Source organism: Oncorhynchus mykiss, chromosome 11, assembly GCF_057628025.1.
Source record: "Oncorhynchus mykiss isolate SJ-2025 chromosome 11, ASM5762802v1, whole genome shotgun sequence".
Lineage (NCBI taxonomy): Eukaryota > Metazoa > Chordata > Actinopteri > Salmoniformes > Salmonidae > Oncorhynchus > Oncorhynchus mykiss.
The window spans coordinates 44,905,587-44,977,675 of NC_143032.1; the positions used below are offsets into that span (position 1 = coordinate 44,905,587).

Below are 72,089 nucleotides of genomic sequence, written 5' to 3' on the forward strand. Positions count from 1 at the left end.
ACAATAATAAAGCAGGCTCCCAGCCATTGTTTTAGTAAAAACGTTGGATAAATTACATTGGAGTAAAACATGCTTATATTATGGTTTCTGATGGGGTATGACAGTTGAACTAAGCTCACGAGGTGTTTCTAATTTATATTCTTTAAGAATCAATGGGTACATATTATTAATGTTTTAATTTAAGATATAGATGTAGAAACTGCAGATCGCCCCTTTAAGCATAGACAGGAGTTTTGAGCACAGAACAAATAATGGGTTGCACCTCCTCCATCACTTGGTCACATCACGGCACAGTTTTGAACTTTCTCAAGACACTCCGTCATTTTGAAAAATGATTTATATATACACTAGATGGCTGACTGTTTTGAAGCCAACGTGCCTCCATTTTGGTACTCCTCCACCGTTGTATTTTTTTGGGGGGGAAGCTATATACAGTGGGGCAAAAAAGTATTTAGTCAGCCACCAATTGTGCCAGTTCTCCCACTTAAAAAGATGAGAGAGGCCTGTAATTTTCAATATAAGTACACTTCAACTATGACAGACAAAATTAGAAGAAAAAAAATCCAGAAAATCACATTGTAGGATTTTTAATGATTTTATTTGCAAATTATGGTGGAAAATAAGTATTTGGTCACCTACAAACAAGCAATATTTCTGGCTCTCACAGACCTGTAACTTCTTCTTTAAGAGGCTCCTCTGTCCTCCACTCATTACCTGTATTAATGGCACCTGTTTGAACTTGTTATCAGTATAAAATACATCTGTCCACAACCTCAAACAGTCACACTCCAAACTCCACTATGGCCAAGACCAAAGAGCTGTCAAAGGACACCAGAAACAAAATTGTAGACCTGCACCAGGCTGGGAAGACTGAATCTGCAATAGGTAAAAAGCTTGGTTTGAAGAAATCAACTGTGGGATCAATGATTAGGAAATGGAAGACATACAAGACCACTGATAATCTCCCTCGATCTGGGGCTCCACGCAAGATCTCACCCAGTGGGGTCAAAATGATCACATGAACGGTGAGCAAAAATCCCAGAACCAAACGGGGGGACCTAGTGAATGATCTGCAGAGAGCTGGGACCAAAGTAACAAAGCCTACCATCAGTAATACACTACGCCGCCAGGGACTCAAATCCTGCAGTGCAAGACGTGTCCCCCTGCTTAAGCCAGTACATGTCCAGGCCTGAAGTTTGCTAGAGAGCATTTGGATGATCCAGAAGAAGATTGGGAGAATGTCATATGATCAGATGAAACCAAAATATAACTTTTTGGTAAAAACTCAACTCGTCGTGTTTGGAGGACAAAGAATGCTGAGTTGCATCCAAAGAACACCATACCTACCGTGAAGCATGGGGGTGGAAACATCATGCTCTGGGAGGCTGTTTTTCTGCAAAGGGACCAGGATGACTGATCCGTTCAAAGGAAAGAATGAATGGGGCCATGTATGTATTGAGTGAAAACCTCCTTCCATCAGCAAGGGCATTGAAAATTAAACGTGGTTGGGTCTTTCAGCATGACAATGATCCCAAACACACCGCCCGGGTAACGAAGGAGTGGCTTCGTAAGAAGCATTTCAAGGTCCTGGAGTGGCCTAGCCAGTCTCCAGATCTCAACCCCATTGAAAATCTTTGGAGGGAGTTGAAAGTCTGTGTTGCCCAGCAACAGCCCCAAAAATCACTGCTCTAGAAGAGATCTGTATGGAGGAGTGGGTCAAAATACCAGCAACAGTGTGTGAAAACCTTGTGAAGTCTTACAGAAAACGGTTGACCTCTGTCATTGCCAACAAAGGGTATATAACAAAGAATTGAGATAAACTTTTGTTATTGACCAAATACTTATTTTCCACCATAATTTGCAAATATATTCATTAAAAATCCTACAATGTAATTTTCAGGATTTTTTCTCTCATTTTGTCTGTCATAGTTGAAGTGTACCTATGATGGAAATTACAGGCCTCTCATCTTTTTAAGTGGGAGAACTTGCACAATTGGTGGCTGACTAAATACTTTTTTGCCCCACTGTATGTGCATTTACTAATGTCTAAATTTGTTTTTGCGACCTGTATTATATTACAGACACCTTAAAGCATACTTTAAATAATATTATATGAGCTAAACATTTAAAAAAATATACACATAAAAACATTTTCCTGAAAGTAAAACGTTTCGCCTCTCATTGGCCAATACGTAGCATCAGCAATTCAGGGTTTATATACATGATCGTTCAATAGTTTGGGGTCACTTAGAAATGTCCTTGTTTTTTGAAAGAAAAGCAAAAATTTTTGTCCATTAAAATAACATCAAATGTATCAGAAATACAGTGCAGACATTGTTAATGTTGTAAGTGACTATTGTAGCTGGAAACAGATTTGTTGTTGAATATCTACATAGGCATACATAGGCCCATTATCAGCAACCATCACTCCTGTGTTCCAATGGCATGTTGTGTTAGCGAATCCGAGTTTATCATTTTAAAAGGCTAATTGACCATTAGAAAACCCTTTTGCAATTATTTTAGCACGGCTGCAAACTGCTGTACTGATTAAAGAAGCAATAAAATGGGCCTTCTTTAGACTAGTTGAGTTTCTGGAGCATCACAAGTCCTCAACTGGCAGCTTCAATAAATAGCACCTGCAAAACACCAGTCTCAACGTCAACAGTGAAGAGGCGACTCCAGAATGCTGGCCTTCTAGGCAGAGTTCCTCCGTCCAGAGTCTGTTCTTTTGCCCATCTTAATAATATTTTGTTATGGCCAGTCTGAGATATGGCTTTTTCTTTGCTACTCTGCCTAGAAGGCCAACATCCTGGAGTCGCCTCTTCACTGTTGACATAGAGACTGGTGTTTTGCGTAATCGAACACACAAATGCTGATGCTCCAGATACTCAACTAGTTTCAGAAGAAAGTTATTTGTTTCTGGCTATTTTGAGTAATCGAACACATAAATGCTGATGCTCCAGATACTCAACTAGTCTAAAGAAGGCCAGCTTTATTGCTTCCTTAACCAGTACAACAGTTTTCAGCTGTGCTAACATAATTGCAAAAGGGTTTTCTAATGATCAAGTAGCCTTTTAAAATTATAAACTCGTGTTAGCTAACACAACGTGCCATTGGAACACAGGAGTGATGGTTGCTGATAATGGGCCTCTGTAGATATTCCATAAAAAAAATTCCAGCTACAATAGTCATTTACAACATTAACAATGTCTACACTGTATTTCCGATCAACGTGATGTTATTTTAATGGACAAAAAAAAAAGCTTTTCTTTCAAAAACAAGGATATTTCTAAGTGACCCCAAACTTTTCAATGGTGGTGTATATCATTGATATTGATGCCAACAACTCTAGCGGTGCCCAGTCATTCTTAGCATCCATGTTTGGTCTAAATTAAACTGTAGAGTCTCGGAAATACGATGATATTGCCATACAGGGAAAATATTAAGTAGGAAACAATTTTGTCAGCATTATTATGTCTTCACATTTACTTCAGACAGATGGCAATGTCATTAGCTAGTAAAGTTTGTAAAAAAAAATCTAGCAATACTAATGTTAGCTAGGTAACAGTCGGTGCTCTCCCCTCACGTTCAGATAGCTAGTTAACGTTATACTACAGCTAAAGGGAATCTGGCGACATCACAATGATGACAAAAGGTTTTCCTACTAATTATTTGTCTACTTGAGAAATATCAGTTTCCCAGTCATTATAATGCACTTTAGACTAAATATTAATCAGCGCCAATTGAGAATGCATTGAGTAGAACTTTTAGTCGACCACCAGTCCTCAAGAGAAAGCTCTAAAAAATATTGTGACGAAACAAGCAACCCATTACTATTTTTTTACCTTTAAAATAACAGTAACTTTTACAGATGTTTTCAAACGAGTTTGAAAACGTCTCATAGATATCAGTAATAGTACTTTTTTCTCACTGTGAGTAATTGGAAGACGTAAATGGGAACCGAAATTTCCTCCTTATTTCCCAGAGCTCTTTCAGAAATCTTCATAATGAAGAGATGAGCTTTTCTTCAGGTAGGGGGGCTATTTCCCATGTTCCTGTGGTGCAGCAGGAGAGGGAGCCCAGAGCAGTACACCATGCTCTTCAATATCATCACTGTGTAAACCAGAGAGGCCAGACGCAGACTGCACATGGACTGGAAGGTTGCTGAGGAAGAGGGAGAAGACTGATGGGTTAATTTCAATCTCGTGCCTTCAGATTGTATTGATACCCCTTGACTTATTCCAAATGTTGTTGTATTAAAGCCTGAATTCAAAGAAAATATTTGTTTTCTCACCCATCTACACACAAAACCAAATAATTAAAAAGTGAAAGCGTGATTTTAGAAAATGTAGCTAATATAAATTAGAAAATTAAATACACGAATATCTCAAATACATAAATACAATTTTATTTGTCACAAGCTTCATAAAAAAGAAAGTGTAGACTAACAGTGAAATGCTTACTTACGGGCCCTTCCCAACAATGCAGAGAGAAAAAAATGTGAAATTATAGAAACATTAAAACACAAGGAATAAATACACAAGTAAAAGATAACTTGGCTATTTACACAGGGGACCAGTACTGAGTCGATGTGCAGGGGTACGAGGTAATAGAGGTAGATATGTTCGGTGCATTCAGAAAGTATTCAGAACCCTTTACTTTTTTACACATTTTGTTACATTACAGCCTTATTCAAAAACATTTATTTTTATTTTTTAATCTCATCAATCTACATACAATTCTCCATAATGACAAAGCAAAAACTGGTTTCTATACATTCTTGCAAATGTATTAAACATTTAATTTGAAATATCACATTTACATAAGTATTCAGACCCTTTACTCAGTACTTTGTTGAAGCACCTTTGGCAGTGATTACAGCCTCAAGTCGTCTTGGGTATGACACTACAAGCTTGACACACCTGTATTTGCGGAGTTTCTCCCATTTTTCTCTGCAGATCCTCTCAAGCTCTGTCAGGTTGGATGGGGAGCATCGCTGCACAGCTATTATCAGGTCTCTCCAGAGATGTTCGATCGGGTTGAAGTCCGAGCTCTGGTTGGGCCACTCAAGGACATTCCTGTGTTGTCTTGGCTGTGTGCTTAGGGTCGTTGTCCTGTTGGATGGTGAACCTTTGACCCAGTCTGAGGTCTTGAGCAGGTTTTCATCAAGGATCTCTCTGTACTTTGCTCCATTCATCTTTCCCTCAATCCTGACAAGTCTCCCAGTCCCTGCCGCTGAAAACCATCCCCACAGCATGATGCTGCCACCACCATGCTTCACCGTAGAGATGGTGCCAGGTTTCCTCCAGATTTGACACTTGGCATTCAGGCCAAAGATTTCAATATATTTTTTATCAGACCATAGAATCTTGTTTCTCATGGTCAAAGTCCTTTAGCTATTACCAGCCTTTCAAAGCATTTCATGGCTACAGATGTGAGTGCTACGAGGCGATAGTCCTTCAAACAGGTTATCTTGGCATTCTTGGGAGCAGGGTCTGCTTGAAACATGTAGGTATTACAGACTGTGTCAGGGAGAGATTAAAAATGTCAGTGAAGACATTTGCCAGCTGGTCAGCGCATGCTCTGAGCTCTGGTCCAATTCACACACTTATCAAGAGAACATCCCTGCTCATCCCTACTTCCTCTGATCTGGTGGACTCACTAAACACAAATGCTTTGTTTGTAAATTTTGTCTGAGTGTGCCCCTGGCTATCCGTCAATAAAAAAAACAAGAAAAATGTGCCGTCTGGTTTGCTTAATAAAAGGAATTTAAAATTATGAATACTTATGCTATTACTTTCAAAACTTAAGTACATTTTAGCAATTCCATTTACTTCTGATACTTAAGTATATTTAAAACCAAATACTTTTATACTTTTACTCAAGTAGTATTTTACTGGGTGACTTTCACTTTAACTTGAGTCATTTTCTATTTTTCCACAATAATTCACTGTTGCCTCCTTTTTCAGGTATCATGGCTCGAGATTTCTTTGAGGAAGAAATCATCAAGAGATATGCTGGACCCTATGTAGGAGAGGTGTTTCTGGGTACACATAGTTTCTTTCAAGGTAGGATTATAGCAATATTGTGTTACGTTTAGGCCTATGTACATTTCTATTATTGTACCTAATTTTGGCTGTTAGGCGAAATATTATTTTTTCCAAATGCAGAAAATTACTCAAAACACACTGCCGCCCGGGTTTGCAATGCAAATGAGGGCATAAACTGGGTCAAGACGCCAGCAGAGTAACTAGACCTTTATGTAGTAAAATAAAGGTTAAATAAAAATATATAAATAAAAAGACATACAACATCTTCGGTTTTGGCGAGAGAAATTGACGGTACAACAATGCAACAAATACATTGATCATCTCAGCAAGGTTTTATCTGTGGTCGTGGAGCTGGGTGGAAGTGAGACTAAAATGTAGTTAATATAAACATCCGCATTTGAATGTCTTTTTTCTCGTTATTTTATTTGATTAACAAAAGCATAAAGATGTTGATGAAGAAATACTGTACTGCTGTTTTGAATTAGAAATATAACACTTTAGAGTACTTAAGCATCGAATACATTGCAAGTTGAGGGATTTTCACAACAGTAGCCGGGTTATAAAAAGTCCATTTGCATGATGTGCTACACCTGCTACAGTTGTGATGGCTTCACTATTATTCTACATTGTAGAAAATAGTAAAAATATAGAAAAATCCTGTAATGAATAGGTGTCCAAACTTTTGACTGGTACTTGATTAATTTAAGTTTCTATTCCATGAAAAATGAAAAACCCTCTGGGTTTCTGTTAGGATGGAATGGATAATATGGCGCTGTATAACTTGACGGTCGGCTGTACAGTACTGGGCTATTTAGCTAAAGAATCTCTGTGTCGTGCGGACGGGAGACCCGGGTTCAAATCTCTGATGGAGATTTTTAAAGATACATGGAAAATCGATAGTCAAAACATTTAAGGAAGTTTGTTTTGAAGTGTATGTCCTAAATCTGAGAGATATACGAAAGGTCAGGAAAATGTATAGATTTTTTTTTTTTAGACATATAAAAAAATAAATGTTGGTCACTAAACCACTTCCATATATACTTCCATATTTTTTTTTTAACTAGTACCCAGCTACCTAAAGACAAGTCTTGTGAGGTTTGTGAACGTCCTGGAGCAAAACTTGTTTGTGAGAAACTCACCTGTCCATAGAGGGGTCATATTAGTGTGTAGCCCAAACTGTTCGGACGCTACAGACGTTTTCGTGAGAAGACTGATTTTCAGGATGTCTCATGGTCTGACAAACACAGCTGTAGCTCGTCCATTGGCAGATGTGGCAGATTGAGATGCAGCCCATGCCAGAAAAATTAATATCTTTAGTTTAAACAGATATATTTTGATGGGGATTTCTCACGGGGAGCGGACATTGACTCTAGGGGGTTGCTATTTTGGCACATTTTGATCTTGCCTTGAGTAGCGCAATTGCTGTGACCAGGACTGTCAAGTGAGCTGCATCACATACGCCTAAAACAACATTTCAGGACTGTGGTCGGATGCAGGACAAGTTATTGTGGGAACGGGTGGGAGTCAGACAAGAAGTCAGAGGGAGCAATATGAAAAGCATCAGGAGCATGATAAAGAAATTAGTCGCCCGCAGACCAGAAGTTCAAAGTTCATAAAATGATCAAATGAATCTCACCATTGGGTATGTAGGGTGGTGCCATCGCATTGGTAGATGGAGAGCAAACATTTTGCTCTGATGAAAAACCTACAAGTAACAAAGAACATGTATTTGTGAGAAATAAGTCATTGATTGACAATATGAGGGTTAGGGTTGGGGTCAATTTGAATACAATTCAGGATGTAAACTGAATGTTTTTCTAGATTTGATTCAAAGCACCCAACCCTGGTTAGATGGTGTAATTCAACCAAATATTATTGTATATCCAATCACAACATCGTTAATTATTTCTGGAGGATAATTTCATTATCACAGGTAGTTCACTAATGTCTCAACTCAATGTTTCAATTACACCGTTTTTAAATCATCTGGAAAATTACTAACACATTGCCATGAGAACTAGTAATTCAAAAACAAATAAGAAGGAAAATACCACTCAAATTGTGGAATATTTCAAACTTTGGCTACCTTTTGATGTGTCAGCTTCTTCAGGGCCCGCTTCATGCTCCACCGAACAGATGTATTTGGCGTCTGCCTTTCCCTGATACATGATGATCATACTGGTCGTCTGTCCTTCCTCCCTCTGCTCCAGCTGTTCCATCTCTGCTTTGGGCACCTCCACGGTTCGGCCGTTTTCATCCTCCATCTTCCATGAGATCTTGACCAAATCTGGAAACATGTCTCTAGCCAGACATAGCAGGGTGGTCTTCCCATTCGGCTCAGGTTTGAACGCCAGATACACGGTCACTTTGGGTTTCCTGAGCTGGTTCTCATCTGATTTGCATGTGAAACAATCAAAACTCACGTTATAAGAATAAAAAATAAAAAAGTGAACACCTTTGTGTGTAAAAGGAAACACTTTGCACTTTCCAATCTATTGTAGTACTAAAATATCAACACACACACATAAGGATAAATATCATGGGCACAACAAAAAAGTCTTTCTAGCCATCAGAAACGAGATTTCAACAATGCCATGGTATAAAATAGAATAGTGTATTATATATCTATCAGCTCAGAAAGGTTCTTAACCCCCATCGTCAGGAGGTACGCCTGATCCAGAGTAATCAGCTCTACCACTTGACCAGACTCCAGCCCCACGCAATTAGTTTTACATTTCTCTAATATAAAGTGTTTGCACAACAGAGCATTTATTTATTTATAGGAAAGGAAAGTTATTTTGCCCTATTCTAAGCCATTGCATTTGCGTCTAACGGAATATGTATGCAACATCTAAAATTAGTTTAATTCCATTCGTCAAATCTAGTCAAATAAACAAATATAATATACAGTATCAAGTAGAGGTCCTTACCAGTGATGATGAGTTTTGAGCCGGATCCAAACTGCAAAATCTCCTGTGTCCCAGATCCAGAATCACACTCCAAGTAAATCCTAGACAAAAACGTATCATCTTTTTGTTCATTTAGATCTAGAGAACTAAAAGTTAAATCCTATCATGTCAAGCTATGATAGTTCCCCCCCCCCCCCCCCACACACTATTGACACAATTGCAATTTTTCTGCTTTCAGTTCATCTGTATTTTACATGGTTATAGTCAATATAGACCATACAGGAGTAATACATTATATACAATATTTAGATAATATATAATACTATCGTTATATTCAAAAGGTATTCCAAGAAACTATTTGCGAGTCAGAAATATATTCCTCAGTGTGATTTCTCGCTGATTTGATTGGACCTCCCAATGAAGCATCAGAGAATGTGGTTAGATAGGGGAGAAATAAAGATGAGAGTTAAAACATCATCACCTGGGTTTGGTGTGGTTTCTAACAGCTTCTCAACCCTCTGCTTATGTCACATCCCGTGGTGACGCTACGGTCTCTCATTAAGAAGGACCGGATAACTGTAAGGTGGTTTTCTGCACAGGGAATGAACTGCAGTTGTTACTGTGGTTATCAAAGCTAGCACAGTAGTAAGTGGCAACATGATCTGTCTTTAGGGTAGGGATTGTCAGTGTGAATATGTCAGAATTTTCGGCCTTTTCTGCTTGGTAATCCTCAAAATCAGGATCCTTGGTTGATTTTCCACCACCTTTATGCATGAACAGAATCCACTTCAGAGCTTCTCCGTCTTTTTGCTGATACCAGTGAATGTTACCAGTGTTGAAGCCTGTTGCTCTGCATTCAATAACACCGGATTTTCCCGAGGATTTGGTCACTGTTAACTGCTCCTGATGCAGATTCACAGCTTCTGCTGCTGCTGTAGAAAAGAGAGAACAGATGGTGTGAGTAAAGTGGATATACTGTATCTTTCAACGGAGTATTTAACATCAACGGCACCAGACACTTAAAATACAAATGATACACTTACCGACTAAAAGGATATAGGTAAGACACAATGGACGCATGATTGTGCTGAGATATGCTGGCCTGTTATGTGGCAAGTGTGAGATGCTGTGCTCGACTTGTAAAGCTTTAGAAGGAAGTGACTCTAAAAGCAGTGAACCAAACTCAAGATGGGACACCTAAAAAACATTGCATTTCGCCAGGTGGGCAGTGGTACACATCACAGTGGGCGTGGACTAAAGTGTGCACACCGGGCAACAACTGTGTCCAAGCTTGTGATCCAGGCCTAATTTGATTAATGTACACAATCTAACTTTGTGTCAACTTTACTTGCTAACCATCGGCAAAAGTTGAATGAAAAATAAAATGTACATGCAATGGTACCTGAACATGACTTTGAATTTGGTCAACTTACACGAAATGGTACTTGCTGTACACCTATAATTCAATTATTCAGCATTGTTGGGTTATTACACCTCATTAATAAAATCAGGGAGCACGCTATTTTCTTCACAAAATGTGTTTAGTAACGGATATGGAGAATACGATTATGATATTGTTTTTTGTATTGTCTGTGATTTTTTTTAAAGGCATTTATCTTTCTAACGTCACTCAAACAGTGCGAAGTGCTGTGCACTCTGAATAAATCCACTGGCTAGTTCTGCTGTCTGTAAAGAAATGGGCGGGCTGGGCTGTAGGTTGATCCTGCTGCTACAATTGGATAGAGCGAAGCTGTTTCTCTGTTCACTTGCTCTTTGTCACTTGATAATTTCACCTGTCACTTCTCCTCGCATGTTTTGCTCAGATCATTTAGATGTGCTATTGCCTACTACTACTTTGATAAATCAGTTGGCGAGGACGTTTGCAAGCAAGCTATCAATGAGCATAATATCTAACAAGCGGAGTTTGTTGGAAAACAAAGATGAGAGACCAATGAGTTCTGACAGTGAAAGCAAGACTCCCACTAACTGCGCTAACGCTAATTAGCATTGGCTCGTGAAACTACCTCAAACTTCCTTCATACTACACATAGAGATATAGAAATAGTATCCACAAGTTCATCTGACTCTTGGTAATTAGAAAAATGGTGGAATTGCCATAATCTCAAAGTATCCCTTTAATCCACAATAAAGTGTGTCCTGGTCATCTTCAAACAAAATGTTTTAAGCAATGGATATCCAAGGTTGGGTCAGGGTCAATTCGAATTGAAGGCAGTCAATTTAGAAAGTGATTTGACATGATTTGACTGCATCTAATTTGAATTGACAACAACCCTGATATACACAAAGAATGACTCTAGCTAGCTACATCTGTGAATTTGCTAGGCGAACAGGACAATCTTCGACGACCAGATGATTTGTTTGCATGTCCAAAAATGTAAAACTAAGTACATTTTCATATTTATGCTAGCTACCTTATTGTGATTAGACTGTTTTGATATGTTTGACGGGCTATTGGGTGCTCTATGGTGCCGCAATAATTGTCTTAGGTGTAAGAAGAATTTGGGAATAAGATCAGATGTGAGGCATGTCCCAAATGTATCTAGTATCAGCAAAACACCTACTTGAAACCAATCAGCTACTGAAAACTACCATAAAACTTCCATTCTCTTATAATGGCCGAGCATCACAAATAAATGGAACATGCGTAGTACAACATGCTGTTGTTGGCATGTTAGCAAGCAAGTAAGCAACCATTTTTGTTTTTCATAGCAACCATTCCAATCGAATGAGCGATCAATGTTTTTGTCTAGCGAAGACAGAAACAGAAACCTTATTTTTGTCCGGACTATATCCTCTGTTGGAAGGATATATGGTGGTTTTAATATGTTGTTAAAAACAAATGATAAGGCACACCCAACAAGGCATGGGGTTTGTGGTTTGTGGCAAATATACCACGGCTAAGGGCTGTATCCAGGCACTCCGCTACACAGCTGATGCCTGCTGGTCTATTCACTATTTATCTGTCAGCCCCAGCCCCAGCCTCAAACTCAAACACCCGTGATAGCTTTATTCCTCTCTCTAATGTCAATATGCCTAGTCTCCTGCTGTCTCGGTTGGTACTTATTGTTTTATTTCACTGTAGAGCCCCCAGTCTCACTCAACATTCCTTAGATTGCTCTTTTTCCAGAAATAGGTATTTCGCTGTTGCCGCTTGTTATAGACCCCCCTCAGCCCACAGGACACCTGTGGACACCTGTACCCAGGACACCATATGTGAATTGATTGCCCGACATCTATCTTCAGAGTTTGTACTGTTAAGTGACCGCAACTGGGATATGCTTAACAGAACAGCCGTCCTACAATCTAAGCTAGATGCCCTCAATCTCACACAAATTATCAAGGAACCTACCAGGTACAACCCTAAATCTGTAAACACGGGCACCCTTATAGATATCATCCTGACCAACTTGCTCTCTAAATACACCTCTGCTGTCTTCAACCAGTATCTCAGCGATCACTGCCTCATTGCCTGCCTCCGTAATGGGTCCACGGTCAAACGACTACCCCTCATCCCTGTCAAACACTCCCCAAAACACTTCAGCGAGTAGGCCTTTCTTTTTTCTAATGTTATGATACTTCTCACTATGACGCAGTTATGACAGGTGTCCTAACACTTTAGCTACAGCAAACCATTTAATCCAATATGTCATAACAGCTGTCATAACAGTTTCCGAATGTATTGTATCTTGATATTCAGATAATTTGTTTAGGGAATGATTACTACAACATTATGACGCTGTTATTACGTATGGTTCAAATGAATTGTTAATTGTTCTTTCAAATGGGTGATTTACAAAACTTTATTCCTGCATACCGGTAAGATCATTTCATAAAGTATGGACGTTCACATTTAGTATGACATACAGGTAAATTGTGTGAGGGCCCAGGCTTGGTTTGTGTGATTTCCATTAAACAGAAACTTAAAACTGAAATTATATGATCAGACATAAACAAGGCAGCCCACACTCTTCATAATATTGAAATACCTTTGGACTCCATAAAAAAAACCTTTGATGTTGGAATTATTCCGAATCTATTCTACTGAACATGCCATTCCTTGTTTTCTGATCTTCCTCGTTGTTTTTATTCTGACTATCATTAACCCCTAAACCAAAGAGAAGCCAATCCCAAAATGTTTCACTCATGCCCCCCTTTGATAGTTGGGGAACACAAAAATATGGAATAGGAATAACACAATGATTCAAATTTACATAAATAGTACATAAGTACTTTACACAGTTAATACAAAACACCAGTACCTGGTTTTCCTTCAATATTGAAATCAAGAATAACAGATGTATAAAGGATAATTAAAACAGCTTACTGCTACAATCACTTTCTTTTTTTTCTTTTTTTATATTTTACCCCTCTTTCTCCCCAATTTCGTGGTATCCAAGATAGTAGCTACTATCTTGTCTCATTGCTACAACTCCCGTACGGGCTCGGGAGAGACGAAGGTTGAATGTCATGTGTCCTCCGATACACAACCCAACCAGCCGTACTGCTTCTTAACACAGCGCGCATCCAACCCGGAAGCCAGCCGCACCAATGTGCGGCTACACCGTGCACCTGGCAACCTTGGCTAGCGCGCACTGCGCCCGCCACAGGAGTCGCTGGTGCGCGATGAGAGGAGGAGAAGGAGATCCCTACCCACCAATCCCTCCCTAACCCGGACGGTGCTAGGCCAATTGTGCGTCGCCCCATGGACCTCCCTGTCGCGGCCGGTTACGACAGAGCCTGGGCGCGAACCCAGAACAGAAACAGGCTTGAGCCAACTGAATCAGAGAATGAATAGGTCCTTCTCTAATTCTGCCTACTAGAAACCAGATGTTGTAAGTGTTTGTAATACTGTCAAAGTTGTCTTTCATCTCTCAAAATGTTGCGGAATATAACCGCTACCAATTGTCACTCGTTTGGAGATATAGTGCTCACATGCAAAATGCGCATCTTGTCACTTTGCACTAAAAAGCATTACCAATTTGGGAAAATATACGTTTCTATATAATTGATGACGCAACAATGAACTCAAATACTGAATTCAAGTCATTCTTGACTGTGGCTTCTCTCAGGGAACTTTTGGATCTGACATATTATCAGTAGTGCACTAAAATAAATAAAAAGTGGAATTCCACCAAGCGAATAAGCTAACCCACAAAACTTACCCACAAAAAGGAGAAAGATTAGGTACAGAAGAGCTAAAGACATGTTTCATCTAAGTCTACTTGTTTACACAATGTGCTGTTTGTCTTCAGTACAATTTTGGGAGGTGCATGGAGTTAGGCACGGATCTTTTGTACAGCCAACGTTCACTGCAACTGCATCATAATCTCTGGCGCCGCATGGACCCTTCGCGCCGTAGATGCCAGATCGACCAAAAATTGTGGTTTTATCCTGGCTCACTTCAAGACCCTGATAAAAAAATAAGTGTGTGAAGTATCGATATAACGTATGAATTGTCAATTCGACATTATAGATCAAACAATGATAATTAGTATTTTAAATGGTGATTTAATTTATATTTTAAAATCCCTAAACGTAATGAATTCATCTGACACAATGCTGTAAATAGAAGACTCTAGCTGGTGGGTATAATGCCAGCTAATGTGTAAGGCCCTTAATTGACAATGTATTACTGACATGGGTGAGTGAATGTCAAGTTCACTCTTTATCGCTTACACATTTTCAAATACATAAGAATAGTGAACGTCATGAAGGAAGGATGCATTGCTAAAGTATTGTGTGTGGAACACTATGATTAAACTTGATGTTACAGTTTGTCAGTAGCATATGGTGAAGGTTTGCATTTCTCTCTCCTGATCATCTTAGGACAATAGTTGAAAAATAATGTGTCAGGTTTAGGATTTGTCTGTCAGTCATGTCAGGAAAGTCATAAAATAGCCAGACTTTGAAGCAAATGATGTGTGTCAGGAAAGTCTAAAGTATATACTGTACATACAAAAAGACTGTCACTGTAAGGTCCTTGCACCCTCTTGTGGCACAGACATGCATTTATCTTTGAGAGGCCTTGAATGGGGAAAAAAAAATCAGTCGAAGCATCCTTTCAAATAGAACACCCAATTAATCCCAAATAACGACAACGAGCTACACAAATCCACCCGAAACCACTCATTCCTTTCATTTACAGTGTTAAATAACACTTATGTGTGAGAACAATATTTTTTATGAACACATGTTTCATTTTGGCATTATAATAAAGTTGGTGGCAACATGAACAATTGTTGTGGAAATCTATTGCATCTCAAATCGACGACATAATCCACAATGCAATGCTCTCTCTGTGGGCTGGCTGGCTAGCTTAGTAGCTAGCTAACAAGCAAATGTAGCTACACACAATAATACCAAAGACAATATCAGCATGTAAATTAGGAGTCTACAATCTCACCATGTTCAACCTGCAGATCGATGTGCTTCACAGAGTGAGGTCTGACATTCACTATGGCAGAGATACTTATGAGGAGATGGGAAACGTTGCCCATACTCCGTCAATGGACTCTGCGGTGCATTTTGGGGCGATTCTGGGACAAGGAGTGAATTGGAGTCTATAAGTGGAAGTTGCTGCGGAGAGGACGGCTCATAAAATGTCTAGAAAGGAGCTAATGGAATGGCATCAAACAAATGGAACCCATGTGTTTGATGTGTTTAATACTATTACACTCCAGGCATTAACACGAGCCTGTCGTCTCCAATTAAGGTGCCACCAACCTTCTGTGCAGTCTATTGGGCGCTAGCTCAAAAACACAACATTAGCACACATTTTTTTACAACAAGTACAAAACATTATTATGTTATTTCGAGGAAAATAGGCACGTAAATATACTGTACATTGAGTTTGATAACGGACTGCGTGACGCAGCATGACCACCGCGTGACGCAGCATGACAACGTGAATACGATTGGTCGACAGTCTGCTGGGTGGCGCGTGATTATTTTATTGGATTCGTTAAAAAAAATGTATTCTTAAGGTAGGAATATCGCAAAAATATATTGAATGGTTCATTCGAGAGAAGACATCCTCCCAAGTTATGACATCGGCAAGTATTGAAATGTAACGTGTGGTAGAGATTTTCGCAATCTAAAAGTCGCATTCCTATTAAATATTAAAACTACTTTAGACAGTGCTACGTCATACCTGCCGGATTTCTGCATGCTTGAATGCCAGTAACTCAGATACACATGAAAACATGAAGTGACCCAGGGAATTGATAGAACATCACTCAGAGATGCACAAAAACAATATTACATTCAAAATAGGTGAACCTTTCCTTGAAGCCTTGTTAACAGTGCAGGCCTTAATGCTCAAATCAGTTTTGTTGTTAAAATATGTTTTGGAAAACTGACTGTCCAAACAGCAAATTGGATATGTGTTTGTGTTCAGACAGCAGTCATTTGCTGACTTGGCTACACTGGTTGCCATAGTAACGACGGGTGTGTGAGCAGTGGTGTTCAATATTTATTTTTAATCAATGTAAAGAGGAAATCATAACAATGAAATCACACTTACACATTGCCTTCACTAAAAGTACAAAATACATCATAATAACAATGACTTAATTGACTGGTGTAAATAAGTAACCCCGGAAGCAGTAAATGTCACCCTGCATTTATTTCATTACGCAAAATATAAAAAAACAGATGTCAGATCAACCCTTTTGCATGTATTTTTAGTGAGTGGTAAAATATTTTAAATGACTGACCATCGGTCTACTCAGTGTCAGGTATCTCAAGTGCTACGCCCATCACTCTTTCTACATTCTGACTCAGGCTGTTAAGTGCGGAGGGCAGTAGGTAGTAGTGAAGACATTCCCACAGTGCCAAGCATTGGGACACGTTGTCTCACTTAGCATACCGTGCACTTTGAGCTCCGACAGCTTCTTTCCAGTGGTGGAGTGTACACTCTCGTCAAGCACCTACAGGGTGTGGGAGAAAGGTTTACAGCAGGAGAAGTGAATATGATCATCTAGTCAAATCTACCTTTGGAGAGACAAACGCCTTCAATGTCATTCATTAATAGGTAGGGTTTATGTTAGTGTGGTTTACTTAGAAAACTAAATAGATAATAAAACCAACCCAGAAAGGACTGAGGGTAATGATTAAACAGTGGAGTGCCATCATCTAGTAAGTGTAACTATTGTTCATTGAGTGGGATGTTATAGATCGAGAGCTGTTTTTGTACTTGATACGGTTCTGTAAGTTCCGCTAACTGCTGTAATGAATCTGCATCCAGGCCAAAGCGCCGCTGATATGATGTCAGAGTATTCATCAAAAACTACATTATACACATGGCTCAACCATAGACAGCAGAGAAACGTCCTATAAAACCCATACCAACAACCTCTTATCTACTGTATGAGCACCATCTATTATAGTAGCTGGTTTTCAACACAATGTGAATCTGTGGTCAGTTAAATGGTTGTATCAGAAACTGCGTTCAGTCAGGTACATGAGCAATTTATTTTTGTAAGGCTCATGTTGTAAAACCCTCTATTTAGAGTCCACAGATCTATAATATGTCATGTGCATTACTTAACCTTGTGTTTTTATTTAGAGTTTACATCTACTGATTCAGAGGGGTTGGGCTAAATGCGGAAGACACATTTCAGTTGTACAACTGACTAGGTTTTCCTTTCATTACCATCTACTGCCTTGAATAACCAACACTAAAACTGCTAAATACTACCATCTGGCGGTCTGCTCATGAACTGCAATATTGCACTAGTTAATATGGGAAAGTAAAGAGTGACGGTTTTAGATAAAGATTAATGTGATTCAGAAGAGAACACAGGAAACTGGTCAATAATTTGTTCTCATGTAGAACATATGTACTGAATGAGTAATGTTGGGTAAAACCACAATTTATATATAGACAATTAACACTGGTTCATTCTAAACTAGGATTCTTTTCAAATCCACTTTCTAGAGGGAGTCATGTTCAAATATCATGCAATTGTTCCAAAGCACATCCAATTTGGTTCTCAAAAGGCTAGGATTAGATTATACTGAAGTTAAATTGTAAAAGCAGGTCTATTTTCTGTGAATATATATTTTCAGAGTAATTTACTATGAGTAAAAAGCTGTAGATCCCAATATGAATATCCCATCTAACGCAGTAAGGTTATATTGTGCTAACCTATATTAAAACTATTGTGACCTTACATTTCCTTTGATCAATTACATTTGAACATTTATTTTCAAGCGGCATAATTTAATTATCTACTTATCAGCATTTCCTTGTTTGAAGACAGTGTTCAAGAAAGAACGAGATACACAGATCTAGCTTGCAATTCAATCTTGAACATTATCTCACTCATTGGCCATCAGTGCCTTCATTAGAACATTGTGTGCATCATCAGCCAGCTCATTCAGACATTTCCCCAACATGTAGTAGGTTGTACCAAAGGAAATCCCTGCGGCAGCTAAGCTGCCGACAATAGGAATGTTACTGAACAGGTACTCAACCACCGTTACCCCTGCGAGAACTTGACAACCACATCATTGTTTATTTATTTGTTCAGAGGTGACTTGAGGACTGCTTTCAGCTCCTCCACTGGCACATTCATTCTGTTAGCTAGGCTCTGCAGGGACTCATCATCAAGACCAAAAGCGTTATAGTACTTTTTGATCTCAATTACCAAGATGCTTACATCTACAGCAAAGGAAAGGCCTGGGATAGGTATTGCTGCCACAATGCCAGATCCAAAAGCTAGCCTCCACATGTTGGCTTTTAAAGCCTCCTTCTTCCTCTGGTTGATTTTCAGGGTTATATTAGGGATGGACAACAGTAGTACATGCCTCTTGTGGTCAGGAAGCTCTTTCTCTATTGTCTCCTCAAGGTCATGGAAATCGTAGTGACCAAGGTCAAAACTGGAGATGAGAAAGACCTTAGGAGAGCCCAGACCCTGATCCTCAAGCCCTGAGGAGCAAAACAAAGTAAAGTCAAATACAACCCCACTAACTACAATATGAAAAAACAAATTCCTTTTGTTTAGCAATAGAGTACATTTACATAATGCACATAGTGTGTAGACAAACCTTTGATGCAGTATTGTCTGATTGTTTCCAGTGTCTTATCCTGGTCAAACTTCTCTTTTCTCCCCTCAGCCCTCATGTCGTTATCTATCTTGGAGCGAACAAAGTAGAACCTCTTCTTCATCTTCTGGATCTCCTTGGCCAGAGTAATGTCATTGGCTCTGAATCGCTCTGATGAGACTATGATGAAGAAATCAAAGCGATCGAATTCAACTTTCTGAAGGTACTCTTCTGGTTTGAAGTTAGCGGTGCCAATACCAGGGAGATCCCAAACTTTCATATTTGGGTATTTTGGGTGGGGGTAAGCCTTTGCCTCCATGGTGGTTTCCACCACACCAGTTAAAGCAGCTCCTTCTTCATTATTCTTCATGCCTCTGAACGCATTGACATAGGTAGATTTACCAGAGCCTGTCTCTCCTGTGACAGCAATATTCAGCTCCACATTATTAATCTCCTTCAAATAATCTTGAATCTTGCCTGCAGCTGTGGTCAAGCTGTTGTTCTTCAATGCTTCTTCAAGCTCTCTTGGTACTGCTGAAACTTCATCAATATTCTCCATGGCAATCGTATTTCAAAAAAATGCACGTGAATGAATGTATGTATGTATGTTTGACAATGGCGAGACTAGGAACTGGACATATAATGACAGTATAATGACAGTCTTAGACCACACCCACCCATAACTGGCAGCAGCATTGTAAGATATCTTTACGGTCTACTTTGTACGTCAGGGTATGGGACCAAGAATAACGACCTGTTCTCTACATCTGGAAATGTTTATGAACATTCACACAGATTGAATTGTCAGATTGACAAGGTATGTGTCACGCCCTGGCCATAGAGAGGCTTTTATTCTCTATTTTGGTTAGGCCAGGATGTGACTAGGGTGGGCATTCTATGTTCTTTTTTCTATGTTTTTGTATTTCTTTGTTTTTGTCCGGGTATGGTTCTCAATCAGGGACAGCTGTCTATCGTTGTCTCTGATTGGGAACCATACTTAGGTAGCTCTTGCCCACATGGGGTTTGTGGGTAGTTGTTTTCTGTTTTTCTGCATCTGACAGGACTGTTTTGTTTTTTGTTCATTCTCTTTGTTATTTCAGTGTTCAGTTAATAAAAATCATGAACACGTATCACGCTGCACCTTGGTCCTCTCCTTCCAACAGCCTTTACAGTATGGCTGTAATTATGGCCACTTGGGTCAATTCCATTTCACTCTGTTCAAGGGACATTGTATTCAAACAGCACAAATTGTGTTAAAAAATAAGTGAAATATGTTCCTCTTCGTTTTACAGGTGAGGTGTTAAAAGTCCATGTTGAAGTATACAACTCGATGCGCACTATAACCTCACTTTTACCAAAAAGAAAAGCAGAGCTTCTTTAAGCATAATAGGAAATTCTACACCGATGACACTGTATAAGGCCCAGTGCAATCAAAGACATGATTTTCCTTTGATATAACCACAAAATGAGGTTGGAAATAATACCATTGAAATTGTGAATATGATAAAGCCCGTTCTGTGTAAGAGCTGTTTGCCTGCCTGGTGACAAATGCTATTTATGTTGTCTCCTCCCCACTCAGACCACTCCCAGATAGTCCTAGCAAAAATATTTTTATACGCACTTACACATGACTTGACAGAGACTTCAGTGCGGCTTTTGACATTATCAATCCTAGTCTGCTAAATCTCATTTTACATAGGTATTCAGACACTTTGCCATGAGACTGGAAATTGAGCTCAGGGGCATTCTGTTTCCAATAATCATCCTTGAGATGATTCTATACCTTGATTTGAGTCCACCTGTGGTAAATAAATTCAATTAATTGTACATGATTTGGAAAGGAACACACAAGTCTATATAAGGTCCCATAGTTGACAGTGCATGTTAGAGCAAAAACCAAGCCATGCACTCGAAGGAATTGTCCGTAGAGCTCCAAGAGAGGATTGTGTTGAGGCACATTCCTGCAGCATTAAAGGTCACCAAAAACACAGAGGCCTCCATTCTTAAAGAAAGACGTTTTGGAACCACCAAGACACTTCCTAGACCTGGACACCCGGCCAAACTGCACAATCCGGGGAGAAGGGCCTTGGTCAACACAAATCATAATATATCATCTCTGTAGGTGTCTCGGCTGGTGGAGGTTTGTCATGTGAAGGACATTGAAGTGGATGTGACCGCTAACCTGCAGGAGAGGCTCACCGGGGTGACTGACCTCCTGTCACGGATCTCCAAGCTTGTGTCTGAGGACCTGGAGAAAGCTGTGTCTACAGCTGTGGGGCAGGACAAGTATGGTAACCTAACCTCACTGTATGAAGGAGGAGGCTGTGTGTAAGGACACGCAAGGTAACCTTATTGTGTGACACCCATATTGTCTTACTGTGCCAAGGCAAATTCTCTATATTTATCTAGAGCTGTGTGTTGTTTTTATGGATAGTCTTCTCCAATCTGTTAAAATATCTGTTTGTCTTCCTCTTAACCTGAATGATGTTCAAAAGTTTGCCAACTTAAATGTGATGTATCACCTCTCCTTTGTTTTTGAGTTAATTTAGACTAAGTTGTATACCGAAATGTCTTCTCACCCTCCTCCTCAGACCGCTGAACCCTGACCTTTGACCCTCGCACAGCCACCTGCTCCTTTCTCAGGAGAACCTATGGGCGCCTCTTCCCACTATAACCTTTGAACCCCACATCACTCCCCCGTATGACCTCAAGGGCATCCCCCGGATGGAAAAGTGGAAATGGTGTGAATGAACGGTCTACGCTGGAGCCTTCAACTGGATGAGTTCAAGCTGAGGGCCTAGCGCAACGTGTGCCGGGAGATGGTGGCTGGCCACTCCCAACACTCCCGCATCGGAATGCTGCTGGACTACCAGGCTGGAAAACTGACGTACTATGAAGACGGCCGACACAGCTGCTGACTTCCACCGTGCCTTCACTCAGGAGCTGTTCCCTGCCTGTTGGATAGGGGAAGGCGTCAGTGTCACCCTCTGCTCGCCATGACGACAACACAAAAGGGAATGACCGGGACCTAACAATCTTTTATGGAACTAGTCTACATGACTATAGACTTAGACATCGCATCATTATACCTGCCCCATTATGGTGTCTGCACGGGCAGCAGAGGCATTGAGGCAACCTCCATTTTAAGTAAATTGTGTTCTACTACTTCTATGAGTTGGCAAACAAACTGAAATGGTTCACACTGCCACCTAGACTGTGTTTGAACAGGTATAAAGCCAAGGTTGGCGATTTACTGCCACTTGCGGTTATGGAATATTTTCATTGGCTGATACCACCTGTGATCTGTATGGAATTCTGTGGTCTTTCTTTAACCCATAGGAAGTCCCATCTCCCAGCCAATGTATTTAAGAAAGTATTTCACATAGCAGGACATCCAGCTGACGTCATTCATTGTATGCACAGGTTGAATTGGACAACGTTGATGATGGCAGGGCTAGAGGGAGAGCCAGGGGCAGAGGACGGACAGGCAGAGGCAGGCAGTAGAGAGACAGAAATGAGGATGAGGAGAGTCTTTTTGCTCTCCGACATGATAGAATGGCTGCCACACAGGTTTGTATTATGTTAAATGCCAATATATTTATCAAAAATAAAGTACTTTCTCTTGAATAGTTATTGTATGAACATAATAATTGGTGGATGAATACATTTTTGTTTTTGGTATTTATCGACACGTACTACTTTCAGTAGAAACATGATCTAGTTTCATCAATTTGCATTGGAAAGTAGTTGCTTTGAATTAATCGTAGTCCTTGACCATACATAGGAGAACAACCTTTATTTGAGTGTGGAGAGAAATATCACATTCTGCCTTACTGATAATAGGCTGTGTGCATCTGTTCATTCAGGAATTCATCATTAGGGAGCAGGATTATGCAGACAACAGAGGTGGTGAGGCTGATATTTAAGCGAGAGCCAGGATTGGTTTGTGATGTCCTAGAGATTTACCGACAACGGAATGGTAAGCCTACAGAGAGAGAGAGGAAGTGTTGCGGTCAGGGACCAGCCTTCTGTGTAAGCCAGCTGCCACATTTTGCCCAGTACTGCCTAGACAACAGATATTTATGTTTGTACAGGCGGTAAAGGGTTGATGTGCTGGCAGTGGCTGACGCAGCAGAGCCTGGAGATGACACCCGGGAATACCGGCATGCTGCCTACACACAGTTTAGCAAGGCTTGGAGTAAGTTCTCATTTACTGTACCTGCAGCGACCTGGCACAAGTCATTGGTGTTGAATGTTGTTTTGAGGGTGACATTTCAACCGTAGAATTATGTTTGTGATGTGGCAGCTTTGTGCAGGAAACTGAGTTGTCATCCACAGTTACTGTGTTTGGAGAGTCAGGGATACCTTCCCTGATCCCCATTCTGAGTACACTGGGTTCCACCCTGGGCGCTAGGATTCTCAAAGTGTTTGGCATGATGACGTACTAGTGTTATGCCCAAAGAATGTCCATTGCCAGACACTTATCGGCATGATATTAGTATGACATCGTGTCACTTGCTGTGAACAGAACACAACCTCTCCCTCAGTATGCATTCTCCACACACAAACACCTGCCAGGTGCATCTTCAGGACATCAACCTTCTTACTGGGCATATCATGTCATATAAAATATTCTAAAGGTTGTTTGTTTATTTCTCACCCAAAAGTGTCATACTGCACTTTCTCCCGGCACAATAAAGTTTAAATGGGAAAATTTCCGATTTTTATTCATACATCTGAAAGTGTGCTTGGATAAAACATTTCACTTTTTTTTTTGTATATTTGTTTTTTTCTTAATATAAAGTTTCAAAGACACAATTGTACACATTTCAGACAACGTTTGTCTATATTGTTTACCGTTGACACAATTTTACGGTTGAAATGTCACCCTCAAAACAACATTTAACCCCAATGACTTGTGCCAGTTCATTGCTGGTGAATGAGAACTTACTCCAAGCCTTACTATTCAAGGAGACGTGGGAAGTCAAGTGAAATATAAACAACACAGGAAGCGGGGGGAAGCCTGTGGTCATGGACGACTCGCTGATTACGACTTCAAATATGTCATTGAGTTCATTTGTCCAGGGGTAATTGATGTCACCCCAGACATAATATACACCCCTAGAGGCAGATAGAGCCCCATGGACACAGGGATGCTTTACGGTGGGAAATACACTTGTGGAGATCATCTGTACGTATACCCACACCACGTCTCACAAAAACACGGCGATTGGAACCAAAAATCTAAAATTTGGATTCCAGACCAAAGGACAAATATCAACTAGTCTACTGTCCATTGCTGTGTTTCTTGAACCAGCAAGTTTCTTATTATCATTTGTGTCCTTTAGTAGTGATTTCTTTGCAACAGTTTGACCATGACGGCCTGATTCACACAAGCTCCTCTGAACAGCTTATGTTGATGTGTCTGTTGCTTGAACTTGAACTGTGAAGCATTTATTTGGGCTGCAATATCTGAGGCTGGTAACTCTAATGAACTTCTCCTTTGCAACAGAGGTAACTCTGGGTCTTCCAATCCTGTGGCGTTCCACATGAGAGCCAGTTTCATCATAATGCTTGATGGTTTTTGCGTGAACAGCAGTTTTCAGTTCTTTCCACAGATTCGATTGGATTCAGGTCTGGACTTTGACTTGGCCATTCTAACACCTGGATATGTTTATTTTTGAACCATTCCATTGTAGATTTTGCTTTATGTTTTGGATCATTGTCTTGTTGGAAGACAAATCTCCGTCCCAGTCTCAGGTCTTTTGCAGACTCCATCAGGTTTTCTTCCAGAATGGTCCTGTATTTGGCTCCATCCATATTCCCATCAATTTTAACCATCTTCCCTGTCCCTGCTGAAGAAAAGCAGGCCCAAACCATGATGCTGCCACCACCATGTTTGACAGTGGGAATGGTGTGTTCAGGTTGATGAGCTGTGTTGCTTTTACGCCAAACATAACGTTGTGCATTGTTGCCAAAAAGTTCAATTTTGGTTTCATCTGACCAGAGCACCTTCTTCCACATGTTTGGTGTGTCTCCCAGGTGGCTAGTGGCAAACTTTAAACAACACTTTTTATGGATATCTTTAAGAAATGTCTTTCTTCTTGCCACTCTTCCATAAAGGCCAGATTTGTGCAATATACGACTGATTGTTGTCCTATGGACAGAGTCTCCCACCTCAGCTGTAGATCTCTGCAGTTCATCCAGAGTGATCATGGGCCTCTTGGCTGCATCTCTGATCAGTCTTCTCCTTGTATGAGCTGAAAGTTTAGAGGGACGGCCAGGTCTTGGTAGATTTGCAGTGGTCTGATACTCCTTCCATTTCAATATTATCGCTTGCACAGTCCTTCTTGGGATGTTTAAAGCTTGGGAAATCTTTTTGTATCCAAATCCGGCTTTAAACTTCTTCACAACAGTATCTCGGACCTGCCTGGTGTGTTCCTTGTTCTTCATGATGCTCTCTGCGCTTTTGACGGACCTCTGAGACTATCACAGTGCAGGTGCATTTATACGGAGACTTGATTACACACAGGTGGATTGTATTTATCATCATTAGTCATTTAGGTCAACATTGGATCATTCAGAGATCCTCACTGAACTTCTGGAGAGAGTTTGCTGCACTGAAAGTAAAGGGGCTGAATAATTTTGCACGCCCAATTGTTCAGTTTTTGATTTGTTAAAAAAGTTTGAAATATCCAATAAATGTCGTTCCACTTCATGATTGTATCCCACTTGTTGTTGATTCTTCACAAACAAATACAGTTTTATATCTTTATGTTTGAAGCCTGAAATGTGGCAAAAGGTCGCAAAGTTCAAGGGGGCCAAATAATTTCGCAAGGCACTGTATATATATTCCATGTCAGATATATATATTTTCAATTTTTATTCAAATGGAATGGAGTAGAACAGCAAAGACACACATGGCCACTGCGCCTGCTACTCCTCTCCATTTCCATATGAAATAGCCATTGGGTGCTGTTGGGATAGGGCAGGCCCACAACAATGGCCGGAGTTGAATGGAACAGCACTTCACCTTAGTGACTGTTCCCTCTGCTCTATACAATACATATCTGTATATTTTATGTGATGATAAAAGGCTCATTAAATACAAACATATATTTTAAATGTTGTCTTTCACAATGATAGTGACTCCGACTGGGAGCCCCCAGTGCCAAGCTGCCCGCTCTACCGCTGACCCCTCTACTCCTGCCTCCAGTGGTGTTCATATGCCATAGTTCATTACTGCAGGCATGACTGTGCCTGAGGGCCAAAAGGGCACAGCATGGAGGCGTCGTTGTGTTCTGTGTCGCATGAAGTCCCCCATCACCTCCACCACTTGTACAGTTTGCCTCTGCTTTACATCAGAAAGAGACTGCTATGGGACATGGCACAGGCAGCAAAATATGGTGTAGAGGACTTCCAAAGGGTCTACCCCTTAAAAACATTTTTATATTCTTTTTTTGTGTGTTAGAATTGCTTTTTGATATGTTGTATATAGTTATTTGCACTGTTGTATATAGTTATAGGTCATTTCACCAATTCGGCCACTTGGGCACATTTGGGCAACTCGTGTGGGACACCTGGGAGACTTCATGTTAAATGTCATGTAGCTCACCCATTCCTGAAGTTATCATTCTGAAACTTTGCACACCTACAGTTGCTCTCTTGTGTTATCCATCAAAAAATTATATCCAGCATCCTATCTGATTGTGTGGCTATTCTAGTACATGTGAAAGATGATGATAAAAACAGAAAATGTATGCTCTTTCTTTCTCTTTTCTTCCACCAGATCTACTGTGTTATATTCTCCTACATTAAATTAACATTTCCACAAACTTCAGAATGTTTCCATTCAAATGATACCAAGAATATGCATATCCTTGCCTCTGGGGCTGAGCTACAGGCAGTTAGATTAGGGTATCCGCCCTGGCTGGATCCTCACCCTAGCCCGGCAGATGCGGGGAGCTGGGATGTAGCGCACCGGGCTAAGCACACGTACTGGGGACACCCATGCGCTCCACCGCATAACACGGTGCCTGACCAGTACAACGCCCTCTCTCTCCACGGTAAGCATGGGGAGTTGGCGCAGGTCTCCTACCTGACTTCGCCACACTCCCCGTGTGCCACACTCCCCGTGTGCCCCTACCCAATACATTTTTGGGGCTGCCTCTCGGGCTTCCTTTCTAGCCGTGTTCCCTCGTATCGCTGGCTCCTCTCTCCGGCTGCCTCTGCTCTCCTAGCTGCCTCCACCTGTTCCCATGGGAGGCAATCCCATCCAGCCAGGATCTCCTCCCATGTGTAGCAACCCTTGCCGTCCAAAACGTCCTCCCATGTCCAGTCCTGACATCGCTGCTTCTGCTGCCTGTTACCACGCTGCTTGGTCCTTTCATGGTGGGTGTTTCTGTAAGGGTTGTCTTACTTCTCAGAAGAGGAGGAGTAGCGAGAAAAATCGGAGGACCATTGCGCAGAGTGGTAAGTGTTCATAATGATTTATTTTAATACAAAACTGAACACTACGAAATACAAAACAATAAACGATGACGTGAATATACAAAACCGAAACAGTACCGTGTGGCCGAAACACTCACATGGAAACAAACACCCACAATCCAAAAGTGAAACCCAGGCTACCTAAGTATGATTCTCAATCAGGGACAACAATAGACAGCTGCCTCTGATTGAGAACCATACTAGGCCGAACTCAAAACCCAACATAGAAAAACAAACAGACTGCCCACCCCAACTCACGCCCTGACCATACTAAAACAAAGACAAAAACAAAGGAACTAAGGTCAGAACGTGACATCCAGTTCATGCACAAAGACATTCATTTTATACCATTCTCCTTACTTACACATACACACTAACATTAGGAGAGCTATCTTCTTCTCCAGAATTCTCACCACGGTTTATCACTACCCAGCCAACAGTTCCATTCCCCCGGGATTAGGGAAACCTGGAGGGGTACTCCCTGTCCTATCGTAAATTTCTCATAGTTCTAGCAGGGTCGGTTCAAACACAGTTTAATTGTTTTGTGTTTTCCTTAGGCACAAACACACATTCCTCTTTTCCCCAGTCCAACCTACTTGGATTTATGTTTAATATTTTAATTATTCCTTATATATGCTACATAACCCCTAATGGTTAAGTTTCCGGGTAGAATTATTTCTATCATATCTTTAACTTTTGTAACGTTGGGTGAGTGGAATGAGTGAGGAGTCAGATGCAGAGAGCGAAATGAACGGGAAAATGCTTTAATGTCCTTCAAATTGTAACATGTCCAAAACATTGGTGAATGCCCAAAACACTGGCGCTAAACCAACCCAAAACCTAGACGCACACTGGACAGCGAAAAACCCAAAACCAAAACACGATACATCACCAAACGTAACAACCAACAAGCCCGCACAAACACCAGCGGGCAAAACGAACTTAACCAGTTGCATCTCTAGGGGCGCTATTTCATTTTTGGATAAAAAACGTTCCCGTTTTAAGCGCGATATTTTGTCACGAAAAGATGCTCGCCTATGCAGTTTTGGAAAGAAAACACTCTGAAGTTTCAGAATCTGCAAAGATTTTGTCTGTAAGTGCTCCAGAACTCATTCTACAGGCGAAACCAAGATGATACGTCAAACAGGAAATGAGCAGAATTTCTGAAGCTCTGTTTTCTAATGTCTCCTTATATGGCTGTGAATGCGACAGGAATAAGCTTAGACCTTCTGCCGTTTCCCCAAGATGTCGGCAGCATTGTGACGTATTTGTAGGCATATCATTGGAAGATTGGCTATAAGAGACTACATTTTCCAGGGGTCCGCCCGGTGTCCTTTGTCTAAATTTGTGCGTAATCTTCAGGTGCGGGCATTTTCTCCTGGGATTCAGGAGAGAAAGCACACTTCCACAAACGATATATCATCGAAGAGATATGTGAAAAACACCTTGAGGATTGATTCTAAACAACGTTTGCCATGTTTTCAGTCGATATTATGGAGTTAATTTGGAAAAAAGTTCACGTTTTGAGGACTGAATTTTCGTTTTTTTTGGTAGCCAAATGTGATGTACAAAACGGAGCTAATTTCTAATACACAAAGAATCTTTTTGGAAAAACTGAGCATCTGCTATCTAACTGAGAGTCTCCTCATTGAAAACATCTGAAGTTCTTCAAAGGTAAATTATTTTATTTGAAGGCTTTTATGTTTTTGTTGAAATGTTGCGTGCTGGATGCTAGCGCTAATGCTAACGCTAAATGCTAACGCTAAATGCTATGCTAGCTAGCTACTTTTACACAAATGATTGTTTTCCTATGGTTGAGAAGCATATTTTGAAAATCTGAGATGACAGTGTTGTTTACAAAAGGCTAAGCTTGAGAGATGGCATATTTATTTCATTTCATTTGCGATTTTCATGAATAGTTAACGTTGTGTTATGCTAATGAGCTTGCTGATAGATTTACACAATCCTGGATACAGGGGTTTTTTCATAGCTAAACGTGACGCAGAAAACGGAGCGATTTGTCCTAAACAAATAATCTTTCAGGAAAAACTGAACATTTGCTATCTGAGAGTCTCCTCAATGAAAACATCTGAAGTTCTTCAAAGGTAAATGATTTTATTTGAATGCTTTTCTGTTTTTTTGTGTAAATGTTGCCAGCTGAATGCTAATGCTAAATGCTACGCTAAATGCTATGTTAGCCAGCAATACTGTTACACAAATGCTTGTTTTGCAATGGTTGAGAAGCATATTTTGAAAATCTGAGATGACAGTGTTGTTAACAAAAGGCTAAGCTTGAGAGCTAGCATATTTATTTCATTTCATTTGCGATTTTCATGAATAGTTAACGTTGCGTTATGGTAATGAGCTTGAGTCTGTATTCACGATCCCGGATCCGGGATGGGGAGATCAGAAAGGTTAAATAACACCCATCCCAAAACCCCAGCAAGGAACAGGTGAAAACAATTAGACAAAAACAAACGAAAAGGAAAAAGGGATCGGTGGCAGCTAAAAGACCGGCGACGACGACCGCCGAGCGCCACCCGAGCAGGAAGGGGAGCCACCTTCGGTGGTATTCGTGACAACTTTATAAATTATTTTATCTCTTATGTTTCACCGAGTCGTGGCTGAACGAAGATACAGATAATATACAGTTGGCTGTGTTTTCCATGCATCGGCAGGACAGAACAGCTATGTCTGGTGAGACGAGGGGCGGGGGTGTGTGTTTATTTGTCAATAACAGCTGGTGTGCAATGTCTAATATTAAGGAAGTCTCGCGGTATTGCTCACCTGAGGTGGAGAACCTCATGATAGGCTGTAGACCACACTATCTATCAAGAGTTATCTATATTTTTAGTAGCCGTCTATTTACCACCACAAACAGATACTGGCACTAACCCCGCACTGTATAAGGCCTTAAGCAAACAAAACAAATGCTCATCCAGAAGTGGCGCTCCTTGTGGCCCGGGACTTTAATGCAGGCAAACTTAAATCTGTTTTACCTCATTTCTACCAGCATGTCACATGTGCAACTGTAACAGGGTTGCTTATGTTTCCACTTGCCTCTAAAGACAGGTGTATTTAACGTTCAAGCATTCATATTGGTTGGTTCAACTCTGATGACAATAAGGCGTGTTGTGATTGGCCGCGCTTGCAGATAAGCGGAGACCACGAACGGCAGGTCTTCCCTGTATGAAAGTGTGATGCAAGGGGTAGGTCACACTCTAAATACTGTTTTCTCTTTTCTATTTTACAATGTGTACAAGTTTGCTGTACGTTACTGATTGATACATGTGTGGGTATATGGTACCTGTTAGGTATTGAGGGGCTTTCTGGGATGTGCTTTGGCATATGATTGCTGTAAATAAGTGTGTTAGCTAGCATACACCGATGCAATGGTCACTTAAGCCCACTGCTAACACAGTCGTCTTCATGCTACAGATATTGCCATCGAAGGCCATCAATGTCGTTAAGCCCTGCACAACTAACGTGCTGTTTCCTATTTAACAACATAAATACATTATTCTCAACTGGGACCACTGGCTGATGTGATTTATTTGGATAAAACACTACGCAAGGAGAGTACGATTTACATCTGTTACACAACCAGAGGAAGAAAAACTCTAGACCATCTTTAATCCACGCACAGAGACGCATACAATGCTCTCCCTCGCCCTCCATTTGGCAAATCTGACCATAATTATATCCTCCTGTTTACAAGCAAAAACCAAAGCAGAAAGTGGTCACATTACAAGGATTCCCTGCTACAGGATTGTTTTGCTAGCACAAACTGGAATATGTTTTGAGATTCATCCAATGGCTTGAGGAGTATATCACCTCAGCCACCAGTTTCATCAATAACTGCATCCACGACGTTGTCCCCACAGTGCCGCTTTCAAGGAGTGGGATACTAATCCAGACGCTTATAAGAAATGTCGCTATGCCATCGGATGAACCATTAAACAGGCATCAATGCAGGACTAAAATCAAGCACCTAAGAGAATGTCATGATAATGTAATTACAGTTACAATGTGCATTCACTGAGATTACAGAATACATCTAAAATAGAGAAAAAGCTGAGTTTCAGGAGATGCCACCTAGGGAACTGGACAATCATTTATTTTGTTTTTATGTTACCATGTAGAACCACAACTTGTACAATATTTTGTACAATTAACATTGATTCATTCTAAACTAGGATTATTTTCAAATCCACTTTCTAGAGGGAGCAACGTTTAAATATCATGATATAGTTTCAAATCACATCCAATTTGGTTCTCAAAAGTCTAGGATTACAAAGATTATACTGAAGTTAAATGGTAAAATCTGATGTATATTTTTGGAGTATATACTGTGTTTTCAGAGTAATTTACTATGAGGAAAAATATCCCAATATGAATTTCCCATCTAATGCAGTAAGATTATGGTATATCATGCTAGCTTATATTAAAACAATTGTGACCTTACTGTCCCATTGATCAATTACATTTGATTTGTACATTTACTGGCTGACCATCAGTCTACTCAGTGACAGGCGTCTCAAGTGCTACTCCCACCAATCTCTCTGTGTCTTGGCTCAGGCTGTTAAGTGTGAAAGTCAGTAGGTAGCAGAATGCAACAAAGACAACCCCACACCATTATATCATGCTTGCCTTTATTAAAACTATTGTGACCTTAATGGCCCTTTGATCAATTACATTTGTACATTTATTTTCAAGCTGCATAATTTAGTTATCTACTTTTAACTGTATTTCCTTGATTGCATTTCCTTGTTTGAAGATAGTGTTCAAGAAAGAACGCAAACACAGATCTAGATCGCAATTCAATCTTGAACATCATCTCACTCATTGGCCTTCAGTGCCTTCATCAGAACATTGTGTGCATCATCAGCCAGCTCGTTCAGACACTTCATCAATATGTAGTAGGTTGTACCAATGGAAATCACTGCTGCAGCAATGCTGCCGGCAGCAGGAATGTTACTTAATAGGTACTCAGATGTCGTCAACGCTGTTAGAGCTGCACTTTGAAGCAACTTGACAATCACATCTTTGCCAATTTTTTTTTGGTTCAGTGGTGACTTGAGGACTGCTTTCAGCTCCTCCACCGACACATTCATTCTGTTTGCAAGGCTCTGCAGGGACTCATCATCAAGACCGAAAGCGTGATAGTACTTCTTGATCTCATTTACCAAGATGCTTACATCTACAGCAATGGAAAGGCCTGGGATAGGTAGTACTGCCACAGAGCCAGATACTAAAGCTAGTCTCCACATGTTGGCTTTGAAAGCCTCCTTCTTCCTCTGGTTGATTTTCAGGGTTATATTAGGGATGGACAACAGTAGTACATGCCCCTTGTGGTCAGGAAGCTCTTTCTCCATTGTCTCCTGAAGGTCAGGGAAATCGTAGAGACCTAAGTCAAAACCAGAGATGAGAAAGACCTTAGGAGAGCCCAGACCCTCAAGCCCTGAGGAGCAAAACAAAGTATAGTCAAATACAAACACAGTAACTAGAATATGAAAAAACAAATTCTGTTTGTATTTGTTTAGCAGTAGAAAACATTAGTATACAGTACCAGTCAAAAGATTGGACACACCTACTCATTCAAGGGTTTTTCTTTATTTGTACTATTTTCTACATTGTATAATAATATTGAATACACCAAAACTATGAAATAAGACATATGGAATCATATAGTAACCGAAAAAGTGTTAAACAAATCAAAATATATTTTCTATTTGAGATTCTTCAAAGTAGCCACCCTTTGCCTTGATGACAGTGCCACACACTCTTGGCGTTCTCTCAACCAGCTTCACTTTTTCTTGAAGGGATTCCCACATATGCTGAGCACCTGTTGGATGCTTTTCCTTCACTCTGCAGTCCAACTCATCCCAAACCATCTCAATTTGGTTGATTTCGGGTGGTTGTGGAGGCCAGGTCATCTAATGCAGCACTCCATCAAATCAAATCACATTTTATTAGACACATTTTTCTAGCAAGGCTCTGCAGGTGACACATTTTCACTGTCTTTTTACTGGAGTTTTTATTTATTTACTTACCTATTGTTCATACCTTTTTTTGCACTATTGGTTAGAGCCTGTAAGTATTCGGCGCACGTGACAAATTAACTTTCTTTTGATTTGACATGCACCGAATACAACAGTGAAATGCTTGGGATAGCCCCCTTCAATTCTCGCCTAAAATGACATACCCAAATCTAACTGCCTGTAGCTCAGGCCCTGAAGCAAGAATATGCATATTTTTTGTACCATTTAAAAGTAAACACTATGACGTTTGTGCAAATGTGAATTGAATGTAGGAGAAGAAAATACAAAGAAAAAAAAACAATCGTTTAAATGTCTTTTTTTACCACCATTTTTGAAATGCAACAAAAAGGTCCCACATCAAGCCATCACTCTGTTTGTAATTCTGATGGTGTCCACAAGATGGCAGTTTCAGACAAATAACTTGAAGTATGAGCCAACTACATGACATTTAGTGTGAAGTCACCTAGGTACTTTTGGGCAAATCGTGAAGGAGACATTCACATTACATTTTTCTGCAAGAATATCGTCAAATCTGTATACTTGGATTTTGACTTAGCTTTTCCAGTACTAATAGCCATGTTATAAGTTCAACATTTGCAATATACTCATTTTCACAACTTCACAACTCTCCCTATTCATATAATTTTTGTCCAAAAGGAAAAGGTTTTCTGTCGCACAAGGTTAACAGCTACATTTTGTGACAGATACAGGGTTACTCAAAAAAATATTTTTTCATCTAACAAAATGACACTTCATGTTATCTCTGGATGGTAAACCAGAGCAAGATTTCAGAATGTGAATTCACCTTCAGAGGTGAATTTATAAAACCTATCACATAGAAAAAAGTGTTTTGTTGTTAGGGGCTCTCTTCAAGCAATAGCATGGCATTTTTTTAAAGTAATAGCTACTGTAAATTGGACAGTGCAGTTATATTAACAAGAATTTAAGCTTTCAGCCGATGTAAGACACTTATATGTATCGACATTTGTTGTTTCTCTAATATCTGTGATCGTGACACAAGGCGCTGCATGATTTACAACTGTCCCATTAACAGGATGCCTATCCCTAAGAAGGTTTACGAGCCCCTAACCGACAGCGCAGTTAAAAAAAAACACATAAGATTAAGAGATAAAAGTAACAAGTAATTAAAGAGAAGCAGTAAAAAATAACAATATATACAGGGGGGGTGCCGGTACAGTGTCAATGTTCGAGCGAACCGGTTATTTGAGGTAGTATGTACATGTACAGTTGAGGTCGGAGGTTTACATACACTTAGGTTGGAGTCATTAGGATCCCGAAGCGGATCCTCTGTTTGGCCTACCACCCAGGACAATGGATCAGATCCCAGTCGGCGACCCAAAACAACGGCGCCATAGAAGGGGCAGACGGAGCGGCCTTCTGGCCAGGCTCCGTAGACGGGCACATCGCTGAAGCAACTTGACAATGTCCAGTCTCTTGACAACAAGGTAGACAAAATCCGAGCAAGGGTTGCCTTCCAGAGAGACATCCGAGACTGAAACGTTCTTTGTTTCATGGAAACATGGCTCACTCGAGACACGCTATCTGAGTTGGTACAGCCACCTGGTTTCTTCACGCATCGAATCGACAGAAACAAGCCTCTCTCTGGTAAGAAGGAGGGCGGGGTGTATGCCTTAACGAGACGTGATGTGATCATAACAACATACAGGAACTCAAGTCCTTTTCTTCACCTGACTTAGAATTCCTCACAATCAAATGCCGACCGCAATATCTTCCAAGACAATTCTCTTCAACCATAAGTCGTGTATATTCCCCCCAAGCAGACACATCGATGATGTTGTACCCACAGCGTCTATTAAAACATTCCCCAACCAGAAACCGTGGATTGATGGCAGCATTCGCGCAAAACTGAACGCGCAAAACACTGCTTTTATCAGGGTAAGGTGACCAGAAACATGACCAAATACAAACAGTGTAGCTATTCCCTCCGCAAGGCAATCAAACAAGCTAAGCGTCAGTATAGAGACAAACTGGAGTCGCAATTCAACGGCTCAGACACGAGAGGTATGTGGCAGGGTCTACAGTCAATCACGGACTACAAAATAAAAAACAGCCCCATCACGGATCACGATGCCTTGCTCCCAGACAGACTAAAGAACTTTTTTGCTCGCTTTGAGGACAATACAGTGCCACTGACACGGCCTGCTACCAAAACCTGAGGGCTCTCCTTCACTGTAGCCAACGTGAGTAAAACATTTAAACATGTTAACCCTTGCAAGGCTGCAGGCCCAGACGGCATCCCTGGCCGCGTCCTCAGAGCATGCGCAGACCAGCTGGCGGGTGTGTTTACAGGCAATCCTTATCACAGTCTGTTGTCCCCACATGCTTCAAGAGGGCCACCATTGTTCCTGTTCCCTAGAAAGCTAAAGTAACTGAGCTAAATGACTACTGCCCTGTAGCACTCACTTCCGTCATCATGAAGTGCTTTGAGAGACTAGTCAAGGACCATATCACCTCCACCTTACCTGACACGCTAGACCCACTCCAATTTGCTCTCCGCCCCAATAGGTCCACAGACGATGCAATCACCAATACACTGCACACTGCCCTAACCCATCTGGACAAGAGGAATACCTATGTAAGAATGCTGTTCATCGATTACAGCTCAGCATTTAACACCATAGTACCCTCCATACTCGTCATTAAGCTCGAGACCCTGGGTCCTGGACTTCCTGATGGGCCGAACCCCAAGGGGGTGAGGGTAGGTAACAACATCTCCATCCCGCTGATCCTCAACACTGGGTCCCCACAAGGGTGCGTTCTCAGCCCTCTCCTGTACTCCCTGTTCACCCACGACTGCGTAGCAGTGTACGTCTCCAACTTAATCATCAAGTTTGCAGACGACACTGCAGTGGAAGGCTTGATAACCAACAACGACAAGGGGGCCTACAGGGAGGAGGTGATGGCCCTCGGAGTGTGGTGTCAGGAAAATAACCTCACACTCAATGTCAACAATACAAAAGAGATGATTGTGGACTACAGGAAACAGCAGAGGGAGCAGCCCCCTATCTACCTTGACGAACATAGAACATTTTTAGGATCTTCCTCTGACACTGCGTGATATAGAGGTCCTGGATGGCAGGAAGCTTGGCCCCAGCGATGTACTGGGCCGTTCGCACTACCCTCTGCAGTGCGGTCGGAGGCCGAGCAGTTTCCATAGCAGGCAGTGTTGCAACCAGCTTGGACCATGCTCTCAATGGTACAGCTGTAGAACCTTTTGTGGATCTGAGGACCCATGCCAAACCGTTTCAGTCTCCTGAGGGGGAATAGGTTTTGTTGTGCCCTCTTCACGACTGTCATGGTTTGCTTGGACCATGTTAGTTTGTTGGTAATGTGGACACTAAGGAACTTGAAGCTCTCTACTTGCTCCACTGCAGTCCCGTCGATGAGAATGGAGGCGTGCTCAGTCCTCCACAATCATCTACTTTGTCTTGATCACTTTGAGGGAGAGGTTTTTGTCCTGGCACAACACGGCCAGGTCTCTGACCTCGTCCGTATAGGCTGTCTAGTTGTTGTCGGTGATCAGGACATCCACTGTTGTGTCATTTGCAAATTTAATGATGGTGTTGGAGTCGTACCTGGCCGTGCAGTCTTGAGTGAACAGGGAGTACAGGAGGGGGCTGATCAAGCACCCCTGAGGGTCTCCAGGGTTGAGGATCAGCGTGGCAGACCTGTTGTTACCTACCCTTACCGCCTGGGGGCGGCTTGTCAGGAAGTCCAAGATCCAGTTGCAGAGGGAGATGTTTAGTCCCAGGGTCCTTAGCTTATTGATGAGCTTTGAGGGCACTGTAGTGTTGAATATTGAGCTGTAGTCAATGAATAGCATTCTCAAATAGGTGTTCCTTTTGTCCAGGTGGGAAAGGGCAGTGTGGTGGGGCTTTTGTGCTTCCCTTTGAAGTCTGTAATGGTTTGCAGGCCCTGCCACATCTGACGAGCGTCAGAGCCGATGTGGTAAGACTCGATCTTAGTCCTGTATTGATGCTCTGCCTGTTTGATGGTTCATTGGATGGAATAGCAGGATTTCTTATAAGCTTCCGGGTTAGAGTCCCGCTCCTTGAAAGCGGCAGCTCCCAGCATCCATGATTTCTGGTTGGGTTATGTACGTACGGTCACAGTGGTGATGACGTTATCGATGCACTTATTGATGAAGCCAATGACAGATGTAGTGTATTCCTCAATGCCATTGGAGGAATCCCTGAACATATTCCAGTCTATGCTAGCAAAATAGTACTGTAGCTTAGCATCTGCTTCATCTGACCACTTCTTGATTGATCTAGTCACTAATTTAATGAGGATTTTCTTGTTTACTTATTAAGGTGGAATACAGCTCATTCAATGATATCTTGGTGCCAGTCTCTGACTGTGGTTGTATGTAAACAGCTACAAAGAATATAGATGAGAACTCTCTCGGTAGGTAATGTGGTCTGCAGCTTATCATGAGAAACTCTACCTCAGGCGAGCAATGGCTCGAGACTTCCTTAAATATCGTGCTGTCACGACTTCTGCCGAAGTCGTTGCCTCTCCTTGTTCGGGCGGTGCTCGGTGTTCGACGCCATTACCTGTTGTGTATTTAACCCTCTGTTTCCCCTCATGTCTTTGTCAGAGATTGTTTTATTGTCAGTGTTGTTTATTTGTTGTGTTGGTGCGCGTCAGGTCCTCGTACCCATGTTTGTTCATGTATGTACTTTTAGTGTTATGGAGCAGGTTCCGTGGACATTTATACTCCATTTTGACTCTCCTGCGCCTGACTTCCCTGCCACCTATACACATGGCGCTGACAGAATCTCTGACCAGAAAATATGAAGTCAGCAGGAGAGGACACTACGCTCATGGAGGTGGAGGAACGTGTCTGGGAACAAGCGGAGGCGATTGACTGTTTGAGCACTGTAAGGGATCGCATTGTCCAGAATATCGATCGCTGGGAGAGACAGGGAGTTTCTCCAGCGCCACCACCACAACGACCGGAATCTCCCTTGATCAATTTCCCCCCTCCGGAACTGAAGATACACGGGATACAACGGAGATACTGCCGGCTGCCAGGGTTTCCTCCTTAAGCTGAACTTGTATCTGGCCACGGTCTCCCCAGTACCATCTGACCGTGAGAAGAGTTGCGCCCTCGTCTCATACCTCACCGGGAAAGCCCTGGAATGGGCCAGCGCTGTGTGTAGAGAGGAGGATATGGCGTTGGACCATTTTGAGGAGTTCACCCGCCATTTCCGGATAGTATTCGACCATCCACCCGAAGGCAAAGCGGCGGGTGAGTGCCTCTATCATCTGAGGCAGGAGACGAGGAGTGCACAGGAGTTTGCTTTGGAGTTTAGGACCTTGGCTGCCGGCGCTGGATGGAGCGACAGGGCCCTGATCGACCATTACGGTTGTAGTCTACGCGAGGACGTCAGTCGGGAGCTGGCCTGTAGAGACACCACCCTCACCTTCGACCAGCTGGTGGACATGTCCATCAGGCTGGACAACATGCTGTCTACCCGTGGACATCTAGATCGGGGTTTGGTTGTTCCATCCTCCTGTACCCTCTCTCCCGAACCTATGGAATTGGGAGGGATGGTGCGCAGGGAGACCGGAGGGCGTTCCCTCTCGAGCACCATTCATGGTCTCAGAGGGCACACTGCTGGTCGGTGCCGGGTTGGTTCCTCTGGGAATAGAGAAGGCAGGCAGAGCACTCTGGCATCACCCCAGGTGAGTAGGCACCATTCTCATTAATTAAGAGCCCTCTGTTGCACTAATGTTTGTCTCGGTCTCTTTTCCTGATTTTTCCCTGCATTCCCAGTATAAGGCGCTAGTAGATTCAGGTGCGGCTAGGAATTTCATTAATAAAAGTTTAGCTCATAATTTAGGAATCCCTATTGTTTCTGTGGATATGCCTTTCCCTATTCATGCCTTAGATAGTCGACCGTTAGGGTCAGGGTTTATCAGGAAGGTAACCGCACCTTTGTGTATGAAAACGCAGGAGGGTCACAAGGAGAAGATTAGTATTTTCCTTATTGATTCTCCTGCGTATTCTGTGGTGCTAGGCCTACCCTGTTTAGCTTGTCATAACCCCACTGTTTCTTGGCCACAGAGGGCTCTCACGGGGTGGTCGCGAGAGTGCTCAGGTAGTGTTTAGGGGTTTCCGTTGGTGCTACTACGGTGGAAAGTCCAGACCAGGTCTCCACCGTGCGCATTCCCCCCGAATATGCCGATTTGGCTCTCGCCTTCTGTAAAAAGAAGGCGACTCAATTACCACTCCATCAACGGGGGGATTGTGCGATAGATCTCCTGGTAGACGCTGCATATCCCAGGAGTTACGTGTATCCCCTGTCGCAAGCGGAGACGGTGGCTATGGAGACATATGTCTCTGAATCCCTGCATTAGGGGTTCATTCATCCATCCATTTCACCCGTCTCTTCGAGTTTATTTTTTGTGAAAAAGAAGGATGGCGGTTTATGCCCGTGCATTGATTATCGAGGTCTAAATAAAATCACAGTGAAATATAGTTACACGCTACCTGTGATAAATACAATTATTGAGTTAATGCACGGGGCACGCTTTTTCACAAAATTGGATCTCTGGAGTGCGTACAATCTGGTGCGTATTCGGAAGGGTGATGAGTGGAAGATGGCATTTAGCACCACCTCAGGTCATTATGAGTACCTTGTCATGCCATATGGGTTGGTGAATGCTCCATCAGTTTTCCAATCATTTGTAGATGAGATCTTCAGGGACCTGCAAGGGCAGGGTGTAGTGTTGTATATCGATGATATTCTGATATACTCCGCTACACGCGCCGAGCATGTGTCCCTGGTGTGCAGGGTGCTTGGTCGCCTGTTGGAGCATGATCTATATGTCAAGTCTGAGAAATGCTTGTTCTTCCTAGGGCATCGGATTTCCACTTCAGGAGTGGAGATGGAGAGCGACCGCATTACAGGCCTGCGTAATTGGCCGACTCCAACCACGGTAAAGGAGGTGCAGCGTTTTTTAGGGTTTGCCAATTACTACCGGAGGTCTATCCGGGGTTTTGGTCAGGTGGCTGCTCCCATTACCTCACTGCTAAAGGGGGGCCCGGTGCGCTTGCAGTGGTCGGCTGAGGCGAACAGGGCTTTTGGACACCTGAAGACTCTGTTTACCTTGGTGCCTGTGTTGGCTCATCCGGATCCCTCTTTGCTATTCATAGTGGAGGTGGACGCATCCGAAGCTGGGATAGGAGGAGTGCTCTCTCAGCGTTCGGGTACGCCACTGAAGCTTCGCCCCTGTGCTTTCTTTTCGAAGAAGATCAGCCCGGCGGAGCGAAACTATGATGTGGGGAACCGAGAGCTGTTAGCTGTCGTAGAAGCCTTGAAGGCCTGGAAGCATTGGCTTGAGGGGGCTAAACACCCTTTTCTCATCTGGAATGACCACCGCAATCTGGAGTACATCCGGCAGGCGAAGAGACTTAATCCTCGCCAGGCAAGGTGGGCCATGTTTTTCACTCGTTTTGTGTTTATTCTTTCTTACAGACCAGGCTCCCAGAACGTTAAGGCAGACACATTGTCTCAGCTGTATGACACAGAGGAGCGGTCCATGGATCCCACTCCCATACTCCCAGCTTCGTGTTTGGTGGCGCCAGTAGTGTGGGAGCTGGACGCGGACATTGAGCGGGCGTCACGTGCAGAACCCTCTCCCCCTGAGGGTCCAGCTGGTCGTCTGTACGTTCCGTCTGCTGTCCACGACCAATTGATCTATTGGGCTCACACGTCACCCTCCTCTGGTCATCCTGGGATAGGTAGGAAAATGCGCTGTCTTGATGGGAGGTACTGGTGGCCCACTTTAGCTAAGGATGTGAGGATTTATGTTTCCTCCTGCTCGGTGTGCGCCCAGTTCACATCAAGGGTCTGGAAGGCGTTCATGGAGCGTCTGGGGATCTCGGTTAGTCTTACCTCAGGTTTTCACCCCGAGAGTAATGGGCAGGTGGAGAGAGTTAACCAGGATGTGGGTAGGTTTCTGCGGTCTTATTGCCAGGATCTGCCGGAGGAGTGGGCAAAGTTCGTGCTCTGGGCAGAAATGGATCAGAACTCGCTACGTCACTCCTCCACTAACCGTACCCCTTTTCAATGTGTATTAGGGTATCAGCCAGTTCTGGCTCCTTGGCATCAGAGCAACACCGAGGCTCCTGTGGTGGACAATTGGTTTCGGCGCGCTGAGGAAACCTGGGAGGCAGCCCACGTCCACCTTCAGCGCGCCATATGGCGCCAGACCGTCGCCGCAGTGAGGCCCCGGTGTTCGCACCAGGGGACAGGGTCTGGCTCTCGACCCGAAACCTGCCCCTCCGCCTGCTCTGCCGGAAGCTGGGTCCGCGCTTTGTGGGGCCGTTTAAAGTCCTGAGGAGAGTGAACGAGGTATGTTATAGGTTACAACTGCCCACTAATTACCCGGCGTACTCTGTTCGATCCATTTTGGATTCGAGACGTCGGGCGAGGGGCATCAGTACCTCGTGGACTGTGAGGGGTACGGGCCGGAGGAGAGATGCTGGGTTCCGGTGGAGGACGTGTTAGATCCTTCCATGTTATCAGAATTCCACCGTCTCCATCCAGATCGCCCTGCACCTCGCCCTCCGGGTCGTCCCTGAGGCCGGTATCGACGCGCAGCTGGAGCCACGCGTCAGGGGGGAGATACTGTCACGACTTCTACCGAAGTCGTTGCCTCTCCTTGTTCGGGCGGTGCTCGGCGTCACCGGTCTTCTAGCCATCATTGATCCATTTTTCATTTTCCATTGGTTTTGTCTTGTCTTCCCACACACCTGTTTTCAATCCCATTCATTACCTGTTGTGTATTTAATCCTCTGTTTCCCCTCATGTCTTTGTCAGAGATTTTTTTATTGTCAGTGTTGTTTATTTGTTGTGTTGGTGCGCGTCGGGTCCTCGTACCCATGTTTGTTCATGTATGTACTTTTAGTGTTATGGAGCATGTTCCGTGGACCTTTATTAAAAGACTCCATTGACTCCATGACTCTCCTGCGCCTGACTTCCCTGCCACCTATACACATGGCGCTGACACGTGCACCAGCTGTTGTTTACAAAAATACATATACCGCCGCCCCTTGTCTTACCAGACGCCGCTGTTCTATCTTGCCGGTAAATCATATAACCAGCCAGCTGTATATTGATATTGTCGTCATTCAGCCACGACTCCGGGAAGCATAAGATGTTGCAGTGTTTAATGTCCCATTGGTAGTTTAATCTTCCCAATAACTCGTCCATTTATTGTCCAAAGGTTGCATGTTTGTGAGCAGAATTGGGGGGAGTGGGGGTTTATTCGATCGCTGCCTACTCCTCAGAAGGCAGCCCACCCTCCGGCCTCTCCTTCTCCGCCTTCTCTTCACGCAGATCACTGGGGTCGGGGCCTGTTCCCGAGGGAGCGGTACATCAAAAAGGATTCTGCTAGTCCGTGGTGAATAATCGCAGTCCTGATGTCTAGAAGTTATTTTTGGTCATAAGAAATGGGACGGCAACATTATGTACGAAAATAATAACAAAAATAAGTTACAAACAACGCAGATAAACAAACAAAAAAACACAATCGGGGGCACGTAAGATATCTGTCTGCCTTATGCTCCGGCGCCATTTTAATTCACTCTCCTTCTCGGCAAGTAGACAGCCTGGAGGTGTGTTGGGTCATTGTCCTGTTGAAAAACAAATGATAGTCCGACTAAGTGCAAACCAGATGGGGTGGCATATTGCTGCAGAATACTGTGGTAGCCATGCTGGTTAATTTTGTTAGGGATAGGGTCCTTTTTTCTCAATTTCCGCCTGACTGACGTGCCCAAAGTAAACTGCATGTTGCTCAGGCCCTGAAGCCAGGATATGCATATAATTAGTACCATTTGAAAGAAGACACTGTGAAGTTTGTAGAAATGTTAAAATAATATAGGAGAAAATCCAAAGAAAAGAGCTCATGCTCTTCCAATGAAACATATAGTGAAGAAATGTAATCTAGCTCCCAATATTCAATTTCTATGGCTTCCACTGGGTCTCAATAGTCTTTGTTCAAGGTTTCAGGCTTCTTTCTTCCAAAACGAGTAAGACGTGAGTTTTACTACCGGGACACAGACTTGGAAGTGCATGTATGCGCGCATGACGAAGAGGACACGCACCTGCTAGTATCGTTTTCCTATTGAACATACTTCTTTCCGTATGAAATATTATAGTTTAATTACATTTTAGGGTAACTGGGGATTACATTGAAAAAAAATTTGACAGGTTGAAACAAAGTTTAGGGGAGCAGTTAGATTATTAAGAATATAAGCTTTCAACCGATATACAGTGCCTTGCGAAAGTATTCGGCCCCCTTGAACTTTGCGACCTTTTGCCACATTTCAGGCTTCAAACATAAAGAAATAAAACTGTATTATTTTGTGAAGAATCAACAACAAGTGGGACACAATCATGAAGTGGAACGACATTTATTGGATATTTCAAACTTTTTTAACAAATCAAAAACTGAAAAATTGGGCGTGCAAAATTATTCAGCCCCCTTAAGTTAATACTTTGTAGCGCCACCTTTTGCTGCGATTACAGCTGTAAGTCGCTTGGGGTATGTCTCTATCAGTTTTGCACATCGAGAGACTGACATTTTTTCCCATTTCTCCTTGCAAAACAGCTCGAGCTCAGTGAGGTTGGATGGAGAGCATTTGTGAACAGCAGTTTTCAGTTCTTTCCACAGATTCTCGATTGGATTCAGGTCTGGACTTTGACTTGGCCATTCTAACACCTGGATATGTTTATTTTTGAACCATTCCATTGTAGATTTTGCTTTATGTTTTGGATCATTGTCTTGTTGGAAGACACATCTCCGTCCCAGTCTCAGGTCTTTTGCAGACTCCATCAGGTTTTCTTCCAGAATGGTCCTGTATTTGGCTCCATCCATCTTCCCATCAATTTTAACCATCTTCCCTGTCCCTGCTGAAGAAAAGCAGGCCCAAACCATGATGCTGCCACCACCATGTTTGACAGTGGGCATGGTGTGTTCAGGGTGATGAGCTGTGTTGCTTTTACGCCAAACATAACGTTTTGCATTGTTGCCAAAAAGTTCAATTATGGTTTCATCTGACCAGAGCACCTTCTTCCACATGTTTGGTGTGTCTCCCAGGTGGCTTGTGGCAAACTTTAAACGACACTTTTTATGGATATCTTTAAGAAATGGCTTTCTTCTTGCCACTCTTCCATAAAGGCCAGATTTGTGCAATATACGACTGATTGTTGTCCTATGGACAGAGTCTCCCACCTCAGCTGTAGATCTCTGCAGTTCATCCAGAGTGATCATGGGCCTCTTGGCTGCATCTCTGATCAGTCTTCTCCTTGTATGAGCTGAAAGTTTAGAGGGACGGCCAGGTCTTGGTAGATTTGCAGTGGTCTGATACTCCTTCCATTTCAATATTATTGCTTGCACAGTGCTCCTTGGGATGTTTAAAGCTTGGGAAATCTTTTTGTATCCAAATCCGGCTTTAAACTTCTTCACAACAGTATCTTGGACCTGCCTGGTGTGTTCCTTGTTCTTCATGATGCTCTCTGCGCTTTTAACGGACCTCTGAGACTATCACAGTGCAGGTGCATTTATACGGAGACTTGATTACACACAGGTGGATTGTATTTATCACCATTAGTCATTTAGGTCAACATTGGATCATTCAGAGATCCTCACTGAACTTCTGGAGAGAGTTTGCTGCACTGAAAGTAAAGGGGACTGAATAATTTTGCACGCCCAATTTTTCAGTTTTTGATTTGTTAAAAAGTTTGAAATATCCAATAAATGTCGTTCCACTTCATGATTGTGTCCCACTTGTTGTTGATTCTTCACAAAAAAAATACAGTTTTATATCTTTATGTTTGAAGCCTGAAATGTGGCAAAAGGTCGCAAAGTTCAAGGGGGACGAATACTTTCGCAAGGCACTGTATATCGGTTGAAAGCTTATATTCTTAATAATCTAACATTTTATGATTATTTATTTGAATTGCGCGCCCTCCAGTTTCACCGGCAGTTGTCCAGCAAGCGGGATGCCTTGCCCAAAGAAGTTTTAAGTGTGCCTTGAATTCTAAATAGTTCACAGTGTCATCAGCACAGCACCTCCAGACCATCACACCTCCTCCTCCATGCTTCACGGTGGGAACCACACATGTAGAAACCATCCGTTCACCTACTCTGCATTCCAAAAAGACACGGCGGTTGGAACCAAAAATCTCAATTTTGGACTCCAGACCAAAGGACAGGTTTCCACCTTTCTAATGTCCATTTCTCGTGTTTCTTGGCCCAAGCAAGTAACTTCTTATTATTGGTGTCATTTAGTAGTGGTTTCTTTGCAGCAATTCAACCATGAAGGCCTGATTCAGGCAGTCTCCTCTGAACAGTTGATGTTGAGATGTGTCTGTTTCTTGAACTGTTACGGTGCGTGAATGAGGACCCAAAAGCGAATTAACTTAAACAGAGCTTCTTTAATTACCAAACATAGGTAGGCTCAGACGGACCGGCAGATTCCGACAGGACAAGACAAGGTTACAGCAAACATGACGACAGTCTGGTTCAGGCATGAAACACAACAAACAAGAATCCGACAAAGACAGGAGCAGAAACAGAGAGAGATATAGGGACCTAATCAGAGGGAAAAAGGGAACAGGTGGGAAAAGGGGTGACGAGGTGGTTAGGAGGAGACAAGGCACAGCTGGGGGAAAGAGGGGGAGAAAAGGTAACCTAACAACGACCAGCAGAGGGAGACAGGGTGAAGGGAAAGGACAGAGACAAGACACAACATGACAGTACATGACAGTACCCCCCCACTCACCGAGCGCCTCCTGGCGCACTCGAGGAGGAAACCTGGCGGCAACGGAGGAAATCCTCGATCAGCGCACGGTCCAGCACGTCCCGAGAGGGAACCCAACTCCTCTCCTCAGGACCGTACCCCTCCTAATCTACGAGGTACTGGTGACCACGGCCCCGAGGACGCATGTCCAAAATTCTACGGACCCTGTAGATGGGTGCGCCCTCGACAAGGATGGGGGGGGGGGGGGGGGAAGACGAGCGGGGGCGCGAAGGACGGGCTTGATGCAGGAGACATGGAAGACCGGGTGGACGCGACGAAGGTATCGCGGAAGAAGAAGTCGAACTGCGACAGGATTAATGACCCGAGAAATACGGAACGGACCAATGAACCGCGGGGTCAACTTGCGAGAAGCCGTCTTAAGGGGAAGGTTCTGAGTGGAGAGCCAAACTCTCTGACCGCGACAATATCTAGGACTCTTAGTTCTACGCTTATTAGCAGCCCTCACAGTCTGCGTCCTATAACGGCAAAGTGCAGACCTGACCCTCTTCCAGGTGCGCTCGCAACGTTGGACAAAAGCCTGAGCGGAGGGGACGCTGGACTCGGCGAACTGAGATGAGAACAGCGGAGGCTGGTACCCGAGGCTACTCTGAAAAGGAGATAGCCCGGTCGCAGACGAAGGAAGCGAGTTGTGGGCGTATTCTGCCCAGGGGAGCTGTTCTGACCAAGACGCAGGGTTGCGAAAAGAAAGACTGCGTAAGATGCGACCAATAGTCTGATTGGCCCGTTCTGCTTGACCGTTAGACTGGGGGTGAAAGCCGGAAGAGAGACTGACGGAAGCCCCAATCAAACGGCAAAACTCCCTCCAAAATTGAGACGTGAATTGCGGACCTCTGTCCGAAACGACGTCTGACGGAAGGCCATGAATTCTGAAAACATTCTCGATGATGATTTGTGCCGTCTCTTTAGCAGAAGGAAGCTTAGCAAGGGGAATGAAATGAGCCGCCTTAGAGAACCTATCGACAACCGTAAGAATAACAGTCTTCCCCGCTGACGAAGGCAGTCCGGTGACAAAATCTAAGGCGATGTGAGACCACGGTCGAGAGGGAATAGGAAGCGGCCTGAGACGGCCGGCAGGAGGAGAGTTACCGGACTTAGTCTGCGCGCAGACCGAACAAGCAGCCACGAAACGACGCGTGTCATGCTCCCGGGTGGGCCACCAAAAACGCTGGCGAATGGAAGCAAGCGTACCCCGAACGCCAGGGTGGCCGGCTAACTTGGCAGAGTGAGCCCACTGAAGAACGGCCAGACGAGTAGGAACGGGAACGAAAAGAAGGTTCCTAGGACAAGCGCGCGGCGACGGAGTGTGAGTGAGCGCTTGCTTTACCTGCCTCTCAATTCCCCAGACAGTCAACCCGACAACACGCCCCTCAGGGAGAATCCCCTCGGGGTCAGTGGAGGCTACTGAAGAACTGAAGAGACGAGACAAAGCATCAGGCTTGGTGTTCTTAGAGCCCGGACGATAAGAAATCACGAACTCGAAACGAGCGAAAAACAGCGCCCAACGCGCCTGACGCGCATTAAGTCGTTTGGCAGAACGGATGTACTCAAGGTTCCTATGGTCAGTCCAAACGACAAAAGGAACGGTCGCCCCCTCCAACCACTGTCGCCATTCGCCTAGGGCTAACCGGATGGCGAGCAGTTCGCGGTTACCCACATCATAGTTACGTTCCGACGGCGACAGGCGATGAGAAAAATACGCGCATGGGTGGACCTTGTCGTCAGAGAGGGAGCGCTGAGAAAGAATGGCTCCCACGCCCACCTCTGACGCGTCAACCTCGACAACGAACTGTCTAGAGACGTCAGGTGTAACAAGGATAGGAGCGGATGTAAAACGATTCTTGAGGAGATCAAAAGCTCCCTGGGCGGAAACGGACCACTTAAAGCACGTCTTGACAGAAGTAAGGGCTGTGAGAGGAGCTGCCACCTGACCGAAATTACGGATGAAACGACGATAGAAGTTCGCGAAGCCGAGAAAGCGCTGCAGCTCGACGCGTGACTTAGGGACGGGCCAATCAATGACAGCTTGGACCTTAGCGGGATCCATCTTAATGCCTTCAGCGGAAATAACAGAACCGAGAAATGTGACGGAGGAGGCATGAAAAGTGCACTTCTCAGCCTTCACAAAAAGACAATTCTCTAAAAGGCGCTGGAGGACACGTCGAACGTGCTGAACATGAATCTGGAGTGACGGTGAAAAAATCAGGATATCGTCAAGGTAAACGAAAACAAAGATGTTCAGCATGTCTCTCAGGACATCATTGACTAATGCCTGAAAGACAGCTGGAGCGTTAGCGAGGCCGAAAGGAAGAACCCGGTATTCAAAGTGCCCTAACGGAGTGTTAAACGCCGTCTTCCACTCGTCCCCCTCCCTGATGCGCACGAGATGGTAAGCGTTACGAAGGTCCAACTTAGTGAAAAACCTGGCTCCCTGCAGGATCTCGAAGGCTGAAGACATAAGAGGAAGCGGATAACGATTCTTCTCTGTTATGTCATTCAGCCCTCGATAATCTATGCAGGGGCGCAGAGACCAGTCCTTCTTCTTGACAAAAAAAAACCCCGCTCCGGCGGGAGAGGAGGAGGGGACTATGGTACCGGCGTCAAGAGCTACAGACAAATAATCTTCGAGAGCCTTACGTTCGGGAGCCGACAGAGAGTATAGTCTACCCCGGGGGGGGGGGGTGGTTCCCGGAAGGAGATCAATACTACAATCATACGACCGGTGTGGAGGAAGAGAGGTGGCCCTGGACCGACTGAACACCGTGCGCAGATCGTGATATTCCTCCGGCACCCCTGTCAAATCACCAGGCTCCTCCTGTGAAGAAGAGACAGAGGAAACAGGAGGGATAGCAGACATTAAACATTTCACATGACAAGAGACGTTCCAGGAGAGGATAGAATTACTAGACCAATTAATGGAAGGATTATGACAAACTAGCCAGGGATGGCCCAAAACAACAGGTGTAAAAGGTGAACGAAAAATTAAAAAAGAAATGGTTTCACTATGATTACCAGAAACAGTGAGGGTTAAAGGTAGCGTCTCACGCTGAATCCTGGGGAGAGGACTACCATCCAGGGCGAACAAGGCCGTGGGCTCCTTTAACTGTCTGAGAGGAATGTCATGTTCCCGAGCCCAGGTCTCGTCCATAAAACAGCCCTCCGCCCCAGAGTCTATTAAGGCACTGCAGGAAGCTGACGAACCGGTCCAGCGTAGATGGACCGACAAGGTAGTGCAGGATCTTGAAGGAGAGACAGGAGTAGTAGCGCTCACCAGTAGCCCTCCGCTTACTGACGAGCTCTGGCCTTTTACTGGACATGAAGTGACAAAATGACCAGCGGAACCGCAATAGAGACAGAGGCGGTTGGTGATTCTCCGTTCCCTCTCCTTAGTCGAGATGCGGATACCTCCCAGCTGCATGGGCTCAGCACCCGAGCCGGCAGAGGAAGATGGTAGTGATGCGGAGAGGGGGGCAACGGAGAACGCAAGCTCCTTTCCACGAGCTCGGTGACGAAGATCAACCCGTCGCTCAATGCGAATAGCGAGTTCAATCAAGGAATCCACGCTGGAAGGAACCTCCCGGGAGAGAATCTCATCCTTTACCTCTGCGCGGAGACCCTCCAGAAAACGAGCGAGCAAAGCCGGCTCGTTCCAGCCACTGGAGGCAGCAAGAGTGCGAAACTCAATAGAGTAGTCTGTTATGGATCGATTATCTTGACATAGGGAAGACAGGGCCCTGGAAGCCTCCTCCCCAAAAACAGATCGATCAAAAACCCGTATCATCTCCTCCTTAAAGTCCTGATACTGGTTAGTACACTCAGCCCTTGCCTCCCAGATTGCCGTGCCCCACTCACGAGCCCGTCCAATAAGGAGAGATATGACGTAGGCGACACGAGCAGTGCTCCTGGAGTAAGTGTTGGGCTGGAGAGTAAACACAATATCACACTGGGTGAGGAACGAGCGGCATTCAGTGGGCTCCCCAGAGTAACACGGCGGGTTATTGATTCTGGGCTCCGGAGATTCGAAAGCCCTGGAAGTGGCCGGTGGATCGAGGCGGAGATGGTGAACCTGTTCTGTGAGGTTGGAGACTTGGGTGGCCAGGGTCTCAACGGCATGTCAAGCAGCAGACACTTCCTGCTCGTGTCTGCCTAGCATCGCTCCCTGGATCCCGACGGCTGAGTGGAGAGGATCCGAAGTCGCTGGGTCCATTCTTGGTCGGATTCTTCTGTTACGGTGCGTGAATGAGGACCCAAAAGCGAATTAACTTAAACAGAGCTTCTTTAATTACCAAACATAGGTAGGCTCAGACGGACCGGCAGATTCCGACAGGACAAGACAAGGTTACAGCAAACATGACGACAGTCTGGTTCAGGCATGAAACACAACAAACAAGAATCCGACAAAGACAGGAGCAGAAACAGAGAGAGATATAGGGACCTAATCAGAGGGAAAAAGGGAACAGGTGGGAAAAGGGGTGACGAGGTGGTTAGGAGGAGACAAGGCACAGCTGGGGGAAAGAGGGGGAGAAAAGGTAACCTAACAACGACCAGCAGAGGGAGACAGGGTGAAGGGAAAGGACAGAGACAAGACACAACATGACAGTACATGACATGAACTCTGTGAAGCATTTATTTGTGCGTCATTTTTTGAGGCTGGTAACTCTAATGAACTTCTCTTCAGCAGAGGTAACTCTGGGTCTTCCTTTCCTGTGGCGGTCCTCATGAGAGCCAACATATAGCTTGATGTTTTTTGCCATTTGCACCTGAAGAAACTTTCAAAGTTCTTGAAATTTCGCGCATTGACCGACCATGTCTAAAAGTAATGATGGACTGTATTTTCTCTTTGCTTATTTGGCCTGTACTTGCCATAGGTGGTCTTGGTCTTTTACCAAATAGGGCTATCTTTTGTATACCACCCCTACCTTGTCACAACACAACTGATTGCTCAAACGCATTAAGGAAAGAAATTCCACAAATAAACATTTAACAAGGCACACCTGTTAGTTGAAATGCATTCTAGGTGACTACCTCATGAAGCTGTTTGAGAGAATGCCAAGACTGTGCAAAGGGTGGCTACTTTGAAGAATCTCAAATTGAAAGTATATTTTGATTTAACACTTTTTTGTTTACTACATGATTCCAAGTGTTATTTCATAGTATTGATGTCTTCAACATTATTCTACAATTTAGAAAATAGTAAAAATAAAGAAAACCCCTTGAATATGTAGGTCTCCAAAATATTTTCTGGTACTGTGCGTACTGTACATGTCAGTGTGTAGACAAACCTTTGATGCAATATTGTCTGATTGTTTCCAGTGTCTTTTCCTGGTCAAACGTCTCTTTTCTCCCCTCAGCCCTCATGTCGTTATCTATCTTGGAGCGAACAAAGTAGAACTTCTTCTTCCTCTTCTGGATCTCCTTGGCCAGAGTAATGTCATTGGCTCTGAATCGCTCTGATGAGACTATGATGAAGAAATCAAAGCGATCGAATTCAACTTTCTGAAGGTACTCTTCTGGTTTGAAGTTAGCGGTGCCAATACCAGGGAGATCCCAAACTTTCATATTTGGGTATTTTGGGTGGGGGTAAGCCTTTGCCTCCATGGTGGTTTCCACCACACCAGTTGGAGCAGCGCCGTCATCATTATACTTCATGTCTCTGAACGCATTGACAAAGGTAGATTTACCGGAGCCTGTCTCTCCTGTGACAGCAATATTCAGCTCCACATTATTAAACAAATGCTCTTTAATCTTGCATGCAGCTGTGATCAGGCTGTTATTCAATGCTTCTTCAATCTCTTTTCCTAGTGCTGAAAGTTCTTTGTCATCAATATTCTCCATAATGCTATTCATGGCAATCGTATTTCCAATAAATGCAAGTGAATGTATGTTTGACAATGGTGAGACTAGGAACAACAGGATATGCCACAGTATGTATATGATAACTCAGTCTTAGAACACGCCCACATACCAACAAACACACACACACACACACAAGTTTAAAAACAGGTACACCCATAACTGGACATGTGTATATTGAACACATTTAATTTTGGCCTGTCTGGTGACATAACCAGGCAAAGTTTATGTTTTCCCCTCCCCATTCAGACCACTGTTGTGGAAAATCTAACCAGAAAGGAAGAGAGACTGCAGACTCTTCAAAACAATTTTTTTTATTGTAAGATTTGCAAATCTGGAACAGTTTACAATCACTCAAAATGTGCAGAGTTAAGAACCCAATGAAATACAACCCCACTTTTGGGTGGTGTGACAACCAATAGCTGTGAGGAAACATTAGGTGGTGACACGAATGCACAGAAACTGTTTCTAAAAGGAACCGAAACCATAGACAAAGAGGAAGTGTTCTAGCAGCAAATATCTGATGGAGAACATTTGTGCTACAAAACCAGGACATTTCCATGTTTTCAAATAATGTCTAATCTTCAAGGCTAATCTTATGTTTGCAAGACTGCAGGGGGTGAAATGAAAATAGTATTGTTCCAAGTAAGCTCAAACTTTTTCGTGATTTGACAGTTACTTTTCACAGTTCTACTAGAGTCTACAGCATCCTACAGTATAATATTACTCATTTTACTGCTGAAACTTTTCATCATCAATATTCTCCCTCATTTCATTCATGGCAAGTGAATGTATGTTCTACAATGGCGAGACTAGGAACAACTACTTTTTACAGTTCTACTAGAGTCTACAGCGTCCTACAGTATAATATTACTTAGGCCATAGATCAAATTGAAATCAAATTGAAACCATACATCGATGATTTTAGTAGTTTTTGCTTGTATTGAATATGCCACTACACAGTATGTTAACCTCTAGCGACGAGCAATCCCGTATCAGGGAGCGTAATCATAGCCTCAAGCGCATTACCATACCGCAACGTTTCCTATTCATGAAAATCGGAAATGAAATGAAATAAATATATTGAAACACAAGCTTAACCTTTTGTTAACAACACTGTCATCTCAGAATTTCAAAATGTGCGTTACAGCCAACGCTAGACAAGCATTTGTGTAAGTTTAGCATGGCATAATGCCATGCTAGGCTGTGCTGGCAGCAGGCAACATTTTCACAAAAATAAGAAAAGCAACCAAATTAAATCATTTACCTTTGAAGAACTTCAGATGCTTTCACTCAGGAGACTCCCAGTTAAATAGCAAATGTTCCTTTTTTCCAAAAAAGCCTGCTTGGCTGAGAAATCGACAGAAAAATACTTCAACTATAATGCATTAGCATAACGCAACTTTTTCTATTCATGAAAATCGCAAATTAAATGAAATAAATATATTGAAACACAAGCTTAGCCTTTTGTTAACAACACTGTCATCTCAGATTTTCAAAATATGCTTTTCAACCAAAGCTACACAAGCACTTGTGTAAGAGTATTGATAGCCTAGCGTTCAGCAGGCAACATTTTCACAAAAACAAGAAAAGCATTCAAATAAAATAATTTACCTTTGAAGAACTTCGAATGATTTCAATGACGAGACTCTCAGTTAGATGGCAAATGTTCCAAAAAGATTATTTGTATTTATGATAGTTCTGACAATATAATGGCGTAGCAGTTCAGACGTCTTTGTCTTCGTCTTGTCGTGTCCCGTGTAAACATATATTTTTTCCCCGTTGTATATATTTAGTATATATTGTTTTATATTTTTAACCTCAGTTTCAACATACTCTCCTGCAACCCGCCTCACCCAATATGCTATGGATCTGCTATTTTCTATACTTTAGATCCAGAAGCCCCAATTGAAGCTAGCCAGCTAAATAGCTATTAGCTAATAGTCAGTTAGCCACTGCTAGCGGTCATCAGCTAACCTTTGCCTGGTCAACTCCTGCCAGTCTGCAGATCACGTTTCAACCCAGAGCATACCGGACTGCTGCTTCGCCACATCTCCGGTTTCCTACCGCAAGCACTGGACCTTTTCACCTGGATCATTGCAGCTAGCTAGCTGCTATCCAAGTGGCTACCCCCTGGCTAACGTTTCTGTCCCAAAGCAAGCACCAGTGAGCCTGGAATCAGCCTCGTGCTAGGCCCATCATCCGGCTAGCTGAAGAGGTCTATCAGCCAATCCTTGGGCTACAATGCATATTTTGCCAATTAGCCTGAACCCCTTTTACTGTCTACACGGAGCCCTGCCCCGGCCCGCTAGCTGTCTGAATCGCCATGTCTCCAGCTCGCCTAGCCTCCCACTGGTCCCTATGATCACTCGGCTACACATTCCTCTCCCTAATGTCAATATATCTTGTTCATTGCTGTTTTGGTTAGTAATTATTGTCATATTTCACTGTAGAGACTCCAGCCCTGCTCAATATGCCTTAGCTAGCCCGTTTGTCTCACCTCCCACACACACCTCACCTGGTCTAAATGATGTCTCTAGAGACAAAACCTCTCTCATCGTCACTCAATGCCTAGGTATACCACCACTGTATTCACATCCTACTATACCCTTGTCTGTACATTATGCCTTGAATCTATTCTTCCGTGCCCGGAAACCTGTTCCTTTTACTCTCTGTTCCAAATGCACTAGACGACCAGTCTTTAGCCATACCTTTATCCTACTCCTCCTCTGTTCCTCTGGTGATGTAGAGGTTAATCTAGGCCCTGCAGCGCCAAGCTCCACTCCTATTCCCCAGGCGCTCTCATTTGTTAACTTATGTAAATGTAAAAGCCTTGGTTTCATGCATGTTAACTTCAGAAACCTCCTCCCTAAATTTGTTTACTCACTGCTTTAGCACACTCTGCCAACCTGGATGTACTAGCCATGTCTGAATCCTGGCTTAGGAAGGCCACGAAAAATCCTGACATATTGACCTCATTCCGTCAGCAGAGGATGCCTGGTTATTCTTTAAAAGTGCTTACTTCACCATCTTAAATAAGCATGCCCCTTTCAATAAAATGTAGAACCGGGAACAGATATAGCCCTTGGTTCACTTCAGACCTGACTGCCCTCGACCATCACAAAAATATCCTGTGGCATACTGCATTAGCATCGAATAGCCCCACGATATGCAACTTTTCAAGGAAGTTAAGAACCATTATACACATTATAGTTTAATTACATTTTAGGGTAACTGGGGATTACATTGAAAAAAAATTTGACAGGTTGAAACAAAGTTTAGGGGAGCAGTTAGATTATTAAGAATATAAGCTTTCAACCGATATACAGTGCCTTGCGAAAGTATTCGGCCCCCTTGAACTTTGCGACCTTTTGCCACATTTCAGGCTTCAAACATAAAGAAATAAAACTGTATTATTTTGTGAAGAATCAACAACAAGTGGGACACAATCATGAAGTGGAACGACATTTATTGGATATTTCAAACTTTTTTAACAAATCAAAAACTGAAAAATTGGGCGTGCAAAATTATTCAGCCCCCTTAAGTTAATACTTTGTAGCGCCACCTTTTGCTGCGATTACAGCTGTAAGTCGCTTGGGGTATGTCTCTATCAGTTTTGCACATCGAGAGACTGACATTTTTTCCCATTTCTCCTTGCAAAACAGCTCGAGCTCAGTGAGGTTGGATGGAGAGCATTTGTGAACAGCAGTTTTCAGTTCTTTCCACAGATTCTCGATTGGATTCAGGTCTGGACTTTGACTTGGCCATTCTAACACCTGGATATGTTTATTTTTGAACCATTCCATTGTAGATTTTGCTTTATGTTTTGGATCATTGTCTTGTTGGAAGACAAATCTCCGTCCCAGTCTCAGGTCTTTTGCAGACTCCATCAGGTTTTCTTCCAGAATGGTCCTGTATTTGGCTCCATCCATCTTCCCATCAATTTTAACCATCTTCCCTGTCCCTGCTGAAGAAAAGCAGGCCCAAACCATGATGCTGCCACCACCATGTTTGACAGTGGGCATGGTGTGTTCAGGGTGATGAGCTGTGTTGCTTTTACGCCAAACATAACGTTTTGCATTGTTGCCAAAAAGTTCAATTATGGTTTCATCTGACCAGAGCACCTTCTTCCACATGTTTGGTGTGTCTCCCAGGTGGCTTGTGGCAAACTTTAAACGACACTTTTTATGGATATCTTTAAGAAATGGCTTTCTTCTTGCCACTCTTCCATAAAGGCCAGATTTGTGCAATATACGACTGATTGTTGTCCTATGGACAGAGTCTCCCACCTCAGCTGTAGATCTCTGCAGTTCATCCAGAGTGATCATGGGCCTCTTGGCTGCATCTCTGATCAGTCTTCTCCTTGTATGAGCTGAAAGTTTAGAGGGACGGCCAGGTCTTGGTAGATTTGCAGTGGTCTGATACTCCTTCCATTTCAATATTATTGCTTGCACAGTGCTCCTTGGGATGTTTAAAGCTTGGGAAATCTTTTTGTATCCAAATCCGGCTTTAAACTTCTTCACAACAGTATCTCGGACCTGCCTGGTGTGTTCCTTGTTCTTCATGATGCTCTCTGCGCTTTTAACGGACCTCTGAGACTATCACAGTGCAGGTGCATTTATACGGAGACTTGATTACACACAGGTGGATTGTATTTATCACCATTAGTCATTTAGGTCAACATTGGATCATTCAGAGATCCTCACTGAACTTCTGGAGAGAGTTTGCTGCACTGAAAGTAAAGGGGACTGAATAATTTTGCACGCCCAATTTTTCAGTTTTTGATTTGTTAAAAAGTTTGAAATATCCAATAAATGTCGTTCCACTTCATGATTGTGTCCCACTTGTTGTTGATTCTTCACAAAAAAAATACAGTTTTATATCTTTATGTTTGAAGCCTGAAATGTGGCAAAAGGTCGCAAAGTTCAAGGGGGACGAATACTTTCGCAAGGCACTGTATATCGGTTGAAAGCTTATATTTTTAATAATCTAACATTTTATGATTATTTATTTGAATTGCGCGCCCTCCAGTTTCACCGGCAGTTGTCCAGCAAGCGGGATGCCTTGCCCAAAGAAGTTTTAAGTGTGCCTTGAATTCTAAATAGTTCACAGTGTCATCAGCACAGCACCTCCAGACCATCACACCTCCTCCTCCATGCTTCACGGTGGGAACCACACATGTAGAAACCATCCGTTCACCTACTCTGCATTCCAAAAAGACACGGCGGTTGGAACCAAAAATCTCAATTTTGGACTCCAGACCAAAGGACAGGTTTCCACCTTTCTAATGTCCATTTCTCGTGTTTCTTGGCCCAAGCAAGTAACTTCTTATTATTGGTGTCATTTAGTAGTGGTTTCTTTGCAGCAATTCAACCATGAAGGCCTGATTCAGGCAGTCTCCTCTGAACAGTTGATGTTGAGATGTGTCTGTTTCTTGAACTGTTACGGTGCGTGAATGAGGACCCAAAAGCGAATTAACTTAAACAGAGCTTCTTTAATTACCAAACATAGGTAGGCTCAGACGGACCGGCAGATTCCGACAGGACAAGACAAGGTTACAGCAAACATGACGACAGTCTGGTTCAGGCATGAAACACAACAAACAAGAATCCGACAAAGACAGGAGCAGAAACAGAGAGAGATATAGGGACCTAATCAGAGGGAAAAAGGGAACAGGTGGGAAAAGGGGTGACGAGGTGGTTAGGAGGAGACAAGGCACAGCTGGGGGAAAGAGGGGGAGAAAAGGTAACCTAACAACGACCAGCAGAGGGAGACAGGGTGAAGGGAAAGGACAGAGACAAGACACAACATGACAGTACATGACAGTACCCCCCCACTCACCGAGCGCCTCCTGGCGCACTCGAGGAGGAAACCTGGCGGCAACGGAGGAAATCCTCGATCAGCGCACGGTCCAGCACGTCCCGAGAGGGAACCCAACTCCTCTCCTCAGGACCGTACCCCTCCTAATCTACGAGGTACTGGTGACCACGGCCCCGAGGACGCATGTCCAAAATTCTACGGACCCTGTAGATGGGTGCGCCCTCGACAAGGATGGGGGGGGGGGGGAAGACGAGCGGGGGCGCGAAGGACGGGCTTGATGCAGGAGACATGGAAGACCGGGTGGACGCGACGAAGGTATCGCGGAAGAAGAAGTCGAACTGCGACAGGATTAATGACCCGAGAAATACGGAACGGACCAATGAACCGCGGGGTCAACTTGCGAGAAGCCGTCTTAAGGGGAAGGTTCTGAGTGGAGAGCCAAACTCTCTGACCGCGACAATATCTAGGACTCTTAGTTCTACGCTTATTAGCAGCCCTCACAGTCTGCGTCCTATAACGGCAAAGTGCAGACCTGACCCTCTTCCAGGTGCGCTCGCAACGTTGGACAAAAGCCTGAGCGGAGGGGACGCTGGACTCGGCGAACTGAGATGAGAACAGCGGAGGCTGGTACCCGAGGCTACTCTGAAAAGGAGATAGCCCGGTCGCAGACGAAGGAAGCGAGTTGTGGGCGTATTCTGCCCAGGGGAGCTGTTCTGACCAAGACGCAGGGTTGCGAAAAGAAAGACTGCGTAAGATGCGACCAATAGTCTGATTGGCCCGTTCTGCTTGACCGTTAGACTGGGGGTGAAAGCCGGAAGAGAGACTGACGGAAGCCCCAATCAAACGGCAAAACTCCCTCCAAAATTGAGACGTGAATTGCGGACCTCTGTCCGAAACGACGTCTGACGGAAGGCCATGAATTCTGAAAACATTCTCGATGATGATTTGTGCCGTCTCTTTAGCAGAAGGAAGCTTAGCAAGGGGAATGAAATGAGCCGCCTTAGAGAACCTATCGACAACCGTAAGAATAACAGTCTTCCCCGCTGACGAAGGCAGTCCGGTGACAAAATCTAAGGCGATGTGAGACCACGGTCGAGAGGGAATAGGAAGCGGCCTGAGACGGCCGGCAGGAGGAGAGTTACCGGACTTAGTCTGCGCGCAGACCGAACAAGCAGCCACGAAACGACGCGTGTCATGCTCCCGGGTGGGCCACCAAAAACGCTGGCGAATGGAAGCAAGCGTACCCCGAACGCCAGGGTGGCCGGCTAACTTGGCAGAGTGAGCCCACTGAAGAACGGCCAGACGAGTAGGAACGGGAACGAAAAGAAGGTTCCTAGGACAAGCGCGCGGCGACGGAGTGTGAGTGAGCGCTTGCTTTACCTGCCTCTCAATTCCCCAGACAGTCAACCCGACAACACGCCCCTCAGGGAGAATCCCCTCGGGGTCAGTGGAGGCTACTGAAGAACTGAAGAGACGAGACAAAGCATCAGGCTTGGTGTTCTTAGAGCCCGGACGATAAGAAATCACGAACTCGAAACGAGCGAAAAACAGCGCCCAACGCGCCTGACGCGCATTAAGTCGTTTGGCAGAACGGATGTACTCAAGGTTCCTATGGTCAGTCCAAACGACAAAAGGAACGGTCGCCCCCTCCAACCACTGTCGCCATTCGCCTAGGGCTAACCGGATGGCGAGCAGTTCGCGGTTACCCACATCATAGTTACGTTCCGACGGCGACAGGCGATGAGAAAAATACGCGCATGGGTGGACCTTGTCGTCAGAGAGGGAGCGCTGAGAAAGAATGGCTCCCACGCCCACCTCTGACGCGTCAACCTCGACAACGAACTGTCTAGAGACGTCAGGTGTAACAAGGATAGGAGCGGATGTAAAACGATTCTTGAGGAGATCAAAAGCTCCCTGGGCGGAAACGGACCACTTAAAGCACGTCTTGACAGAAGTAAGGGCTGTGAGAGGAGCTGCCACCTGACCGAAATTACGGATGAAACGACGATAGAAGTTCGCGAAGCCGAGAAAGCGCTGCAGCTCGACGCGTGACTTAGGGACGGGCCAATCAATGACAGCTTGGACCTTAGCGGGATCCATCTTAATGCCTTCAGCGGAAATAACAGAACCGAGAAATGTGACGGAGGAGGCATGAAAAGTGCACTTCTCAGCCTTCACAAAAAGACAATTCTCTAAAAGGCGCTGGAGGACACGTCGAACGTGCTGAACATGAATCTGGAGTGACGGTGAAAAAATCAGGATATCGTCAAGGTAAACGAAAACAAAGATGTTCAGCATGTCTCTCAGGACATCATTGACTAATGCCTGAAAGACAGCTGGAGCGTTAGCGAGGCCGAAAGGAAGAACCCGGTATTCAAAGTGCCCTAACGGAGTGTTAAACGCCGTCTTCCACTCGTCCCCCTCCCTGATGCGCACGAGATGGTAAGCGTTACGAAGGTCCAACTTAGTGAAAAACCTGGCTCCCTGCAGGATCTCGAAGGCTGAAGACATAAGAGGAAGCGGATAACGATTCTTCTCTGTTATGTCATTCAGCCCTCGATAATCTATGCAGGGGCGCAGAGACCAGTCCTTCTTCTTGACAAAAAAAAACCCCGCTCCGGCGGGAGAGGAGGAGGGGACTATGGTACCGGCGTCAAGAGCTACAGACAAATAATCTTCGAGAGCCTTACGTTCGGGAGCCGACAGAGAGTATAGTCTACCCCGGGGGGGGGGGTGGTTCCCGGAAGGAGATCAATACTACAATCATACGACCGGTGTGGAGGAAGAGAGGTGGCCCTGGACCGACTGAACACCGTGCGCAGATCGTGATATTCCTCCGGCACCCCTGTCAAATCACCAGGCTCCTCCTGTGAAGAAGAGACAGAGGAAACAGGAGGGATAGCAGACATTAAACATTTCACATGACAAGAGACGTTCCAGGAGAGGATAGAATTACTAGACCAATTAATGGAAGGATTATGACAAACTAGCCAGGGATGGCCCAAAACAACAGGTGTAAAAGGTGAACGAAAAATTAAAAAAGAAATGGTTTCACTATGATTACCAGAAACAGTGAGGGTTAAAGGTAGCGTCTCACGCTGAATCCTGGGGAGAGGACTACCATCCAGGGCGAACAAGGCCGTGGGCTCCTTTAACTGTCTGAGAGGAATGTCATGTTCCCGAGCCCAGGTCTCGTCCATAAAACAGCCCTCCGCCCCAGAGTCTATTAAGGCACTGCAGGAAGCTGACGAACCGGTCCAGCGTAGATGGACCGACAAGGTAGTGCAGGATCTTGAAGGAGAGACAGGAGTAGTAGCGCTCACCAGTAGCCCTCCGCTTACTGACGAGCTCTGGCCTTTTACTGGACATGAAGTGACAAAATGACCAGCGGAACCGCAATAGAGACAGAGGCGGTTGGTGATTCTCCGTTCCCTCTCCTTAGTCGAGATGCGGATACCTCCCAGCTGCATGGGCTCAGCACCCGAGCCGGCAGAGGAAGATGGTAGTGATGCGGAGAGGGGGGCAACGGAGAACGCAAGCTCCTTTCCACGAGCTCGGTGACGAAGATCAACCCGTCGCTCAATGCGAATAGCGAGTTCAATCAAGGAATCCACGCTGGAAGGAACCTCCCGGGAGAGAATCTCATCCTTTACCTCTGCGCGGAGACCCTCCAGAAAACGAGCGAGCAAAGCCGGCTCGTTCCAGCCACTGGAGGCAGCAAGAGTGCGAAACTCAATAGAGTAGTCTGTTATGGATCGATTATCTTGACATAGGGAAGACAGGGCCCTGGAAGCCTCCTCCCCAAAAACAGATCGATCAAAAACCCGTATCATCTCCTCCTTAAAGTCCTGATACTGGTTAGTACACTCAGCCCTTGCCTCCCAGATTGCCGTGCCCCACTCACGAGCCCGTCCAATAAGGAGAGATATGACGTAGGCGACACGAGCAGTGCTCCTGGAGTAAGTGTTGGGCTGGAGAGTAAACACAATATCACACTGGGTGAGGAACGAGCGGCATTCAGTGGGCTCCCCAGAGTAACACGGCGGGTTATTGATTCTGGGCTCCGGAGATTCGAAAGCCCTGGAAGTGGCCGGTGGATCGAGGCGGAGATGGTGAACCTGTTCTGTGAGGTTGGAGACTTGGGTGGCCAGGGTCTCAACGGCATGTCAAGCAGCAGACACTTCCTGCTCGTGTCTGCCTAGCATCGCTCCCTGGATCCCGACGGCTGAGTGGAGAGGATCCGAAGTCGCTGGGTCCATTCTTGGTCGGATTCTTCTGTTACGGTGCGTGAATGAGGACCCAAAAGCGAATTAACTTAAACAGAGCTTCTTTAATTACCAAACATAGGTAGGCTCAGACGGACCGGCAGATTCCGACAGGACAAGACAAGGTTACAGCAAACATGACGACAGTCTGGTTCAGGCATGAAACACAACAAACAAGAATCCGACAAAGACAGGAGCAGAAACAGAGAGAGATATAGGGACCTAATCAGAGGGAAAAAGGGAACAGGTGGGAAAAGGGGTGACGAGGTGGTTAGGAGGAGACAAGGCACAGCTGGGGGAAAGAGGGGGAGAAAAGGTAACCTAACAACGACCAGCAGAGGGAGACAGGGTGAAGGGAAAGGACAGAGACAAGACACAACATGACAGTACATGACATGAACTCTGTGAAGCATTTATTTGTGCGTCATTTTTTGAGGCTGGTAACTCTAATGAACTTCTCTTCAGCAGAGGTAACTCTGGGTCTTCCTTTCCTGTGGCGGTCCTCATGAGAGCCAACATATAGCTTGATGTTTTTTGCCATTTGCACCTGAAGAAACTTTCAAAGTTCTTGAAATTTCGCGCATTGACCGACCATGTCTAAAAGTAATGATGGACTGTATTTTCTCTTTGCTTATTTGGCCTGTACTTGCCATAGGTGGTCTTGGTCTTTTACCAAATAGGGCTATCTTTTGTATACCACCCCTACCTTGTCACAACACAACTGATTGCTCAAACGCATTAAGGAAAGAAATTCCACAAATAAACATTTAACAAGGCACACCTGTTAGTTGAAATGCATTCTAGGTGACTACCTCATGAAGCTGTTTGAGAGAATGCCAAGACTGTGCAAAGGGTGGCTACTTTGAAGAATCTCAAATTGAAAGTATATTTTGATTTAACACTTTTTTGTTTACTACATGATTCCAAGTGTTATTTCATAGTATTGATGTCTTCAACATTATTCTACAATTTAGAAAATAGTAAAAATAAAGAAAACCCCTTGAATATGTAGGTCTCCAAAATATTTTCTGGTACTGTGCGTACTGTACATGTCAGTGTGTAGACAAACCTTTGATGCAATATTGTCTGATTGTTTCCAGTGTCTTTTCCTGGTCAAACGTCTCTTTTCTCCCCTCAGCCCTCATGTCGTTATCTATCTTGGAGCGAACAAAGTAGAACTTCTTCTTCCTCTTCTGGATCTCCTTGGCCAGAGTAATGTCATTGGCTCTGAATCGCTCTGATGAGACTATGATGAAGAAATCAAAGCGATCGAATTCAACTTTCTGAAGGTACTCTTCTGGTTTGAAGTTAGCGGTGCCAATACCAGGGAGATCCCAAACTTTCATATTTGGGTATTTTGGGTGGGGGTAAGCCTTTGCCTCCATGGTGGTTTCCACCACACCAGTTGGAGCAGCGCCGTCATCATTATACTTCATGTCTCTGAACGCATTGACAAAGGTAGATTTACCGGAGCCTGTCTCTCCTGTGACAGCAATATTCAGCTCCACATTATTAAACAAATGCTCTTTAATCTTGCATGCAGCTGTGATCAGGCTGTTATTCAATGCTTCTTCAATCTCTTTTCCTAGTGCTGAAAGTTCTTTGTCATCAATATTCTCCATAATGCTATTCATGGCAATCGTATTTCCAATAAATGCAAGTGAATGTATGTTTGACAATGGTGAGACTAGGAACAACAGGATATGCCACAGTATGTATATGATAACTCAGTCTTAGAACACGCCCACATACCAACAAACACACACACACACACACAAGTTTAAAAACAGGTACACCCATAACTGGACATGTGTATATTGAACACATTTAATTTTGGCCTGTCTGGTGACATAACCAGGCAAAGTTTATGTTTTCCCCTCCCCATTCAGACCACTGTTGTGGAAAATCTAACCAGAAAGGAAGAGAGACTGCAGACTCTTCAAAACAATTTTTTTTATTGTAAGATTTGCAAATCTGGAACAGTTTACAATCACTCAAAATGTGCAGAGTTAAGAACCCAATGAAATACAACCCCACTTTTGGGTGGTGTGACAACCAATAGCTGTGAGGAAACATTAGGTGGTGACACGAATGCACAGAAACTGTTTCTAAAAGGAACCGAAACCATAGACAAAGAGGAAGTGTTCTAGCAGCAAATATCTGATGGAGAACATTTGTGCTACAAAACCAGGACATTTCCATGTTTTCAAATAATGTCTAATCTTCAAGGCTAATCTTATGTTTGCAAGACTGCAGGGGGTGAAATGAAAATAGTATTGTTCCAAGTAAGCTCAAACTTTTTCGTGATTTGACAGTTACTTTTCACAGTTCTACTAGAGTCTACAGCATCCTACAGTATAATATTACTCATTTTACTGCTGAAACTTTTCATCATCAATATTCTCCCTCATTTCATTCATGGCAAGTGAATGTATGTTCTACAATGGCGAGACTAGGAACAACTACTTTTTACAGTTCTACTAGAGTCTACAGCGTCCTACAGTATAATATTACTTAGGCCATAGATCAAATTGAAATCAAATTGAAACCATACATCGATGATTTTAGTAGTTTTTGCTTGTATTGAATATGCCACTACACAGTATGTTAACCTCTAGCGACGAGCAATCCCGTATCAGGGAGCGTAATCATAGCCTCAAGCGCATTACCATACCGCAACGTTTCCTATTCATGAAAATCGGAAATGAAATGAAATAAATATATTGAAACACAAGCTTAACCTTTTGTTAACAACACTGTCATCTCAGAATTTCAAAATGTGCGTTACAGCCAACGCTAGACAAGCATTTGTGTAAGTTTAGCATGGCATAATGCCATGCTAGGCTGTGCTGGCAGCAGGCAACATTTTCACAAAAATAAGAAAAGCAACCAAATTAAATCATTTACCTTTGAAGAACTTCAGATGCTTTCACTCAGGAGACTCCCAGTTAAATAGCAAATGTTCCTTTTTTCCAAAAAAGCCTGCTTGGCTGAGAAATCGACAGAAAAATACTTCAACTATAATGCATTAGCATAACGCAACTTTTTCTATTCATGAAAATCGCAAATTAAATGAAATAAATATATTGAAACACAAGCTTAGCCTTTTGTTAACAACACTGTCATCTCAGATTTTCAAAATATGCTTTTCAACCAAAGCTACACAAGCACTTGTGTAAGAGTATTGATAGCCTAGCGTTCAGCAGGCAACATTTTCACAAAAACAAGAAAAGCATTCAAATAAAATAATTTACCTTTGAAGAACTTCGAATGATTTCAATGACGAGACTCTCAGTTAGATGGCAAATGTTCCAAAAAGATTATTTGTATTTATGATAGTTCTGACAATATAATGGCGTAGCAGTTCAGACGTCTTTGTCTTCGTCTTGTCGTGTCCCGTGTAAACATATATTTTTTCCCCGTTGTATATATTTAGTATATATTGTTTTATATTTTTAACCTCAGTTTCAACATACTCTCCTGCAACCCGCCTCACCCAATATGCTATGGATCTGCTATTTTCTATACTTTAGATCCAGAAGCCCCAATTGAAGCTAGCCAGCTAAATAGCTATTAGCTAATAGTCAGTTAGCCACTGCTAGCGGTCATCAGCTAACCTTTGCCTGGTCAACTCCTGCCAGTCTGCAGATCACGTTTCAACCCAGAGCATACCGGACTGCTGCTTCGCCACATCTCCGGTTTCCTACCGCAAGCACTGGACCTTTTCACCTGGATCATTGCAGCTAGCTAGCTGCTATCCAAGTGGCTACCCCCTGGCTAACGTTTCTGTCCCAAAGCAAGCACCAGTGAGCCTGGAATCAGCCTCGTGCTAGGCCCATCATCCGGCTAGCTGAAGAGGTCTATCAGCCAATCCTTGGGCTACAATGCATATTTTGCCAATTAGCCTGAACCCCTTTTACTGTCTACACGGAGCCCTGCCCCGGCCCGCTAGCTGTCTGAATCGCCATGTCTCCAGCTCGCCTAGCCTCCCACTGGTCCCTATGATCACTCGGCTACACATTCCTCTCCCTAATGTCAATATATCTTGTTCATTGCTGTTTTGGTTAGTAATTATTGTCATATTTCACTGTAGAGACTCCAGCCCTGCTCAATATGCCTTAGCTAGCCCGTTTGTCTCACCTCCCACACACACCTCACCTGGTCTAAATGATGTCTCTAGAGACAAAACCTCTCTCATCGTCACTCAATGCCTAGGTATACCACCACTGTATTCACATCCTACTATACCCTTGTCTGTACATTATGCCTTGAATCTATTCTTCCGTGCCCGGAAACCTGTTCCTTTTACTCTCTGTTCCAAATGCACTAGACGACCAGTCTTTAGCCATACCTTTATCCTACTCCTCCTCTGTTCCTCTGGTGATGTAGAGGTTAATCTAGGCCCTGCAGCGCCAAGCTCCACTCCTATTCCCCAGGCGCTCTCATTTGTTAACTTATGTAAATGTAAAAGCCTTGGTTTCATGCATGTTAACTTCAGAAACCTCCTCCCTAAATTTGTTTACTCACTGCTTTAGCACACTCTGCCAACCTGGATGTACTAGCCATGTCTGAATCCTGGCTTAGGAAGGCCACGAAAAATCCTGACATATTGACCTCATTCCGTCAGCAGAGGATGCCTGGTTATTCTTTAAAAGTGCTTACTTCACCATCTTAAATAAGCATGCCCCTTTCAATAAAATGTAGAACCGGGAACAGATATAGCCCTTGGTTCACTTCAGACCTGACTGCCCTCGACCATCACAAAAATATCCTGTGGCATACTGCATTAGCATCGAATAGCCCCACGATATGCAACTTTTCAAGGAAGTTAAGAACCATTATACACATTATAGTTTAATTACATTTTAGGGTAACTGGGGATTACATTGAAAAAAAATTTGACAGGTTGAAACAAAGTTTAGGGGAGCAGTTAGATTATTAAGAATATAAGCTTTCAACCGATATACAGTGCCTTGCGAAAGTATTCGGCCCCCTTGAACTTTGCGACCTTTTGCCACATTTCAGGCTTCAAACATAAAGAAATAAAACTGTATTATTTTGTGAAGAATCAACAACAAGTGGGACACAATCATGAAGTGGAACGACATTTATTGGATATTTCAAACTTTTTTAACAAATCAAAAACTGAAAAATTGGGCGTGCAAAATTATTCAGCCCCCTTAAGTTAATACTTTGTAGCGCCACCTTTTGCTGCGATTACAGCTGTAAGTCGCTTGGGGTATGTCTCTATCAGTTTTGCACATCGAGAGACTGACATTTTTTCCCATTTCTCCTTGCAAAACAGCTCGAGCTCAGTGAGGTTGGATGGAGAGCATTTATGAACAGCAGTTTTCAGTTCTTTCCACAGATTCTCGATTGGATTCAGGTCTGGACTTTGACTTGGCCATTCTAACACCTGGATATGTTTATTTTTGAACCATTCCATTGTAGATTTTGCTTTATGTTTTGGATCATTGTCTTGTTGGAAGACAAATCTCCGTCCCAGTCTCAGGTCTTTTGCAGACTCCATCAGGTTTTCTTCCAGAATGGTCCTGTATTTGGCTCCATCCATCTTCCCATCAATTTTAACCATCTTCCCTGTCCCTGCTGAAGAAAAGCAGGCCCAAACCATGATGCTGCCACCACCATGTTTGACAGTGGGCATGGTGTGTTCAGGGTGATGAGCTGTGTTGCTTTTACGCCAAACATAACGTTTTGCATTGTTGCCAAAAAGTTCAATTATGGTTTCATCTGACCAGAGCACCTTCTTCCACATGTTTGGTGTGTCTCCCAGGTGGCTTGTGGCAAACTTTAAACGACACTTTTTATGGATATCTTTAAGAAATGGCTTTCTTCTTGCCACTCTTCCATAAAGGCCAGATTTGTGCAATATACGACTGATTGTTGTCCTATGGACAGAGTCTCCCACCTCAGCTGTAGATCTCTGCAGTTCATCCAGAGTGATCATGGGCCTCTTGGCTGCATCTCTGATCAGTCTTCTCCTTGTATGAGCTGAAAGTTTAGAGGGACGGCCAGGTCTTGGTAGATTTGCAGTGGTCTGATACTCCTTCCATTTCAATATTATTGCTTGCACAGTGCTCCTTGGGATGTTTAAAGCTTGGGAAATCTTTTTGTATCCAAATCCGGCTTTAAACTTCTTCACAACAGTATCTCGGACCTGCCTGGTGTGTTCCTTGTTCTTCATGATGCTCTCTGCGCTTTTAACGGACCTCTGAGACTATCACAGTGCAGGTGCATTTATACGGAGACTTGATTACACACAGGTGGATTGTATTTATCACCATTAGTCATTTAGGTCAACATTGGATCATTCAGAGATCCTCACTGAACTTCTGGAGAGAGTTTGCTGCACTGAAAGTAAAGGGGACTGAATAATTTTGCACGCCCAATTTTTCAGTTTTTGATTTGTTAAAAAGTTTGAAATATCCAATAAATGTCGTTCCACTTCATGATTGTGTCCCACTTGTTGTTGATTCTTCACAAAAAAAATACAGTTTTATATCTTTATGTTTGAAGCCTGAAATGTGGCAAAAGGTCGCAAAGTTCAAGGGGGACGAATACTTTCGCAAGGCACTGTATATCGGTTGAAAGCTTATATTTTTAATAATCTAACATTTTATGATTATTTATTTGAATTGCGCGCCCTCCAGTTTCACCGGCAGTTGTCCAGCAAGCGGGATGCCTTGCCCAAAGAAGTTTTAAGTGTGCCTTGAATTCTAAATAGTTCACAGTGTCATCAGCACAGCACCTCCAGACCATCACACCTCCTCCTCCATGCTTCACGGTGGGAACCACACATGTAGAAACCATCCGTTCACCTACTCTGCATTCCAAAAAGACACGGCGGTTGGAACCAAAAATCTCAATTTTGGACTCCAGACCAAAGGACAGGTTTCCACCTTTCTAATGTCCATTTCTCGTGTTTCTTGGCCCAAGCAAGTAACTTCTTATTATTGGTGTCATTTAGTAGTGGTTTCTTTGCAGCAATTCAACCATGAAGGCCTGATTCAGGCAGTCTCCTCTGAACAGTTGATGTTGAGATGTGTCTGTTTCTTGAACTGTTACGGTGCGTGAATGAGGACCCAAAAGCGAATTAACTTAAACAGAGCTTCTTTAATTACCAAACATAGGTAGGCTCAGACGGACCGGCAGATTCCGACAGGACAAGACAAGGTTACAGCAAACATGACGACAGTCTGGTTCAGGCATGAAACACAACAAACAAGAATCCGACAAAGACAGGAGCAGAAACAGAGAGAGATATAGGGACCTAATCAGAGGGAAAAAGGGAACAGGTGGGAAAAGGGGTGACGAGGTGGTTAGGAGGAGACAAGGCACAGCTGGGGGAAAGAGGGGGAGAAAAGGTAACCTAACAACGACCAGCAGAGGGAGACAGGGTGAAGGGAAAGGACAGAGACAAGACACAACATGACAGTACATGACAGTACCCCCCCACTCACCGAGCGCCTCCTGGCGCACTCGAGGAGGAAACCTGGCGGCAACGGAGGAAATCCTCGATCAGCGCACGGTCCAGCACGTCCCGAGAGGGAACCCAACTCCTCTCCTCAGGACCGTACCCCTCCTAATCTACGAGGTACTGGTGACCACGGCCCCGAGGACGCATGTCCAAAATTCTACGGACCCTGTAGATGGGTGCGCCCTCGACAAGGATGGGGGGGGGGGGGGAAGACGAGCGGGGGCGCGAAGGACGGGCTTGATGCAGGAGACATGGAAGACCGGGTGGACGCGACGAAGGTATCGCGGAAGAAGAAGTCGAACTGCGACAGGATTAATGACCCGAGAAATACGGAACGGACCAATGAACCGCGGGGTCAACTTGCGAGAAGCCGTCTTAAGGGGAAGGTTCTGAGTGGAGAGCCAAACTCTCTGACCGCGACAATATCTAGGACTCTTAGTTCTACGCTTATTAGCAGCCCTCACAGTCTGCGTCCTATAACGGCAAAGTGCAGACCTGACCCTCTTCCAGGTGCGCTCGCAACGTTGGACAAAAGCCTGAGCGGAGGGGACGCTGGACTCGGCGAACTGAGATGAGAACAGCGGAGGCTGGTACCCGAGGCTACTCTGAAAAGGAGATAGCCCGGTCGCAGACGAAGGAAGCGAGTTGTGGGCGTATTCTGCCCAGGGGAGCTGTTCTGACCAAGACGCAGGGTTGCGAAAAGAAAGACTGCGTAAGATGCGACCAATAGTCTGATTGGCCCGTTCTGCTTGACCGTTAGACTGGGGGTGAAAGCCGGAAGAGAGACTGACGGAAGCCCCAATCAAACGGCAAAACTCCCTCCAAAATTGAGACGTGAATTGCGGACCTCTGTCCGAAACGACGTCTGACGGAAGGCCATGAATTCTGAAAACATTCTCGATGATGATTTGTGCCGTCTCTTTAGCAGAAGGAAGCTTAGCAAGGGGAATGAAATGAGCCGCCTTAGAGAACCTATCGACAACCGTAAGAATAACAGTCTTCCCCGCTGACGAAGGCAGTCCGGTGACAAAATCTAAGGCGATGTGAGACCACGGTCGAGAGGGAATAGGAAGCGGCCTGAGACGGCCGGCAGGAGGAGAGTTACCGGACTTAGTCTGCGCGCAGACCGAACAAGCAGCCACGAAACGACGCGTGTCATGCTCCCGGGTGGGCCACCAAAAACGCTGGCGAATGGAAGCAAGCGTACCCCGAACGCCAGGGTGGCCGGCTAACTTGGCAGAGTGAGCCCACTGAAGAACGGCCAGACGAGTAGGAACGGGAACGAAAAGAAGGTTCCTAGGACAAGCGCGCGGCGACGGAGTGTGAGTGAGCGCTTGCTTTACCTGCCTCTCAATTCCCCAGACAGTCAACCCGACAACACGCCCCTCAGGGAGAATCCCCTCGGGGTCAGTGGAGGCTACTGAAGAACTGAAGAGACGAGACAAAGCATCAGGCTTGGTGTTCTTAGAGCCCGGACGATAAGAAATCACGAACTCGAAACGAGCGAAAAACAGCGCCCAACGCGCCTGACGCGCATTAAGTCGTTTGGCAGAACGGATGTACTCAAGGTTCCTATGGTCAGTCCAAACGACAAAAGGAACGGTCGCCCCCTCCAACCACTGTCGCCATTCGCCTAGGGCTAACCGGATGGCGAGCAGTTCGCGGTTACCCACATCATAGTTACGTTCCGACGGCGACAGGCGATGAGAAAAATACGCGCATGGGTGGACCTTGTCGTCAGAGAGGGAGCGCTGAGAAAGAATGGCTCCCACGCCCACCTCTGACGCGTCAACCTCGACAACGAACTGTCTAGAGACGTCAGGTGTAACAAGGATAGGAGCGGATGTAAAACGATTCTTGAGGAGATCAAAAGCTCCCTGGGCGGAAACGGACCACTTAAAGCACGTCTTGACAGAAGTAAGGGCTGTGAGAGGAGCTGCCACCTGACCGAAATTACGGATGAAACGACGATAGAAGTTCGCGAAGCCGAGAAAGCGCTGCAGCTCGACGCGTGACTTAGGGACGGGCCAATCAATGACAGCTTGGACCTTAGCGGGATCCATCTTAATGCCTTCAGCGGAAATAACAGAACCGAGAAATGTGACGGAGGAGGCATGAAAAGTGCACTTCTCAGCCTTCACAAAAAGACAATTCTCTAAAAGGCGCTGGAGGACACGTCGAACGTGCTGAACATGAATCTGGAGTGACGGTGAAA

At 43.9% G+C, this 72,089-nt stretch overlaps 4 protein-coding genes and 1 long non-coding RNA gene across 5 annotated transcripts in view; 1 reads left to right on the forward strand and 4 right to left on the reverse strand.

The window, feature by feature from the left end:
- Positions 1–3,113: 3,113 nt before the first annotated feature.
- On the reverse strand, positions 3,114–9,155 carry LOC110535024 (uncharacterized). The gene is made up of 4 exons (XM_021619906.3): positions 8,981–9,155; positions 8,137–8,442; positions 7,687–7,755; positions 3,114–4,164 (listed from the first exon to the last, which is right to left on the reverse strand). Exons 2-4 carry the CDS (start codon positions 8,345–8,347, stop codon positions 4,028–4,030), a joined length of 417 nt encoding a protein of 138 aa, XP_021475581.3. The 5' UTR covers positions 8,348–8,442; positions 8,981–9,155; the 3' UTR covers positions 3,114–4,027.
- Positions 9,156–16,438: 7,283 nt separating this feature from the next.
- Positions 16,439–19,653, reverse strand: LOC118937355 (interferon-gamma-inducible GTPase 10). Its single transcript, XM_036935503.2, has 2 exons — positions 19,031–19,653; positions 16,439–18,911 (listed from the first exon to the last, which is right to left on the reverse strand). The coding sequence occupies exons 1-2, from the start codon at positions 19,584–19,586 to the stop codon at positions 18,502–18,504; spliced, it is 966 nt and encodes a 321-aa protein (XP_036791398.1). The 5' UTR covers positions 19,587–19,653; the 3' UTR covers positions 16,439–18,501.
- A 1,487-nt stretch (positions 19,654–21,140) lies between these two features.
- Positions 21,141–22,651, forward strand: LOC149979592 (uncharacterized). The gene is made up of 2 exons (XR_016484494.1): positions 21,141–21,370; positions 21,619–22,651. It is a non-coding gene; the product is annotated as an uncharacterized LOC149979592 (long non-coding RNA).
- Positions 22,652–32,155: 9,504 nt separating this feature from the next.
- LOC110535716 (interferon-inducible GTPase 5-like) lies at positions 32,156–52,343 on the reverse strand. The gene is made up of 2 exons (XM_036936618.2): positions 51,721–52,343; positions 32,156–32,978 (listed from the first exon to the last, which is right to left on the reverse strand). Exons 1-2 carry the CDS (start codon positions 52,283–52,285, stop codon positions 32,356–32,358), a joined length of 1,188 nt encoding a protein of 395 aa, XP_036792513.1. The 5' UTR covers positions 52,286–52,343; the 3' UTR covers positions 32,156–32,355.
- Positions 52,344–63,428: 11,085 nt separating this feature from the next.
- The window catches only part of LOC149979593 (uncharacterized), a 12,380-nt gene continuing 3,719 nt past the window's right edge, over positions 63,429–72,089 (reverse strand). Inside the window, exon 2 of the mRNA XM_090189053.1 lies at positions 63,429–64,102. Coding sequence (XP_090045179.1) covers positions 63,429–64,102 — 674 coding nt within the window. The remainder of the gene's footprint in view (positions 64,103–72,089) is intronic.

What these genes read in the sequence shown, in the direction of transcription:
- LOC110535024 (XM_021619906.3), bottom strand. Translation starts at nt 8,347, where the DNA reads ATGTTTCCAGATTTGGTCAAGATCTCATGGAAGATGGAGGATGAAAAC. An exon ending in AGAAGCTGACACATCAAAAG is followed by an intron (nt 7,756 to 8,136) that starts GTAGCCAAAGTT and finishes TGTTACTTGTAG; the next exon opens with GTTTTTCATCAGAGCAAAAT. An exon ending in ACCACCCTACATACCCAATG is followed by an intron (nt 4,165 to 7,686) that starts GTGAGATTCATT and finishes CCTCTTCCTCAG; the next exon opens with CAACCTTCCAGTCCATGTGC.
- LOC118937355 (XM_036935503.2), bottom strand. Translation starts at nt 19,586, where the DNA reads ATGGAGAATATTGATGAAGTTTCAGCAGTACCAAGAGAGCTTGAAGAA. An exon ending in CAGACAATACTGCATCAAAG is followed by an intron (nt 18,912 to 19,030) that starts GTTTGTCTACAC and finishes TTTGCTCCTCAG; the next exon opens with GGCTTGAGGATCAGGGTCTG.
- LOC110535716 (XM_036936618.2), bottom strand. Translation starts at nt 52,285, where the DNA reads ATGAATAGCATTATGGAGAATATTGATGACAAAGAACTTTCAGCACTA. An exon ending in CAGACAATATTGCATCAAAG is followed by an intron (nt 32,979 to 51,720) that starts GTTTGTCTACAC and finishes TTTGCTCCTCAG; the next exon opens with GGCTTGAGGGTCTGGGCTCT.